A 72,089-nucleotide genomic window follows, 5' to 3' on the forward strand; every position below is an offset into this window, starting at 1 on the left:
ATTAGCGTAAATCATCAATTTCACAAGATCTGGCAACATCTAGGAGAGAAAACTCTAGGCACATCCGTTCTCCTAAGATTATTTAGATTAAGCTAGTCTCTGAGAATAATTTTTAAGGGTTATATTATTAAGTTAAATAAGGTTTATTTAATTATTTAATTAAATTATTTAATTAAAATGAAGATGTAGAGGTTTTAATTTAGGTTATATTATTAGGTTAAATAAAGAAGACCAACCCTAAGGAAGGGTGGCAGCATTTTATGGAATTGGGGCCTGGAAGGCCCAGAAAGGAGAAAAATAACTGACCAGGAGCTTCTGGACTGAAGAAAAGGACTAGTTTTTTTTTTTTTTAAGTCCTGCTTCCATGCCCTTCCTGATGGACTAGATCCCTGGAACTGTAAGCCTAAACCAACCTTTTCTTTCTTAATTTGCTTTGGTCAGAGAATTTTATTACAGCAGCATAAATAACTAAGGCAGCTGAGTTAACTTAGTCAGTTGAGAGCAAGCAAGGCAGACAAACAAAGCTATAGGCTTTGGTATACGATAAAACAGGCAATATTTCTATGTGGTCATGAGCTCAGTGTAAACTAAATTTACTCAACTAGATAGCAGAAGCAATATCTGGCTCATAGATATTTCAAATATAGGTGAGGTGATGGAAGGATATTCATATGGACAACCTTGTGTGTGGTCAACCTTGCTCATTGTCAAATTCACAGAGAATTGGAATGATGAAATAGATTATGATTCAAGAAGAAAATGAAAATGTAGAGGTTTTAATGTTTCATGGAATCTTTTTTTTTTTTTTTTTTTTTTTTTTTTTTTTTTTTTTTTTGGTTTTTTCCAGACAGGGTTTCTCTGTGTAGCTTTGCGACTTTCCTGACACTCACTTGGTAGTCCAGGCTGGCCTCGAACTCACAGAGATCTGCCTACCTCTGCCTCCCAAGTGCTGGGATTAAAGGCGTGCGCCACCACCGCCCGGCTATGTTTCATGGAATCTTCTACATTATCATCCAAGCATTTTTGGAAGCGTTGGTTACATGGTACTATTTCCTCTACCAGTCTGAGAAAACATTCCTCTGAACAATGCTCCTTTTTTTTCTAGAACTTATACAACATCACATAATGAAATAAGTTCCTATATTTAGTGTATGTATAAATGAAGAAGAGAATGCAAATGAAACTGAAGTATTTGCAAGGACATCTCAGTTGTGTCTAAATGAGAACAGACATTCATGAAGGATCATTGCAGCCTAGAAATTAACATTTCAGTAGTTAGGATGGTGAAAAAGAGAAATATAAAAATGTCTATATATTTTTTATCACCCAACATGAGCACACTGTACTCTAATACTTCTTACCAAATGGTATTTAACTTTCAAAATGTAAAAAAAAAAATATGCTCAATTAAGTAGACATCTGAACTAAAGTATTCTCCTTCTACTTAGAACTCAAAACATTAAAGGAACAATTGTGTGTGTCTACTCTGTTCAAGTGGAAATTAAAATGGTGGACCAATGACGATAAATGTAGAAAGACAGAGAAGAATATATATTCAAATAAATAAAAATGCTTGTTATTTTTCTAAATTAATGGTATTTTGCCATTGTAATTCATAGGTACTTCAAAACTGAAATAAGGCTATAATATTAAAATGTTAGAGGGAAAAAACACCTTTCAGTTACATTTCTCAACATTACCACCATACACCACAAATTCTGCATTGGTAGAGTGGCCAAAATTCCTCAGAATTTTCTCTCAATTTGCCTGCCCCAGTTACAGCATATTACTATATCTCAAGCCTCTGCCAATGTCCTGAATATAGTCACTGTGCTTATTTTAATCTTGTTCTGAATCTAGTAAGCTTATGAATTTCAACATATTGAATCAATTAATTCTCAAATTTAAAAACTTATTTTTAAATTTTGCTTGTTTTCATTTTCATAATTTTATGAAAATTATTTCTTCCTCTGCTGCTTCCCTAAGGATACAAGCAATGTTCTCTCATCTGTGTGTGTGTGTGTGTGTGTGTGTGTGTGTGTGTGTGTGTGTGTGTGTGTGTACCTCAGTAGACTTGAAAACTTCGAAGGACAACTTGCTGCACGTGGCTTTCTCACTATCCCCTGTGGGACCAGGGAACTGAACTCAGATCATCAAATTAATGACAAGTGCCCTTAGCCTATAAATGATCTCACTGACCATTGTTTTCCATTTCTTTTTCTCCTCTTTCTCTTCCTTTAACAAACTAAATCCATTATGCTATGTATAGGTGTGGATTTTCTTCTACACATGCTGTGCGCATCTTAAATCTGTGAGTTCATGTCTGTAAATCCTTTGGATGATATTCAGACTTTTAAAATTGTCCCTATTCCAAGTTTTTTACTTCTTCCAAAATTTTTTGCATAGTAATAGTAAAACATGCATACCTTTATTCTTCCACTTTTATTTTTAATGTATTTTAGGCATTCTATTTTTCCTAATTTATAGGATTAAGATTGGTATTTATATAATTTATCAATCAGATGCTTGTGTAATTGTTCTTTGTGGCCATATTTAATGATTACTTGGGATTTCTGTTTGTTGTTATTGTTTGATTTTGTTTTAAATTCAACTTTTCTAATAATATTCTCCATTTTTCTAGTTTTTCAATGTATAAATAATGATGTTACCTCATCAGGATTAGCTTGAAGGTTTTATTGTTGTATTGTCATGTGTTCACCCTTCTATCTCAAAGCAGTGTTTGTCAGCAGTATTTAAATCTTTAAAAACTGAAATATGTATCCAAATATTCTTCAGATGGGATGAAGTTATCTCTTTATGCCAAAGAGGATTAGAATATATAAATAACTCAAAGAATCTCAAAATCAGACAGTTCAAATGATGTGATAAAAATTGTCAATAATATTATGAAATGTTTTCATTTAGCCTTCAGACCAATGAAAACTATTATAGTCCATATTACCTGTGCTAAAACAGATATTATCAAAAAGTGTTAGTATTTGGATAAAAAAGAACTTTTATATAGGATCAACAACGTAAATTAAGATAGTAATTATGGAGAAGAGCATAGGGGTTCTTCCAAACACTGGAGTTATAAATCCCATACCATTTAGTTATCCAACTTATGGGGGTTTAATCAGTAAATGGAGTCAGGCTAAGTAAGAAGTATGTATGAATGTTTGTTGTGACATTTACAATAGCCATGTTGAGGAGATAGGGCAGGTGTTAGTCAATAAATGAATGAAGAATATGGTATGTGAAAAACAGCATGGTTTAGCCATGATGAAGGAGATATTGTTCCATGCAGGGAACTGGACGTATGTTGAAGGCATTCAAACTGAAGCAATTAAAAGTTTTTCTTTTTTGGGGGGAAAAATTCTTATAAAAGTAGTTAAAAGTTTTCTTCATGTGTGGCAAGAAACAGACCTGAAATTAGGAAAGGAGCTAGTAGAGACTGGACAAGAGATGGAAGAGTAACAGGGAGAGAATAGAGGGTACATATACATAATTAATGTCTAAATTATTATTTAAGGGTAGGACACTGTGAACACCATGTGTATAGTCTATATAATAAATCTAAATGTGGCAAATATGTAGAAATATAAGCAAGAATGTTAAAATTGTTCCACAGCAATTGGTTACTCTCTATGTTTATAATCACACTCCCATCAGAGCTCAGGGACCGACCACAAAGGGGAGGCAGGGAAAGGGTAAGAGCCTGAGATGATGGGTGACTCCCAGGGACAAACAGGACTGCTGCACATATGAACTCAGAGACTGTGACAGCATGCACAAGATCTATGCAGGGTCAAACCAGACAATATCTTATCACTGGAAAGGGGAAGTACAGGCAAGTCACAGCCTGAACAAAAGGCTGTTTGCAATAGACACCTAGTAGGAAAGGCAAAATCAGTTTTTTCCAGTGTAGTTAACTGCATATATAAACCAAACTTCAGGACTGGCCCCATGCTCACGAGTGGTTGGTAAACACAAAGCAAACTCCACATTTGGGGGTGGAGTTGGTTTGTGATATGTGCATATGTTTGTGTGTATTTGTGTATGTGTGTGCATGCAAATCTGTGCATGCATATGCTTACATGTGTTCTTCTGTGTAGCATGCATCTTAAAGGGTCTTATTAATAAAATCAAACCTGGAGCCGGGTATTGGGGTGAAGCTGGAAGATCAGAGAAACAGAACAACCCACAGCTACCTCACTTCACCAATTCCTCAGCTGATCCTGTTTCCTCGGACTCGAAGCCTCTGAGTCCTCATCTGAATGGATTTCAACTACTGCTTCTCGAAAGCCTGAAAGTTTAACCAGCCTAGTTCCTGGTTTTCACACCTTATATACCTTTCTGCTTTCTGCCATCACTTCCTGGGATTAAAGGTGTTTGTCACCATGCCTGGCTGTTTCCAGTGTGGCTTTGAACTCACAGAGATCCAGGCAGATATCTCCTCTTGAATGCTAGGATTAAAGGCATGTGCTTCCACTGCCTAACCTCTATGTTTAATATTGTGGCTGTTCTGTTCTCTGACCCCAGATAAGTTTATTATGGTGCACAACATTTTGGGGAATACAATACCAACTTCTGTGCCTGTGTTTCCATGCATGTGTGTATACATATACACATGGGTGTGCATTCATGTGTGCACATGTAGATGTATGTGTGTGCATGTGGGGGTAGTATGAGCATGGGCAATTGGGTGTGTGCACTCATGTGTGTTGTGTTTATGTGTGTATGCCTACATGGGTAAGCTTGTTTTGTTTGTTTTTTTTTTTTTTTTTGGTTTTTCGAGACAGGGTTTCTCTGCGTAGCTTTGCGCCTTTCCTGGAGCTCACTTGGTAGCCCAGGCTCGCCTTGAACTCACAGAGATCTGCCTGGCTCTGACTCGAGTGCTGGGATAAAAGGCGTGCGCCACCACTGCCCGGCGAAGGGTAAGCTTGTTTTTAATGTGCATGTGTTTATTTGTGTCAGAATTTTTCCTAACTGTTGTCCTTGTTTTTCATTTGTTTGCTTGTTTTCATTTTCATTTTTGGTTTTTTATCATTTTTTTTTATTTTATTTTGTCTGTTTTGAGAGAGAAAGAAAATGAAGTTGTCTTGATTGTGGGGGAAGAAAAACGTCTGGGAGTAGTTGCTGGAAGGGGAATAATATGCTTAAACGATATTGCATAAAATTTTAAAATAAAAAGTTAATTTTCTCTTATAATTATTCTGTTATAAAAAGTCAACAAGAAACCATTGGGATTTAAAGACATTGAACTATAAAAAGAAATATCTGTTGTCTGAGCTAAAGAAAATAGCTGTATCTAAACTGGTTTCCAAGATGAGTAGCCTTCTGTAATATTTTTAAAAGTATAGCTAATATCTACCATTTTATGACTTAAATGTATTTGAGAAGATTTGTCTGCAGTTTAAATAAACTGAATTAAAGTATGTTCCTATTTGTGTGATAAGTTAACATAGAAAAATTAAAACAAGTATATGTAATACTAATATTTAGAAGTATATAAAACTTGCTTTTTACTACTATGAATCATTGAATATTATTGCTGAAAGAAAAATGAGAGATTAAATAACCCTCACATATCATTTTACATTAATTATTCTGTGTGAAAGTGCTGAGTTAGTATGAACTATGTGTGGAATTGGTTCCCCTTTGATTTCACAAATTCTGAGACTGTGGGGCTGTAGGTCATAGTTTAGGCTCCATTAATTTAATCACATGATTTCTCATTTAGTCAGAAGAAATTGAAAACATACTTCTCAATAGAATTAATATATAAATTTGCTCTTTACACTGCTCTGGAGATGCATAGCGAATTTAGCAAAGCATTATCTTCACAAGTTAGCCTACCGATGGCAATAACCCTTGATGTTCATTACACAGTCTAAAGCCAAAAAACAAAATGTGTTGTGATGTTTGTAAAAATTATAGATTTTATGTAGCAGTAGGATATTGTCATGCCTTTGGCATGATTAAACTGAGTAACTAATTTGATATTGTCATTAGATTTAACCTTAAAGAACTTTGCTGACAGTCTTTGGACCTCATTCTAAAATCTCAAAAATATCAACACACAAAACATGTCAATTTTCCAAGATAGTTTGAGTATTTGAATGTCAAATGACAGATTCAGCAAGGATATTCTCCTTTCCCAAAACTGAATTTTTTTTCAACACTTTTCCACTTCTTTCATAACAAGTACATAATTCAACAGTGAATATTTGTATCAGAGTTTCGCATTTATTGTTATTTTCTAAAAACAAAAATTCTCACTTTGTCTTGGGAGAACATTTTGTCTACAAGTAAATACCATAGGATTTTTAAATGTTTAAAGTTATTAAAATTGTCTTCATAGCCGGGCAGTGGTGGCGCACGCCTTTAATCCCAGCACTCAGGAGGCAGAGCCAGCAGGACCTCTGTGAGTTCGAGGCCAGCTTGGGCTACAAAGTGAATTCCAGGAAAGGCACAAAATTACACAGAGAAATCCTGTCTTGAAACACCCCCCAAAAAATAAAATAAAATAAAAATAAATAAATAAATAAAATTGTCTTCTTAAATATATGTTAACATAGTTAAAGCTGTTATTGCACATTTAAGTTCAAATTATACAGGATTAATCAGATATTTGTTCCAATGAATTTGAAATATAATGTTTTATAGATGATAAAGATGAACTGGGAGGATGTTGGGAAATATTCCTTTGTTAAAAGCACAAGTGAAGAGTAGTGAACCCTAATTACTGCAGAGATAAAGATACAACGTAGTAAGGCAGTTGTTTGAGAGTTACATGTGTCCGTGGATTGCTTTCATCTCACTAACAGAGAGAGCAAAGTCAAACCAATTATATTTTTTGGAGGAATATTACACAGAAAACAAAAAACACATGCATCAGTAAAATCATGTTTAAGCCATATGGGTAGTGTACAACTTTTGAAGAATCTTTATATTTGCCTGTCAAATTGCATTTTTTTTTCATTAGATTTTTCTTATTATCTTTCATGATTATCATGGTCTTGGTAGAGTGTGCTAGTTATCATCCTGTGTTTATTCCTTAGCTACTCTCTTTAATAATAGATCTTTCAAATTTATTGTGAATAGATAACCTAACTAAGCACAGTTTATTGTCTTTTGTAATCCAGATGCACCGAGTCCTGATTCTGGGGCAGTGGCATTTGCAAGCACTCAAGAGTGAGTGTTGGATTATTTCCCTGGATTTTCTCATTAACTTTCTTCTGGTGGATATGCACAAAAAGCAGCATTGGTCATATCATCTCAGATGAAATAATTAGGCGTGATGAAGCAAATGGAAAGGAACCTGGAAGTCTAAATATTTTGAAGAAATACACAATCTCCAGTACAGCCAAAGAACAAAGGTCTCAGCGCTGCTCACACAATGTACATCACTTGGTTTGGTTCTCATTGTTGCAGAGTTATTACTTGAACACTAAGTAGTATAGAACTTTGTGCCCCTAAGTGGGCTTTGAAATTCATGGCATGAGTAGTAGTAACTGGGAGTCACACCAAACACCTTTGAACATGTAGCTGTAGGGGAAGAGGCTAGAGAAAACAAGGGTAATTCTGTTCCCTGTGACTTCTTTCAATATCCCATAAGAAAAAGATAAGCCCAGTCATGGATTTACCAATGTGCTAGCAGAGGTAAAGGTGAGGTTCTCGCTGCCTGTGGCCTGCAATCTAAACTTCTGAGAGAGTCGGGAGACTCAAAGAGATGGAAAAGTCAGTGTTTTTCTAACCTAAACAGCAGGAAATGTGACGTCATCCAGGACCTTCCTAGTCAGCCTCAGCCAGCCTGTATTCCCAAGTGAGATTTCACATGCTGTCCTCTCACTTGACTCCCTGTTTCCTTTTGTCATCACTGACTCAAGTCAGCCAGATGAGAAAGGCAAAAATCTATTGCTATGGTTGCTCAAATAACATAATTCTATCACTGAACATAAAATAAAACAATATAAAGGGAGTAGAGAAGGAAGTAGGGTAAAACTTATGCTGGTCTACAAGATAAACTAGACAACCCTAGAAGATTTTTTTAAAACTGATTTTGTAGAACATTTTCCTTCACAAAGTAACTGTAAATGTTTATAGGTTACAAAGAGCTCTTTTGAGATATGTGTGCACTGTGTAATAATCATTGCATGTAATTGGCATGATGTAACAGGAATCTTAAAAGGTCTTATTAATAAAAACAAACCTGGAGCCAGGTATTGGGGTGAACGCTGAAAGATCAGAGAAGCAGAACAAGCCACAGCTACCTCACCTTGCCAATTCCTCAGAGATCCTGTTTCCTCAGACTGAATGCCTCTCAGCTAAACTGTGCTGCTCAAAAGCCTAAAAGCTTAACCAGGCCTAGTTCCTGGTTTTCACACCTTATACACCTTTCTGCTTCCTGCCATCATTTCCTGGGATTAAAGGCATGTGTCACCATGACTAGCCGTTTTTAGTGTGACTTGGAACTCACAGAGATCCAGACAGATCTCTGCCTCTGGAATGCTAGGATTAAAAGTGTGTGTGCCACCATTTTCTGGCCTCTGTATCTAGTGGCTGTTCTGTTCTCTGACCCCAGATAAGTTTATTAGGGTGCACAATATTTGGGGGAACACAATATCACCACAGCATATATGTCTTCTAACATATTCATCATTTCTTTGTGATAAGAACATTCAAATCTTCTCTATTTTTTTTTTTTAAATCACACTACAAGTACTGGATGGGTGAATATAATCCTGTCCAGTGTAGCAGAACATCAAGCATAGAAGTGTGTCGACAGAAATCTGTAGCTAGAGAGCTTTGTGAGAAATAATATACATAGGTTCCTGTTTGCTTTTGGTTCTAAAATGTATATCCTGTTACTTGAACCTTATATGGTCAGTGTTGTCAAGAAACCGTCTTTGTCCAAATTGCCCTAAGCAACAATTAACCACAAAGGATGACTCACCACATGGCATCCAGACATTTGATTTCTACTGGTGAGTTATTGGTAAGATATTTATTAATTTGAATTTTAGGAACATTAAATATCCTAAACATTAGGAATTATCTTTGCCTCTAATGACAATATCTAATTTTATATAAAGTAGTCATAGTTGTAATTATGCACACATTAAAAAGTAAAAACGTATTTGTCAGGCTATAATAAAATATTTGTACATATATACATATATATGGATATACATATATGTATATATATGTTCAAAATAAATGAAGCTTTCAATTTGAGAGTGTGGTGGGACATGGAAAAAGTTGGAGGAGAGGAAAAATGATATAAATATATTTTAATTAAAAATGTAGAATTACTAAATAAAAATGTAAAAATATCAATTTTGTAGACTAGAAACATATCTATTTATTTTTTATTTGTATCACAATAAGCCTGGAGACAGTGACAAACACGGAAGATTTGCTGATTAAATAAAAAGAAAAAAGAATAAAAGCCAATTCTGATTGCATAGCCTATAATCCTATTTGGAAAACTGGGGCAGGAGGATCTTGAGTTCAATGCCAACTTGGGGTACATGGTAAATACAAGATGAAAGGTTAGCTACTTAGTGAGAGCCTGTCAAGGTAGATAGATAAGTAGGTTAGTAGGTAGGTAGGTGGGTGGGTGGATTTGGTTAAATGTTGACTTGTCTTTGAAGGCAAATTTTATTAAAAAAGAGTTAAGCTGCAACAGCACATGGATATGAGATGTGTATTTGAAGAATCACTATTTGGCAAAGTAAATGCAAAAATAATATTTTCTGTAAGTAATCTATGTATCTTTCATAATGAATGATGCCTGAGATATTTTAATTGCTTTGGCATATCCCTGGGCAACATGTGTTTTAACTAGCACAGTTCATTCACTTTTTACATCGAATATTACCATGAAATGAAAGTATTATTTTCACAAGTAAGATTATATCACATTATATCACAGTTATATTTTTTAATGTCATCAGATCACTTCCCTGTACAAATGACATATGGAAGTTAAAAGATAAATTTAATGGATCTACCAAGTGAATGACAATACTTCTTAATCAATTCTGCATCCTTGGTTTTGTTAAAATTGTTTTGCTCATCTCACACATAATTTTTTTTAGACATTATGCTTCTGGATATTTCCCATTGTAACCAAACTAAACATGGTAATGCATTTCAGTATTATAAAAATTTAACTGAAATTTATATCCAGATGATCATATAATTTAAATATACTTTCATATTAATCTCAAATGCTATCATTGATACTTAATTTGGTCCTCAAAAATAGAATATTGAACTCTTTGGAACAGATTTTTAAAAATGTGTGTTGCTGCCCATGTATCTGCATTGATGTACATGTGGGTGCAGGTTCCCACAGAGGCCAGAGTTATTAGTCGCAGCAAGAACTGGAGATTCAGGCAATTGCAAGCTGCCTGGTATGGATGCTGGCAACTTGACTCAGGCCTTATGTTAAAGCTGCTTATACCCTTCATTACTTAGCCACCTCTTGTCCCCTTGAAGATATTTTTGAGCTATTCATTTCATTACAAATACCCGAAGAACTCGAAGTGGTCTTTAGCCATACTTAAAACAACAAAGCAAACACTACCTAAGAAGCAAATGAATGGTTAGCTGTCACAAGTGAGTAATCCTTCTTTCTTTAGGAAATAGAACGTGTTAGGAAGGAGAATGGCTCAGTGGGTAGAGTATCTCCACCACAAATGTGAGTTCAAATCCCCGGAACACATGGAAGCCAAGTATGGTAGCAGACATTTATAATCTCGGTGCCCTTGCGATGAGATCAGAGGTAGAAAGAGAGGAATCCTCTGAAGTCATGGGCCAGGTAACTTGGCAAACACAATGATGAACAACAAGTCAACCTTGTCCCAAACAAGGTAGGATAAGAGGATCCAACCTCTGAAGCTATTCTTTAATCTCCACAAGAAACAACCTATACTGTTCTGAATATATAAGCTTCAGCTCGGAAGTGTTATGCATTTTGGAAACTTAAGTAACAGTTCGGTCTGTTGCATCTGTTTATTTGATTGTCATCCCTAAACACAATACCATACAACTTTGTCACATCTGAATACACTCACTTACATTTAAATATAATTTAATTATCAACATAACTGTTACAGAGTCTACATAATAGTGGAATTTGTATTTATTTAAATCCTTCCTGCACAAGTCATTAGATAATGGATTACTGTATAGGTTTGTTTCTGTTGCCATGATAAAATATTCTGATGAAAACAGTTTAGAGGAGAGAGGATTTATAGCATTTATTTCAGATCACAATTCCAGGTTACAGTCCATCACTATGAGGAAAACCCAGTAGTAAGTGCCCCAGCTTCTGATAGCACAGTCACAGCCAGGAGCAGACAAGGGATGTATCAGTCCATCTGTACACTTATGAAGGTCAGGATCCCCAGCCCAGGGAACTGTATGACCTACTTTCAAGCTGGAATCTCCCACATCAGTTAAGGCAGTCCCTCAAGGACATGCCCACAGGACAATCAAATCTAGACCATTCTCATTTGGATTCTCTTCCCAGGTGATTCTAGGCTCTGTAAGATGAGAATGAAAACTGTCACATGCAAGATTAATTACTAAACAGTCTTATTAATAAAAACCTGGAGCCAGACATTGAGGTTAAAACTGCGAGATCAGAGGAACAGTACAAGCCAGAGGCAACCTCACCTCACCAACACCTCAGTCTCCAGAAAACTACTTCCTGTATACCCATGCATATATGCCTTTCTGTCCCATATATATCCTCTCTCTGCCCAGCTACATCACTTAATCTTCCTTCCTAGCTCTGTCACTACCTGTCTGTCTGTACAGACCTCCAGCCCTTTATGGTTAACTAGTGTTGGAATTTAAGGTGTGTGCCACCATGCCTGGCTCTGTTCCCAGTGTGACCTTGAACTTATAGAGATGTGGATGGATCTCTGCCTCCTGAATGCTAAGATTAAAGGTGTGTGCTACCTTTGCCTGACTTCCTTCTCTGAACCTCAGATAAGCTTTATTGGGGTGCACAATACATTGGGGGGGGACACAATATATCACCACAGTCACACTATGTTGTATCGAAGGAAACAGGAATTAAATTACCTGCATAGTTTTGATACAGGAAGGATTTCAGAAAATATTGCACCTCAGTGGCAGGCAGAGAAATGTTTCAAATCACGATGATGAATGTATGTTAGGTGGTATATTTGCTGTTTTACAATTTCAAGGGTACAAATATTTCCAACCTTTCTACTTTACACCAAAACATGTTTCAGACATTTTGTCAATTAAAAAAAAAGAATACAATATTCAGCTCTAGTAGGGTGAAACAGTACTAGTGAAATGGGGATCCACAATTTTCATAACGCAAGTAATTTCATATACCATGCCACTAAAACTTACTTCCTGATCACATAATCTCTCATTGGTAAATCTCTTTGCAATGTATAAGAAAAATACATTGTCACACAAAATTTGCAAATATTAATTGCTTCTTATCTTTATGGATAATTTTGTGAAATAGTTTTGTGGTTGGTTAGTCATATTGTCTTTTGCTGAAAGGCTTTGAAAGCAACACGTGCACTCATATTAACTCAAGCAGAATTTAATACGAAAGCTTAAGGAAAGAAGAAAAATGAAGTAGTCCATAGTAAAGCAATAGTTGTCAATTTTATTAGTGTGTGATAAACATTGTATTACCTCGAAGAAGAGCTATGAAAATGGTTGTTTTTCACAACGAGTAAGCAATTGAAAGTACACTCAAATGCACCACAAGACTTGAAACATCTTGACCACAGATAAATGTATCTTGTGTTTACCTGGACAGAATTCAGACTGGGATCTCCCCTCCCCCCCCCAAAAAAAAATAAAATAAATAAAATAGCTCATCTGATTTTGGATTTTCAGATTGAAAGTGAAAGTGGTTCAGCTCCTGTGTTAGGATTAGCAAATGTGACATTGCTTTCCCATTAGGATTAGCTGTCACCCATCAATTCTAATACTACAGAAATCACAGCTCTACTCTGAGCTGGCCAAAGATGATGCCAAGGGGATACTATCAGGTTCTGTTTTGCTGTGGAGAGGCAGCAAACCTTATAAGAGGGCAAAGCCTGTATTGGGTGATATCAAAAACAGGTCTGCAGAAAGTGAATAGTTATGACCTAACTTCCTTTCTCTTTTTAATTTTTTTCATGTATTTTATATTCTGCCTGCAGTTTCTCCTCCCCCTTCTCCTCCTGTTCCTTCCACCTGCTTTCCCTCTAACCCCTCCTTCCATGCATTCCTCCTATGTCTCTATTCAAAGGGGGCAGGCCTCCCATGGGAGTCAACAAGGCAAGGCATATCAAGTCGAGGCAGGACCAAGCTCCTCCCCCAGCATCATGGATGGGTGAGGCAACCCAGTACAGGAATAGGATCCCAAAACCCAGACAGATCCTAAACTCACTGCCAGGAGCCCTACAAACCAACCAAACCTCACAACTGTCACACACATGTAGAGAGCCTACCTTGGCTAACTTCATTTCTTTAATGATGTACTCTAAGTTTCCTGGTTCCCCTCATCTTCATATAAATAACCTTGAGAAAGACAAAAGTCTGGTGGTATTGCTTGTCTATGCACATTTAGAAAAAAAAAGTGACTCCAAACAAAGGTTTTCATGGCTTAAGCCTCCTAGATTGGAAATTTAGTATGTGAAACTTTAATATTCAGCTGGTACTGAAGAAGTAAATGACATTCGGTTGGATTAAATTACATATGTACATATAAATACATAAAATAATGTTTCAATGTATATGTCTCCATGTATATTAATACATATATCAGTTCATTAGCATACATTTTCCCTGGCTAATTTTTATACAGTAAACATTTGCTGAGTAGTTAGAATTTTTAAAACATTGTAGTAGGAGCTGGAGAAAATAAATGTGTAGGGAACACAAGCACTCTTTTATTCTTTAGTAAGGAAGACTGGTGCATATATAAGGAATGAGGTTTCTGTGTTCAGCAGAGGGATGCAAGGAACAGCAGAATTTGAAATGACAACATAAGGACCCAGGTTACAAGGAATATATTTAAAACTCTTAACTCAGCAAATGAGTTGTGGATAAACATGACCATTAGGTCTAGTGAAAGTGAAACGGAGAGTTTATGCTTATATGCCTTCTAGGGGGATCGTTCACCAGATGTGGGCAGAATGCACTATCATCAGTCAAATGTGTCGAAGAAGGATAAAGGATTTAGAAGGGAATTTTTGTAATACTTATCAATTTAAAAAAGTCCACATCTCCTGACATGACAAATGCACAAATAGGAAATGCCTCCTACATGCCCAACAAGGAAAATGGCATTCTGCCACTGGTGATAATGATTAAAAAAAGACCTTGTTACAATAAGATAAAATTAGTAATCGCCTACCTAACTATGCAGGGAGGAGAACTCTTAAATCGCATAGGTTACAACCATAGAATTGAAAAGAGGGGAAAATAACAATGATTTCCCGTCAGTGTGTGTTTAGTTATAATAAAAGCACTCCCAAGAGATTATCACCTCAGAACATTGCCTAACACAGTCAGTGCTCAATATAAGAACACTTTTGTCTACTAATCCTGATGTAGAAAAAAAAGGTATATTCAATAAATGTTTGTTTAAATTTGAACACAAGTACTACTACAGATATTTTCAGGGTTTATAGGTGGATATTAACTACAATATACATCATCTGTGGTTAAAATTTCACATATAATAATTCATAGTGTGCATCCATTTTATCTTTAGTCAGGCCTGGTAATAAGCTAGGTTTGCATGATTATCATAGAAGCACTCTCAATACCCTGGCACACACTTGTTTACCTTTTCTCTTTAACACTTAACACAGTAGTGTGGAGCAAATTATGAGAATGCACTAAATTCAGGTCAGATTTTGACTAGACTGACTCAATTGTTTAGAGTTAAGCACTAGGAATAAAAGAATACTTAGGTAAGCAGTATGTCACATTTGTGTGTGTGTGTGTGTGTGTGTGTGTGTGTGTGTGTGTGTGTGTGTGTGTTTGTGTGTGTGTGTGTGTGTGTGACTAGATCTTCCAGGTACTAAAGAAACTGCAGTTGAACTAGGGAATAATTTATGCTCTTCCACTAAAACCAATAAGCCAAATTCTCTTCAGAGTTTTCTTTTTAATTTAGGACTCTCAGCTGTTCTCCAAAGTTGTTTTTTTTTCCTTTTAGATTTTTTTTCTCTCTCCTCTCAGCCTGTTCTCCAGTTGCTTCAATGGAAGGAATAATTAAGCAACAACACTTTGGACATGATGGACAACTGTATTGTTATTAATTGCCTCAAATGCGACTTGATATCAAAAAATTATGCAAAGTATTTTCATGTTGATCATATTCTATAGTTACAAAGCCTCCCTTTGGGAAAACTTACTGTGTTACAAACATCACCTTTTTCTTACTACTTAAGACGTGACTTCTCTTGAAGATTGTTAACCCCTTACTATGTGCTGAAAAATCTGTTATGTTGTATAGGTATAAAACAATGCTCCAAAGAAAATATCTAATGGTGTTGCTAATTGGTTAGACTAACAATAAGGTATGCACTTGTAAAACCAGTCTAAACACATCCAACTAGGACACACATGTAACTGGTATGTATCTGTGGCAGAAACACCTCAAATGAAAATCTAGTACTACATTGTGTAGGGAATGGATTTCATTTACAATCTGTTTCCATTATTATGTGTTGCTTTATCTAGACTCTCAATGACATTGATCGGTGAAGTTGAGTCTCTCCAATCTAAGACAAAATGGAGTACTTGCAGTCCCTTTTGAAAGCATCCCTTTGCAGCTTCTAAAATAAGCAAGCAGCTTCACGAGTTCCTGAGCACGTAAGTGGGTGTTCTTGATGCTTACGTTTCTCTCAACCCAAACCCAGATATGAAATATAGAAATATAAGAAAGGATAAGATTCAAGGGTAAGTCATTCTACATGTACTAAAATAGGAACGTGGGGTAGGGCCAAAGTTGGCCAGGACTTACTAGGTTCCTTCGAAATCAAGAGAATCCAGTTATACACATTACATTTAACCCAATTCCTTCGAACCATGTCCTTTTTTTAATGGCATGATGGTTACTTTTAATTGTCAACTTGAGACAATTTAGAGACACATGAGAGAAGGACATTATGAAGGGTTATTTTAGTTATCTTAATTGATGTGAGAGGATCCATCTACCGAGGGCAGCATCAGGCTTTGAGACCCGTTCTGTCTCCAAATGCAGAAAGCAAGATGAACACTCATGCAATCATTGGTCTTATATTCCAGTTGCTGACAGTATAGAACCAGCTGCTTAAGCTCCCAGGTTGACATCCCGCTATGATGGGATAAAACACAAAACTGTCAGAGCTACAATAAACCCTTTCTCCCTCAGTTGCCTCTGAGACAGTATTTTATCATAAAAACAGGAAAAGAATCTAAGAGTTCTAAAATCTAGCAATGAGTTTCAAACAGGACAATTACTTTTCAAAAGTATTGCGGTGGTTTGAATGAGAATGACCCCCATAGGTTAACATGTTTGAGTACTTGGTACCCAGTTAGTGGAACTTTTTGTAAAGAATTAGATGTGACCTCAGAGTAGGTGCGTTATTGAGGGCAGGCTTTGAAGTTTCAAAACCCCATGCCATTCCCAGTTGGCCCATCTAGGATGTTCTCTCTCTCTCTCTCTCTCTCTCTCTCTCTCTCTCTCTCTCTCTCTCTCTCTCTCTCTCTCTCTCTCTCATTTGTAGATGAGATGTGAGCTCTCAGTCTCAACTATTGTTCTATTGTGATGCTTGCCTACCTCTAGTCATACTCCCTGCCATGATGGTCATGGACTCTCCCTCTGAAACTGTAAGCCCCTAATTATTCTGTTTTCTATAAGTTGCCTTGGTCATGGCATCTTATCACAGGAATAGAAAAGATCTTCTAAGACAAGTTTCTAAGCCTTTATGTTAACTATCCTTCCCTATAGTTCCTCTTCTACTATGCCTTTCTGTCATCCATCCAATTTTTATTCTAATTTTAGTTTCTTCTAAACCTACTACTCTTGAAACTTCCTAAAATAAATAAAAGATATTTAAATATAGTTACCATATAATGCGGGAGACAGTGCCCCAATTAATTACTATGTGTTACCAAGTAAAGCTCCCAGTACCAGGAATGGGCTACATCTTGTTGAATTGTTGACTAAAGGGGTCCCATAGATTTCTCCAAATATGACAATCTATTGGCAACGTTATTGCTTACCCTCTGCAACCTGACTGGAAGAGTCTACTGCTGAAAACACCACATACTTATGCCATAGAATATGGAGGAATCCATCTAGTTCTCAACCTAAATACCCTAAATAAAATGCTAATTAGCCAGGCAGGAAGTATAGTGTGATAAGCAGACAAGGAGAATTCTGGTAAGAGGAAGGCTGAGTCAATAGTCACCAGCCAGACACAGAGGAAGCAAGATGACAAGGCAGAACTGAGAAAAGATACCAAGCCACATGGCTAAACGTAAATAAGAATTATGGGCTAATTTAAATGTAAGAGCTAGTCAGTAATAAGCCTGAGCTAGTGGCTGAGCAGATATAATTAATATAAGCTTTGGTGTGCTTACTTGTGGGATGTGAGTGGGAGAGATTTGTCCCAACCACATGCTGGCCAGCTGGTCAGGGCACAGGAAACCTTCCAGCTACACCCGGAGATGATATTTATCCTTGAGGTTAAGGTGTGTTTTTTAGATACAGCAGAAAGATGAATCCTCTTTTTGTTGTTGTTGCTGTTTGAGGGGGTGGGTTTTGACATTTTTAAGAGAGAAATAGAACAGGAGGTTGTGTTTGTAAGGAGGTGGGGGAGCACCTGGAAGGCACTGAAGGAAAGGCAAAATAAGATCAAAATATGTCATAGGAAATTCTCAAAAATAATCAAAGCAGAAAATGATATGAAAATGCATATTATTAAATAATTGATAGTAATTACAAAGTCCTTAATATAAACAAATCTCCAATTCTTCCTCTCAATAATTTTTTCTCTTCTATTTGGTCATTTAGGTGACAACATTGAGCGTCATTGCTAAGAATTCACAGTTAGAAGTCTTGTTCAACCAAATTAATTAAGTACCATTTTCCTTACAGAAAGAAATTAGCTGTTTAGATAAGTATATTAATTGAGTATTTGTTTCTTTTTATTGTAATCTAATTCAGGATACCTTGGCATACAACACCTTATAAGTTTAGAAACTTAAATCATTTTACCTTGGCATACAACACCTTATAAGTTTAGAAACTTAAATCATTTTTTTTTCTGTCCAGTTTTTAAAACTCTTCCAATTTTCTTATATACATAATATCTAATGCTTCTCAAAGCTTACTATAAGTTCATTGGTCATTATCACTTTTGCATTGAAATATTTTCAGAGACTGTTGGAATCAAGGTGATGCTGTAACCACTCATTCATTCAAAGCAGAAGTAAGTTCAGTCTCTTTATTTCTTGATGTATGGTGACTGACATTAACAGAAGGACTCTGTAGCACTGCCCTGTAAGAAGGCTGTGCCTCAGGAACTCTCACTAAAGATGAAGAATAGCTATGTCAAGATTCTTGCCACAAAAGAAATATGCCAAAAATCATAAAGAATTGTGATAGAGGTCCTTTAAGAGGGGAAGAAAATGTTCTGCAGAGATGCTGTAAGCCCTGTAAATCTGGGCAGAAATGTTGGGAAAGTATCGTGAGTATAATCAAACTGCAGTAAATGTAAGATATTCAATGAGATGTTGTCAAAATGTTGAGATTCTGGTTTGACTAAACTACTTCTCCTAGGTAGCTGTCAATAACCACTAGAAAAGAAAGCCATGTTTGAACTAAGACCTTGAAAAATTTTCAATATCTCACTGAGAAGTTTGCATTTTAGCATTTAATGGGCATCATAAGTATCTTAATTCAAATATACAATTTAGGAGACAATATGAACAACATTATGGTTTGTTTATGACATTTCCAAACACAAAGCTTCCTAAAAATGGCTATATTTTTTTTCATTTAAACGCCTTCAGTTTTGTATTGCTCAAATATTTCTTTTAAATATACTCTACCAATATATTGAAAATATGGAATCAGATGTCAATTTGATATGTGTGTTCCTATCTATGCTCTAGAAACATGAGAGAAGAGAGAATAACATAATGTAGAAATAACTACAGAATGAACTAAAGTTAGTTATGTCATTACAAAAATTATTTTGTTGGTCATCATAATGATATATTTAAATTTTGAGAAGTCTTAATCTGCTACTCCCAAGTCTCCTGCTTGTAGTGATATATTGTATATTCCAATATATTGTGTACCCTAACAGTGTGCCCTAATAAACTCATCTGGATATCAGAGGACAGAGCCAGCCACTAGACTAGACATAGAGGCCAGACAGTGGTGGCAGATACTTTTAATCCTATCACTCAGAGGCAGAGATCTGTCTGGATCTCTGTGAGTTCAAGGCCACACTGGGAACAGCGCCAGGCATGATGTCACACACCTTAAATCCCAGTACTTGAGATCTCACATCTTTGCTTAGGAAGGACACACGACTTTAATCCCAGGAAGTGACAGCAGGAAGCAGAAAGGTATATAAGGTGTGAGAACCAGGAACTAGAGCTTTTTAGTAGCAGTTCAGTGGGAACACTCTTGGGTGAGGACTCAGAGGCTTTCAGTCTGAGGAAATAGGATCAGCTGAGGAGTTGGAGAGGTGAGGTTGGCTGTGTTTGTTCTATCCCTCTGATCTTCCAGCTTTCATCCCAATATCTGGCTCCAGGTCTTATTTTTCATTAATAAGACCATTCAGCAATTAGTGTTACACCTACTGAAAGCTTTTAAAGGTCCTTCTTTGTCCTTTACCAGTAACTTCTATGGCCTTATCTTGCTGTGTTTCAATTATGGTTAGATATCGCTTAAGATTGAAAACAAATTACCCATAAACATTGTTTTTCATGTATAATACCTTAACTTCATGGTTTGCCATATTGCAAAATGCAACTAATTTGAAACAAAAAAAAAATCCAAATTTGTTAACACTGAGATATCAAGTTACAATATAGATCAGTAAACTATAAACAGGCAGACAATAGAAACTGAACATGAAAGATGGTGGAACATGGAAGTATAGATCTAGTCAAAAGACTAGACTGTGAAACTTAGAAGAAACTGTGCCAGAAGTAAGAAGAAAACATTAGAGTTTAAACTATGGAACCTCATAATTCTGCTCTCACTGATACTCTTCAGTATAGCAGCCATAGGAGATGTACCAGCCTTGCCATTAAAGACCTGCTCTGACTGGTCATTATCTATGTGGTAGCTGTTGAATATTTCAATTCCCCTTCAAATTCAAATTCCTGTGGTTAATGTGATGCCTCTGGTTAAATATCTTCCTTCTATTCCAAACCCATACCTAAATTAAATTCTCTATACAAAAATAAAATCAATTTAATGTACTACTATTATCTTTCTGCTTGTTATGATTATTTTTTCTCCTTGAAAATTCTATTTGTCTTAAGGAGATTATAGGGTAAAGCTTGATGCAGTAACTGGCATTAGTTTCTTAGTCCATCCAATCTTTCTCTCTAGAGCCTGGTTCATTTCCCTGTTTCACAGTTCACTGGAGCCCTTTGTGGTCACTGAGTCCCATCCATCTGATTTGGGGTTGACTTTGTGAATCTCACACATTTAGAGTACTGAGTAGGGATAAGTGGAAACTCAGAGCAAAGTCCTCACATTGGATAGGCATGCAACACCTAAAAGCAGATTTGACAAAAATGAATGAGACAGCTTCGGGAGTGATGGACACAATGAGTATGACACCTTTTGTGTCCTTGCAAAGAAAATATTCAGTTTCTTTTTAGCACAAACTGAATAAAAATTGATGCATTTATATTTTCAAAGTGGTATAGAATTCCTAAGTTAATCCATATAAGCTATTATTTCAACATATTTAAATTCTTGTGTTTGTTGGAGGATCAGAGTTTGCCCCAGCATGTCACCCATGTTCCTTTCTGTCTGTTTAGACTTTATCGCCTCTATTATATTTTTCTGCTTTCATCTCTCTGGTTTGTGGACTTTCTAATTGCATCTCTTTGGTTTTGTATTTATACTTAGCACTTATTTGAGGCTTTTAATCTTCAAAGCTCATAGAGAATATTACCTAATTAATGCTCCCCACAGACTTGTAAAGAAAGTCATTATTAGAAATTCTACACTTTACATGTGGGAAAAACAAGGCAGAGAGGTCAATGGCTTAACAGAAATCCAAAGGGAGGGAGCTGCAGGCTGTAGTGAGTCTAGGTTCAATTCACTCTCCCACAGTGCTCCTGTCTCTTTTGGTATCTTCCCTCTCATGCTCTACCTGTAATTTACCTGACTTGACGTGGTACATTTGGTTTCTTCATATTTTGATCTCTCCCTGTGAACCATGAATTTTCTCCATTTAAAAATAGTTCTCTTTTTTATAAATTAATTATGTACCTCTAATTTTCTCAATATCAGGCTGAGAATTATTCTGCCTCTGTGTCAATTTTCTAGTTTATATATTTTAATCTACCTTTTTAACATTATACAGTCCTTTTTAAAGCTGTATTTAAAACAACTGTAATTCACATTGAATATTTACTATGAAATTTGTATACATATTGCTCCTATTCATTCCTCTGAACCATTATATCTTTTCATATATTAAGAAAACAGAGCATGTATTTCCTTTGACTATGAGAAAGATGAATGAATATATACATAAAGTGCCTGGCATGGCTTCCATACACATTCTTTCAAATTTTCCTTTTTTCCTAATTGCCACTACTTTTTTAAAGTTAAGACATATTTTGCATTTTAAATATAAGTCATTAAATGTGCATTTTTTGTGATCTTTGACAAATGTAACATTATTATCCAGTATATAGTATTTTTTTTAATCATAAAGGTATCTCAATGACTGTTTTAGATTAATAATATCCTGGGGGAAGTGTTATTTTTATTATCTTGGTTTTTTAATTTTATTATGATTACAAAAGATCTTCATTAATTGATTCTATACAAATAGTAATAATATTCAAGATATTCCTCAAAATTGTGTTAATATGAATCTAATCACATATAATCCATACTCCCATTTTGAGCTTTTTCTTCTGAATTTAGAGTAATTGCTTTGAATGCGTGTCTTTGTGTAGAACAAGGAGAGAAAGATGGGTGGGGGATGAAAGCTCAGGAAATATATATTGGAAAACCAAAAATCATAAAATATGACACATTTTGTTGTAAGGCTAAAATCTTAGTAAGTTTTCAAAAAGATATATTAATTTTTACTAGCTAGAAGCTAGCTGTGAGATAGGGACTAATTTTCAAGAAAATGCTTTCAGAAAATAGTAAGAAAATGGGAGCATAGGTTAGAAGCCAAGGATTAGTGACCCACCAGGGCAGCTTTGAAGCATGAAGTGCATCTCAGGGTCCCAGATATACAGTCAGTAGAGTTGATCATCTGCCCACTCCTGTACAGGCTCGTCATGAGCTGCCTCAGGGACATCAACTCTCAGCCACTTTCCTTCTAGATGCTTTGAGGGTAATTTTCTGACCTATCTGTGTTTCAAATGCAAGAGAAACAAGAAAGGGAAAGCAGCGAGAAAAAGTTTATTACCACAGGGAACTTAGCCTGTGAGATGCTACTCTCCCTGGCTTTTGGATTATCATTTTTTCTTTTTCAGTCTTTGTGTCAATCTCAAGTTAAAGGAAGATAGAAAGAAGTTGTTTGTGGAAAAGGACAAACATTCAGCTATCAAGACTCAAAAATAGATGAGCAAAATAAAGTTGGAAAAGTACCTTCCTTTGGCCTTAGGTTTAAAAACTGAGTGTTTCAACTGGGGGTTTAGAGTTGTTGTTCTTTTTGAAGAAATATCTGTCGATGCTGGGAATGCTGCAGAAAATAAATGAGAACCCCTTTTCAAGGTAAAGCAAAAGAAGACTAGTATACATGCTGAGGACCATAGAAACAATGCAAGTGGACATAGGTAGAGCAGCAACCACTCTCAGCATGACCTCTATCTGGAGAAAAACACCCTGAGCGATTCCACAGGTATCGTGGGCATTGGGGAAGCATGGGGAAATATTTAGGAAAGTAAAGTGAACCTTGTCATTTCCAGTCAGACTTCTCAGAGGAAGGAAGAATAACTTCTAATGTTCATAATTTATTGAGTATATTGGAAGGAAAAAAATTTAAAAGAGAAGTTACAGTCACACTGTTTTAATTACCTCAATAGTAGGGACTTGATAGACCTTAAGACAATATGGATGCAACTGCAAGTTTTCATAGTCAATGAAATATATAAGATGCTGAAATATAGATATGGCACGACTGCATTCATAGAAGAGTCTTAAATACTAGAATTAATAGAAATGGAGAAAAGGAAGTCTTTAGCCAGAGCTTGAGTGGCTTGGGGAAGGGGATGTTGATCAAAGGAAATAGCATTACAGTGACATAGGAGGACAATGTTTATAAATCTATTTGATGATAGAGAGAATAGAGTTAATATCAATGTCTTATCATCTTTAAGATCCAGAGCAGATGCTAACGTGTTCTTACTATAAAAATAATTGTTTAGCATAGACATACGTCTTTGTTAATCATCCAGTGTCAGCACTTCATAATGTATACATTTTCAAAGATAATATTTTGTAAGAATTAATACTTTTTTAAAGATTTATTTATTTATTATGTATACAGTGTTCTGCCTGCATATATGTCTACATGCTAGAAGAGGTCACCAGATCTCATTATAGATGGCTCTGAGCCACCATGTAGTTGCTGGGAATTGAACTCAGGACCTCTGGAAGAGTAACCAGTGTTCTTACCCTCTGAGCCATCTCACCAGTCTAGGAATTAATAAAAATTTTTTAATGCTTTAAAATTTCAGAATTTGAAATTGAAAAAAAAAGAAACTTAAAATATAAAATACTGAAATGCAGGAATATGATTATTCAATGGAATCTGACACTCCTGCCCACTCTGTGAACTGCTAAATACTGTTGACTAGTCCCTGGCAACAATGATGTAGAAATATTCAAACAACAATGAATGAATATATCATCAATGAGAACTATCCAAGGAATGTGACTTTATCATGTCTGTTAACACTACAGACAACAGAAGAATACTATGTTTTCTTACTATGTAGTGAATATATATATATATATATATATCTGAATTAATTACTCTAATAGATGGCAGGTATTAATACATTAGATCAGCCTTCACTATTTAAAAATCTTTCAATGTGGAGAAGAACTGGAAAGATAAATCAAACAAAATAACAGTTCTCAATTAGTCTCAAACAGATTTGAATTCATAATACTGGGGGTGGGGCTTATCTCTATATGAAGATATACTTAATATGTGATAAAGAAAAATGTGCTGACTCCATGAAGAAACTACTAACTTTTATCCTTAACCTTGCTTTATCGTCCATTTAAATATAAGGCACATCCCAGTATTTATTCCTAAAGTTTCACTTCCAGAAAAGAGAAGAGCACTATGCAAACAAATATCTTGTATCCCAATAAGCAGGTGGTAGGCAGCCCTAAGAAGGTGTGGGTGCAAAATGATGATGAGACAAAGGCGCAGAAGGTAGGAAAAACATAATGATGGAGAAAATACTGCTTACGTATCTTAGGGCTAAAGGACTGTGATGAATTGCTGAACAATTTTATTCGAGTAGAGTCTTATCAAAGCATCATTTATCAGTATCTTTTCCTAAACTGGGACATTTTCCCAATCAATTAAACAGCTAAACTTCTATTACTTTAGCTGAAAAAATAGTCCATTATTATTTGTCTTTATTTCATTTTTCCCCATGACAGAGCTTGAAGACCACTCTTCCATTGCCACTAGTGTTGTTAGACTTACAAAAGCAGTGACAGCCATAAAAAACTTAGGCTCCACTGACATTAATATAAAAAAAATACCCTTCTTTGATCCCAACATGATCCCACATAGCCCTTCAATCTTTATGTTGTCATGAGAACTGAGGAGTAAGTAAACCACCCCGATCATCCACCAAGAATTTGTGGGAGGTTGGGGAGTTTTGTTCGTTTACTTGTTTTTCCATTTGCCATTTCATGGGCTGAGCTCTTGGACTGAATGAACAGAAGAAAAACCAGTGGAGCACTATCAGGCAAGCATCTATTCACTGTGCTGTGCTCTTGACGGTGGGTGTAAAGTGAAGAGCTGAATGGCAGCCATGCTGACTGCATGAGGGGATATCTCATAGCAGTTTTCATATGCATTTTTCTGATGTTTGCTGATGTTAAAAGTTTTAAAAATAGTTATTAGCCATCTGTGCTTCCTTTTTTCTCTTTCTTAATTTATTTATTTAAAAAAGTTTTTTTTTTTTAATTTCACATACCAGTCACAGTTCCTCCTCCCTCCCTTTCTCCTGCTCTCCACTTCCCCCACTCCCACCCCTAACCACTCCTCAGAGAAGATAAAGCCTCTCTTGGGGAATCAGCAAGGTCTAGAATACTAAGTTGAGGTAGGATCAAGCCTCCTCTCCTTGTGTCAAGGCTGAGCAAGATATCCCATCCTAGGGAATGTGTTGCAAAACATGTGCTTCTTCCAAACTATCTGTCCCATTACCTACATATTGGCTAGCAGTTTTATTTCTTAGTATTTACTTTTTACACTTCTTTGTAATTTCTCAATATCAGCCCCTTCTCTTAAGGACAGCTCATAAAGAATATCTCCAAGTGAAAGGGTTCTACTAACTGTTTCTTTATCTGTTCAGGAATATTTCGATTTCAAGTAGTCCTATCTGTTGATTCTTGGAGCTGGGTCCTGGGCTACTGGAGTTTGGCTCAAGAAGATCCTGCCTATTTTTTTGGTGTCTTCCAGAGCATTGCCTATGTTTTCCTCTTGTGGTATCAGCATTTCATGTGATAAATTTTTGATCTTCTTCAAATTGATTTTTTGTAGAAGGTGAAAGGAATGGTAGGCTCTAATTTTTTTCCTGTGCATAGATATATATCCAGCTATGTTTGTACCACTTGTAGACTAGGCTATCTTTTTTTCCACTGCCTATTTCTGTCATCTTTGTCAAGAATTAGGTGTACATGGATTTTTCCATTTATTTCCAGGTCCTCCATTAAGATGCACTGAACTGCGTGTGCTTGTGCCATTTAAGGTTGTCATCATTACTATAGCTCTGTAATGTAATGAAGTCAGATATTAGGTCCCTCAGGCTGTGTTCTTTCCTCTCAGGATTGATTTAGCTATTTGTGGTTCTTTATAAATTTTTGGATTTTTTTAGATGTATTAAATTTGACATCAGAATTTTGATGGATATTTCATTAAATCCATAGTGGGCTTAAATAATCTAACTCATTAACTTAAATCACTGTTCATATTTGTACTAAAAAAAAAGTTTTTGTCATGAGTGGCATCCTCTAAGATGTGAAGTTTATATTATTCTGGTTGCTTCATTTAGGTCCCCATTCACCCTTGTGGTGAGCATAGATCGCCATGCATCAATAACCATCCAAAGTGTTGTAAGGATGGTAGATTTCAGAGTTAATAATGCTAAACAGGCAAAAGCATCATGGCTATTTCACTGAGGCTAATATACAGTCAATAAGAAGCACCATTATTTAGGTAGCACTAAGGAAGAAGAGATGATGCCATTGAAAGCAATTTCCACTTCTTGCATATAGTTTCACTTTGGAGAGTATTTACTGTAAGAGAGACCATAGATGGTATACCATTATGATCTTGTTTGCTTAAAAAGCATATGTGAACTGTAGCTGTTAAAATGCCATTAAAACTTTTTCATAGTCTCTAGTCTGAAACTTTTCAACTTAACAGTTTAAGTATATAGGTATGTATGTTTGTGTGTGTGAATGTTTTCCACGCATTATCCTCTAACATAAATATATACCACATTATAATGTATAAATAAATGTATACAGAGTTTATGTAATTTCCTTTTTTGCTCTACTGTATTTATTTTCCCATACGGCTTCTCTAACATCTATTTTCAGAAATCAAATTGTACTAATTTAGGAGAGATTGTTTACATAGCAAGTATTTTATACTGACAACCTTTACTAAAGTAAGAAAATAAAATAGTATTTTGGTGCTTCATTTCAAAAACATTTGGCTACTATAATGAATATGAGTAGGGCAAATTTATGATGGACTCTGGAAATGTACTTTTTATTCTGAGTTTTGTGTTATAATGTTTCCCAGACTTGTCCTCACCCTAATCCTTGGAACCTGTGACTGAGTTGTAGTGTGCAGCTAGAGAGAATTGAGGGTGCAAATAGATGATGCTCACTAATTACCTAAGACTGACTGAGATGAGGGGACTGTCATAAAAATTATAACTGAGCACAAAGCAGTCATAAATATCCTTTCAAGAAAGATTAACTTCATACTTTCATAAAGAATCGTGTTAATAATTAGTAGGCATCTACTATCTTAGTTTCATAAAACCAAGTTTGTTTATTTATTGGTTGATTGGTTAGTTTCACAATTTTTTGGTGAAGAAAGTGGCTTGATATAGTCAAGTCCTAGTGAGTAGAACATTTTACTCCCAGGAGTTTATACTTTTAAAAAAATTCTATCATGTTGGCAGGCTGGAAACCTTTCTTACTACAATTGAAAAGGAGGGATACACACAAATATTTCTGAGAGTACTCTTGATTGGATGAATCACAAATTGGTTAATCTGTCAGGCTACCTTTCAAGAGACTAGAGGATAATATTACCATGAACTTATTCAGCAAGAACTATTGCTAGTAATCAGATACCAAGCCACTTTCTGACAGTGGTAATTAATAATGCAGGTTTGTTTGTTGGCTGGCTAAATTATCAGACTGTGTGCTTTCTATTTCAAAGGCATCTTTTAGACGAATAAACATGAAACAGCCTATCACAGAGTGTGTCATCCAACACCACACAATCTAATGATTTGTGGAAAGAAGATTCTCACTCGTCTTAAAAATTAATTTTGCTTGTAAACTCCGTTAAAAAAGATAGACATGGAATGAGAGGTGAGGAAATACTGCATTAGTTTTGAAAGCTTTCATTTCATGTGTTGTCAAAGGGGCTAGGAACGTACTAAGCAATAGAAATATTTAATTCAACTCAAGAAAGCAATCTCGCTGGAAATTAGCTTCTACCTCTTCTCTCATTAGCAGTCTGTGTCATCACAATGATATGTGCCTTCAGACTCAAAGATGAGGAGAGAGAAAGAGACTAGCCATCCGCTAAAATCCTCACTGACCAAGCACAGCAGTGAATATCCATATAAACCCCCTAAGTGGGGCCAAGGTTGGGGGTTGCAGAAGTGAGTCCCAGAAGTGAATTTCTAGCTGTGTGTATGTGCCTCCTAGCAACTGTTTCCGTAGTTACGCAAAACATTGCACTGTCTCTCCACCTTTGTTTCCCCTCTCATTAAGCATAATTTTACTCAACAGCAAAGACTAATAAAGCAGAACCTTTTCATGAACTCTGGATTTCTGTGAATGCCTTTGGCATTTTCTCAGTATAGCCAGCTTCTATAACAATTGCACATTCATAGTGAGCAATCTGAGTGGCTAAAAAAGGTAATTATTTCTTTTTTTATTATTATTACAGTGGGTCAATTAAGGGAAATGTAGAACTGCAGCTTTTACAGATTTACTATAGAATCCAGTAGAAGGCCACATTGACCTGTCATATCTAAAAATTCATTCGGTACATCATAATATATTATACTAGAAGTAATAAGAGCTGTCTAGAAGGAAATAGTTTCATTTCTGGACTTTTAAAGTGGTAAAGATACGTGGTTCACTGTTATGTGGTAAAATAATCTGTTTAATACATAGTCTGTGTCATATAACTCATAGATTTAACAACAAATATATGTATATTTATACCATATATGTAAAAATAGACACAAATATATATATACATATATACATATACATATACAAATACATACACGCACACACATGCACACACACACACATATGCCCCCTTATTCACAAAGGTGTTTCCCCAAACCCCTAGTGGATGCTTGAAATCATGGACAAATGTAAACCCTATGCATAATAAATATACATACAAATATTAGAATATGTATTCTAATAAATTATATACATATACATTATGCATGATATACATTATGTATAATATATCATTTATTAGACATATATCCTAATGAATTTTGCATAATAAAAGGCTGACACCAATAATTGAAACTGTCTCTGATCCTTTCTGTTCATGCAAGAAATAAGTCAGTGATCAATATTTTCCTATTGCCTAATTTCATGTTTCTTCTCTAAACTCTTCACTCTTTGTTGAACATAATGTGTTCTGACCCTCATACATTTTGTCATTGACAGTCCCAAACAGTTCTGAGTCAGGAAGCACTTGATGTGTAGGACCCACTGCCATGGTAAGAGTTTGTGTACACCATGACAGTTTTTTTTTTTTTTTTTCACTCCTGAACTCTCCTCTTGGCAACTGCGTTTTATCAACACTAACTTGCTCCATGTTGCATAATTTAAAGTCTTCCTACTTGGGAGGTGACTTCTATCTAGTTCAATATCCTATGCTAGATTTGTTTCTGGATTACAATAGTTTAATATTCTGCCTTCTTCAGGGTGATATCTAAGTAAATCCCAACAAGGCTCAGCAGAAAGCATAATGGTAGACCCAAGAGTAACAAAAACAGCAATTAATTGTTTTGTGCCCTCATTGCCAAGCACTGTAATAAGTTCATTCATGTTCTTAGTTTGTTTCTGTCCTCTCCTCAGGAACCACTCACTTTTGTTCGTATCAATAGTCTCAAAGGGAAGACAATGGAGATTTAGTCAGGTAAAATTACCTACTCTGATTGCACAGCATGAAACAACTGACTCAGCATCAAAGTCCAAAACTTAAAATTCCAGATCACTTGTCTTGAACGTCAGTGTTATGCTTCCAGTCTCTTTTAATTCCCAAGCCTAGTTTTAATTAGTCATGTTGGATGCTTTGGCAATCTAATGATGTAGATTCCGAGACAATAAACTCATTGTTAGTTGAATCATGGTGTGGATTCCATCTAGTATATTTCAGCATATCAAATTTGCATATCAAATTTGACTGATACTCAATTTCCAGTCACCTTAGCTTTCAAGAAACCATTGGAGCTGAAGGATATGTTAGTATTATCCAATCTTTATATATAATATGCATATATAACAGGATCATTTTGACTCCATATTCCACAGAGTTAAAATTTGTCAACATTTAACTTTTAAAAGTGGAAGAAAAGTTAGAACCATAACAAATAAGTGATTATTGAGCCATGCTATTTGTTTATGATGAGTTAACATGAAAATAGTTTTTGTTACTGTTAAAATGATTCTGTCCAAACCATATTCCATGGTACAGAACATGTAATAATAATGATCAATGCTCCTACCTGGCTATGGGTAGATTCAGATTTGTGAAAGTTTTATCATTCTTGTAAATTCTTTTTTAAAGAACTGGCCTTTGTATTCAGTGAAGTGATATTTGGGAAACAATTTTGCAGCTCTGTTTCTCAGCTCCTTCCCCCTACTGGAAGTGTAGCTTTTAGGGCACATGTGAAATATTGGACTTGATTCTCATTATCACCTGCTAATTACCTACTGTGAAGAATGTGTTACCTGATAATTGACACATTGTAAAACATTGATCTATAATTTCCCTGAAAAACACAGGGATCAGTTTGAATGTCTTGTTTTAGTGACTAGGTTTTCACAAGACAGGGAAGTGTTTTAGGGCCAGCCAAAGGCCAAGAAAAATTCCTTATGCCAGAAAATAATACTTAGAGTCCTCATCCATTTTTCTTCTATGTATGACCGTGGCAGCTGATAACTTTTACATGGAAACACCAACAATGCAGTTAATTAAATAAATACATTCTAAGAAAATATTATGTCTCTTATGTCCTAATAGTCATAAGACTCTTTGTACTGAAAATATTTATGCCTCAATTAGCATGTAGTACAATTTCACATGCTTATAGTGAAAATTATTTGCTAAAGCCTGCCTATTTTATAAGCACTCAACTCCAAAAAGGCAGTAGCAACTTTAGAAAATCGTATCCTGCTTTTAAAATAAAAAAGGATCAAATCTATTTTAATAAAAATGTAAAGATTTGGAGATTATTAATTATACACTTAAACCATAAAACTTAGATTGCAGCATTTAAAGCAGTAAAAGTGCTATAATAATTATTGGAAAAAACAAAGATAAATTGCATTTAAGTTTGTATGGTTTTACTAATTTTCAGTCATGATTTATCCAGTTACTAAAGGTAGAGCTATAGCAATAAACAAAGGCCTTAGCCAAAATTCCTCATTATTTTTTATCAACTCAATGATTTAAATGTCTGAAATCTTGGAATAAACATCAGTCTTCCAACCAGAATATATGCCAAAGTTATCTGAATGAAAGAACATCCAACCCAGGACAACAGAAAACAAACTTCTTAAGTGCCACACTGAAACTTGGGGCTGTTGTTCCACTCTCGTCATCTGGTGGACGTGTATATTTATTTCAGGGTTAGATTCAGAACCTGCTTACAAAGATGACTGGGACCTTCAATGAATGTAAGAGGAAATTTCTTGCCAATTACAAATATATTCATTTCATAAAAATCTTTAAATGCTTTATGATTTGGTCATCACCCCCTATGTATAGGTGTTTTCAAGTCTACCCAATCTAAAATTATTCAGACAAGTGATCTTTCTGTTGTTACATTTTAATGTGTATTGGCATGGCCGTTTGTTGGAGAGCAACTTGATTGTTCATGCAAAATTTGAGATTTGATTTGTTTGGGTGGCTTGATCTGTTAGTGGGGCCCCTGGTAATGGGATCAGGACTTATCTATCGCAGGTGTATGAAGGCTTTTTGGAGCCCATTCCCTATAGTGGTATATCTTGCTTAGCCTTGATGCAGGGGTAGGGGGCTTGGTTCTGCCTCAACTTGGCATAGCAGACTTTGTTGACTCCACAAGGGAGACCTTACCCCCTCTGAGGAGTGGTTGAAAGTGGAATGGGAAAAGGTGGAGGTGTGGGAGAAGGGGACAGAGGGGGGAGTGAGGTTGGTATGTAAAATGAAAAAAGAGGAAAAATATAAATAAATAGATAAATTTAATAAAAACTGTGGCCCCAAGTTCATAACCAATGTTAATGCTGCAGACTGTATCATGCACAAGTGAGATGATCTGCTTCAGAAGACTAGCTTAAGGCAGGAGCAACAGAGTGTTGAGCATTCTAATTGCTAACTCGGTTTTGAGATCTTGATTACTCAGCTTTGGGATTATTGTCAGACTTGCTTTCAGTTAAACTGGCATGGTGCTTCAAAGTAGAAAACTTAAAAATTCACTACATCAATTCTTGAAATAAATTGAGGTTTGTTTTACAAACAGAATCATGAGCCAAAGAGAAATTTTTATATAGTTAAAGAGTAGAAATAACAGGTTCTGGAGAAGTCTTGTTTGTTTCTGTGTATTTTTTACATATGAAGCAACATCATTAGTGTTGTGTGTTTTATTTTTTTAACAATACTTCTTGAAAAATCTATGAGGTTCCCTAGGGACCAGTAAATACTTTGGCACTACATAGCAAAACAGTGTATGAGCTACTTACTGTTAGTCATACTAACCAACTCACTTAGGTTGCATAAGAAATGTATTTTTAAATAAAGTATGCAGATTACTATGTTAGTTTATTTTTCAGTTGATAAATTGACTTGAAATTATTGGAGTGAAATCACCGTTATACAAATTGGTATAAGAAATATAAATTCAAGATTTTATTTTGAGCTCCAAGTTTGAACCTTGTTGCCCTTGGGATGCTTATCTTTAGGTAATATTTTCCTTTTTTTTTAAACTACATTTTAATTTATGTGTAAGCATAATGTTTTCTGAAATGATATATATTTAGAGGAATATTTCATAGTAGATACTGTATTAACAAAAACGTTAATAAGGATAGGACAGAATGGATTTTAAAAATCAACATTTTCATAAAAGCTACTGGGCTGAAAAAGTAGGGTTAGAATTCTCTAGGTCTTCAGCCACCACCAATCTTCTCTTTGCATATTCCATGAAAGTCAAAATTCTGTAAAATGGACATGTAGGATTCAGAGATGCGCACACACTATTCACTAAGGACTCTGCCTTCAGCTGAAAAGTATTCCCACTTTTGTCTTGACTTCTTTTGCTGGGGAATGCAATCTCCTGAAGGCCTGGAAATGTCAACAACAAGAACAAAACGCTACCTACCTGCAATGCATAGAAACTGAACAGCGGTGAGAGCTTCGGAGGTCCTCATGTGCTCAGCAGAGGCTCCTGGACCACATCTGCACTGCAATGTCTCCTTTTCCCAGCATCATTTCCCTCACTTCCTTTCACAGGCATTGATCTCAAGGGTACTTCCTGTAAATTTTGACCACTAAGCTTTGAAAATGGTAAGTTTTCCAGATAACCCTTCCTCCAACTTGAGAGAGTACAAAAGAGATAACATCAGCAGGGCGGTCAGGAACTTCAGAAATTCTATTTGTTGATGAGCTACACAAACATGCTTACTTATACGATAGCATTTGAATCTTATTTTATCACAAAGATGTATGAAATAAATTAGTATATTAACTATCATGCCAATCAGGGCATTCAGCCCCAATCTCATTATGCCTTACCTTAATGGCTATATCTCATTAGATGAATTTAAATTAAGTCAAGGAATAGAAAGCAGAGTTCACAGAAAGACTAAATCACAACTTCAGTGGAAATGATATATTCCATGAGCCTCTTGGGTGGCTAACAATGTACAGCTGTGCATTTTCTCGAACTCCATCCTTTAAAATTGGCATTGATAGCTGTAGTTATAACAAGGAACGGCTTACATGAAGTTTGTGGTGGAAATACACTCACCTCACACACACACACACACACACACACACACACACACACACATAAGTAAAATGCTTTTGTAGAGGAATTGATAGGTGCCCTAATGAAACTAACAGAGGAACACAACAAGATGTAGGAAGACCATTCTATTCAGTGTCCACTTGAGCATGCACCAGTCACATGGTCTTGCTCCTCTTTCACCCTTCTTCTGTAGTTCAACGTGGCTTCTTTTGGCCACTTGTTCTGAACAGGATATTTGCCACAGAAGGAAGAGAATAAGTTTACCTGGGGTGAAGTGTCTCCACTCACTCTACTTGATGCAGGCCAGGTACTACTGCTTACCATAACAACCAAGTTGATTGCTCCACTAAAGAAAGGAATCACTGGCCATGGTTTACACTGTGTGACCATTTAATGGCCAAATGCTTCTTTGACTGGACTGCAAGCTAATAAAATTCAGCTGATGTAGATATCGTTCTATATAAATAAAACACTGATGGCCAGTGACCAGACAGGAAGTATAGGTGGGACAAGGAGAGAGGAGAATTGGGGAAACAGGAAGAAGCGGGAGAGACACTGCAACCACGACCAGGACAAGCAGCATGTGACGACGCCAGTAAGCCACCAGCCACATGGCAAGGTATAGATTTATAGAAATGGGTTAATTTAAGATATAAGAACAGTTAGCAAGAAGCCTGCCACAGCCATACAGTTTATAAGTAATATAAGCGTCTGAGTGATTATTTTATACTTGGATTGTGGGACTGCAGGGCTTGGTGGAACCTGGAGAGAAGCCCTCCAGCAACATTCAGCTTTGTCATTTTCGGTCAGTTTCTAATCCTAGTACCCAAGAGCAGCATCCGAACCAGAGCACAAACTTAATCAGCTGTGTGCTAGGGAGTAAAGTAAGGAACTAATAAGGAAACTCCAAGTAGTTTATCTGGTACCAGCCTAAAAAGAGGTTTATTTGGGGGTAAATTACAACCAATAAAGGGGTCTGTTAGAGGGTCTGGGAGAGGTGAGGTGCCGTCCAGCATGGTTCTCTGGAGAACTCTGACTCGGTCTGCAATCCAGCATCCTGGATCATGAGGTGCCAAGAGGGCTGGCATGTAAGCATCTTGGGTCTTAAGGGCTCCCATCTGGGCCCTGCTCTAGGGGCAGATAATAAATAGGCTTGCATGGCAGTTACCAGATGCCTTACTAGGGGCCATGCTTCAAGGTCAAAGCTGGATCTACCCACTACAAGGGAGTTTGTTAAATACCTGTAATACAAAACAATAAAGCAATATTAAAAGAGTCAGCCAGACTATGCACTTCTCTGTAGCCACAGTGCTCTTGGTGCAGAGACAGGAGGATCTCTGCAAGTTCATGAGTCAATCTGTCCATATTTCAAGTTTCCAGACCAAAAATCAAAATAAAGGCAGGGGGCTGCACAGTCTCAAAAAGCAAGCAAGCAAACAAACAAACAAACAAAAGCCAACAACTCTAACAACAAACACCCAAGGGTTATACCTCAATGGCCCATGGTATGTATATAGGGTGAATTACTACATCACAACAGACCTAAGGAGAATGATAAGCACTTGGTATTCACTATGAATTATTGTTAGGTTAGATTTTAATACTTCTCTTTAATATTAATTTGTTTGGTTTTCCAAACACTCTTTTCTTTTAAACAGGCTATCAGTCTGTAACTCTTGCTGGTTTGCAGGTGAACTGACGAGGAATCACTTGCTCTGCTCTGCTTCCCCAGGGCTGGCATTTAAAGCATGTGCCACTGTGCCACACCCAAACTACAAACTCTTAATTAAATTATATAACTATAATTGCAATTCAATGTTTCACTAGTGCCATAAAGTCCCTGCTTACCTTCTCTGTAGTTCATTATTTACTTACTCCATTTGGGCAGGTGTCCGAATTAGCAGTGGTTCAGGCAATTAAAGATGTATAAACTTACCCTTCAGATTTTAATTATTGTTTTATTGAGAGAAAATATAAATCAGTCATCTTTTTCTTTTCAATTGGATGTGGAAAAATATGCTGTTTTTAGGCTGCATAAATAAAATGAATTATGAAATTATCAGTTTTATATTTGTGTAGGAAGCATAAAATACAGAAGCTGCCAACCAGAGACATAAGTTATGAACTTTAATTTGTCCTACCTCCTTTCACTTGGTTTTTCTATGGTTTTTCGAGACAAGATTTCTCTGTGTAGCTTTGTGCCTTTCCTGGCACTCACTTTATAGACCAGGCTGGCTTTGAACTCACAGAGATCTTGCTTGCCTCTGCCTCCCGAGTGCTGGGATTGAAAGAGTGCGCCATCACCGCCTGGCTACCTCCTTTCACTTGTACACTGACTATATCTTTCAATGACCATGTCTTAGACATATTAGGTTTGTTATAGAACATACTTGGTTTTTTTTTTCACCTAAGAGCCAAGCACACTTTGTTCTTCACCATGTATACATACCAAGAAACATAGAATTATTATAGTATCATTCCAGATTGTAATATTTTCAATATAGTTCTCAAAGATTTTTTGTTGTTGTTTCCTAAGTCATCTTGGAAGTAAACTGTCTTTTTCTTTTCGTTTCTCTTGTTTTTGTGTGTGGTGTATGAAGAATCGGATGCAGTGCCTCTTTCATGCTACACATAAGGAGTTGGACCCATGCTCTGAATTCTTTCATTAGTGTCCAGCTGCAACCCTGCTCTGAAATTTTCTGTTTTCAAATGCCCAATGTAAACAAGCAAACAAACAAGGAGATTTTAAAGATACATGGTTTCTGTCGTGTGAGCATAGAACCTGTATAGAACATCTGTTTTTTCTTTTGACTGAAACTTAGACAATTGTGACTTCTTACAATGGCGAAACAAGCTTCCTTCAGAGGAAGAAACAGATGAGTGGATTGATTAATTTGATGAATAGGATTAGAAACTGAATGACAAAACATCACATAAAACTCAAGTCTAAATTGCTTACCCAGACCTGTGATGTAACTGAGCATCCAAAAGTGCTTACTGAGCAAGCATGAAGACTTTTGAGTTTGATCTCAGGGGAAAAAATGATTTAAAAAAAAGACAGACTCAGTGGTTCACATCTATAATCCCAGCACCCAGCAGTGAAAACCACAAAATGAGAGGAGGGAATTGGAGAACAACAGAGAAACCCAGGCCAGTAAGTTTAGTGTATTCAGCCTGGCAGAAGCAACAGAAACCTTGACTCTTCCACAACATGCTAATGGTGATTGTTGATGATGGTGGTGGTGGTGGTGATGATGATGATGATGATGATGATGATGATAAGGTTATATTTTTCCAAAGCTTTATTAATATGACAAGTATTCCATTCCATTTTTCCCTGAAAAAAAAAATCTTGAGATATTTGAGGAAAACTTTCTATACTCGATGTAAAACAAAATGAACAATTTGAGATAGGTAACCAGTTCCTTTGAGGAAGTATGATAGATTGTATTGTACTCCTCTTTTTTTGAAGCATTACTTGTATTCCGTGCTCTGTCCTCTAGGTGAGAAACAAGCACACTGGGAATTTATGAAAGCATCACTTCATTCTTTACGACTAACCTAAATTTAAGTGATATTTGGGTCTTTGCAATCATATGAAATTTGTCTGGATCTCAAGATCATTGTATGGAGAAACTCTGAAATGACAAAAAAAAAAGAAACACACACACACACACACACACACACACACACACACACACACACCCCACAATGTGTATACACTTTGCTTTTTACTCACGGTTCAATGTCCCATTAATGCTCTATTGAGGGGCAATATTGGATGCTTTGCATTCTTCTAGATCTTTAAAGTTATTTAGCATATTTGGAACACTTTCAGACTTTTTGGGTAAGTTTCTTGTAACTTGTGAGGATTGATAGCTTCAGAGACACAAGCTATCATGCTGTCTCTATTGCTTATCCATTGAGAAGTGATCATTCAGAAACCAGTTATCCTCGCCACTGACCTGAGAAAACTGTTTACAGAACTGAGTCCAAGAATGAGGGCTTAATAGCAGGTCAGCAACTCTTTTCTTTTGAGAATTCAGCTTAAGCCCTATTTTCTAGACATTGACTCAGTTTGAGAACATTAGTGTCCTGAAAGCTCCACTTAATATTTAAATCATCTGAAAATCCATCTCAATGCACCAAAAATATCTGACTTAAAGGACATTCACTAGGTAATGTGGGGAAAAGTGAATATCTCAATAATTGCATTGAATTATATGTACTGCTACAGAAATTTTGATACAGTTCTAATAGGTTTTTAAAGTCTTTTTTTAAAAAGTATGCTTGTATAATTCATTGTGTCTAAAACTGGCAGTTTTATGCTTTTTTGTTTTTGTTTACTTTTGAGATTGCAAATTAATTAAACCGTTTTCCTTTTCCTTCCTCAAAACTGCCCCTTAAAGTCTCATCCCTGGCATGGCAATAGAATACCAGCTGCACCCTTCTTTCCCCTCTGCCCAAATCTCCTGTGGATTCCATGGTTCATCCCCTTCTAACCTTTGTCCTCTGACAGGGTCCCTTTATCCCAGCCCCCAACTCTAGAAGGCACCCTCTGCCAACCCAGAGGCCACCTCTGTCAGAAAACCAAGTAGACTGTCCTCAGACTTTCTCTTCTCTCCCTGGTCTCCCAGATCCAATCCCACAGTTTCAATCCCAGCACTGCAACAGAAAAGGAGCTATAGTCTCCCTCAGCATGACTCCATGGCCCACTCACATCACAGTCAATCAATACCCTCTAACCTCTCTACCCCACTTGGTCTCCCAATTCCAGGCCCCAACTCCAGCGGGCAACCCCTGCTAACCCACGGTCCACTCCTACCAATGCAACAAGCAGGATGAAGCCAGACCCACACCTCTCCTACTGCTCCTAAGATCCAATCCCTCCGGTCTCAAACTCAGCTCTGTAACTGGAAACCAGCTGCTGCCTCCCATTCTTATCTGACCCCATCCCCAACAGATCATAAAGCTCCTCTTCCCCCAAACTTCCTTTCCCCCAACTCATCCAGTTATTCTGGCCTCCAACACCAGGAGACATTCACTGGGAACACACCAGCCAAGCAGAACAGGGAAATAAGCAAGTGAACTGAAGACCTTCACCTCTCCGCCTTCTCCAAATCCAGTCTTCCACTCTTGTCCCCAGCACTGTAACACAACACCAGCTGCAGCCTTCCACCCTGCTCTGCCCACATCTCCTGTGGAAACCACAGACTATTCCAGCCTTATCTTGCCTTACCCCCTCCCCCATGACTCAATTGCTTTATCACAGCCCCTAAATTCAGGAGACATGCCCTGCTAACCCACAGGTTATGCCTGCCAGAAAACCAGGTAGGCTACCCACAGATCTTCTCTTCTCTCTCTGTTCCCTGAAATTCAATTCCTCAGTCTCATCTCCAGTTTTGTAGCAGAAAATATGTGGTAGACTTCCATACCCCTACCCCTCTGTTCCTATCTCCTATGGACCCCACAGATCTTCTTCCCCTTTTAACCTCCCTCCCCCAATTCATTGTTTTGTCCCAGATCCCAACCCTAGCCAACCCAAGAGCTACTCCTCCCAGGTCAACAAGTAGGCAGAAAGCAGACCCATACCTCTCCTACTGCACCTGAGATCCAATACCTGAATTATCATCCCACTCTGGTCCCTTCTTCCTTTTAACCCCATCCCAATGGATCATAAAGACCTTTGCCCCAAACCTTTCCAACTCATCCCAGTATCCAAGCCTCCACCACCAATAGGCATTCCCTGTGAACACTCAAACCGAGCAAGCCAGTAAAACAGGGAACTCAGAGCCATTACACTCTAGAAACCAAGGAATAGAATTCTCATGGAACAATGACAAACCCACCAATCAGCACCTAGATTTATAATCACTATAACCCAGATGTTTAGATACCAGCCTATGAACAAAATTAATTACAGCCAGGGCAATATATCTCTGCTAGAGCCCAGCTAGCCTACTGTAGCAGGCCCTGAATATTCCAACATAGATTAAGCACAAGAAAAAGACCTTAAAACTAACTATACAAAGATGATATAGGTCCTTATAGAAGAAATGAATAAATTACTTACAGAAGTTCAGAAAAATGAAAAACATTTGTAGGAAATGAATAAATCCCTTAAGAAAAGCCAAGAAAAAATTAGTTAAAAAAACAAATGAAACTGTTCAAGACCTGAAAAGGAAATAGAACCAATAAAGAAAACATAAACTGAGGAAATTCTGAAAATTAAAAATTTAGGAATTCCAAGAAGAACTAGAGAGGCAAGCTTTACCAACAGAATGCAAAAGATGGAAGAAAGAATCTCAAGCACTGAAGATATGATAGAAGAAATGAATACATCTGTCAAAGAAAATATTATATCAAAATTAAAAAAAGAAAAACTTCCTGACACAAAATATCCAGGGATTCTGGGATACTGTGAAAAGACCAAACCTAAGAGCAGATGCAGAGTCTGACAGCTAGACATTAAGCAGAAAGAGAATCTAAATGGGAAGTCTCCATCATAGCCTCAGATATCAGGGAATCCTGCAGAAGAAGAGACAGAACGATTGTAGGAGCCAGAGGGGATTGAGGACACCAGGAGAACAAGGTTCACTGTGTCAACTAAATAAGTCACATATGAGCTTGCAGAGATGGAAGCAGCAAGTCCAGGGCCTCCATGGATCTACATCCTGTCCCCTGCATATATAGTATAGCTATTAGCTACAGGCAGAGTTTTCCTGTCCCAACCACCAGCTTCCAAATAACCAAACAAAGACTTATATTTTATTATAAATGCTCAGCTAATAGCTCAGGCTTATTACTAACTAGTTCTAACCACTTCAATTAACCCATTTCTATCAATCTATGTACTGCCACATGGATTGTGGCTTTACCTGTCTTCCAGCCTGTCTTGCTCCCTCTTCCTCTCTTGGTGACTCTTCCAACTCCACCCTCTTTCTTCCCAGAATTCTCCTAGTCTAACTCTTCTGCCTAATGTCTCCTGCTCAGCTATAGGGCAGTCAGCTCTTTGTGAATCAATGAAAGAAAGACATATTTACACTGTACAAAGTTTGTTCCACAGCAATTATTACTTTTATGAGACATAGTATTTTTATGAGACTCTGACTGTGACCGTGAGTGGGTAGGGCTCTGACTCTTTTTGTCTACTATTGGGATTCTCCTCTTCCTCTTGAATTGATGTGTCCAACTTCAATATGATAGTATTTGCTTCATCTTCTTATATTTTATTTTGTCATATTTGGTTTTTATGTCTTAGAAGTGTGTTACTATCTAGTGAGAGACAGAAAGGGAGCAGATGAGGAGAAGGGGAAGTGGACAGGAACTAGGAGTAGATGGGGAATAGTCAAGATGTACTGTATTAGAAAATAATCTATTTTCAGTAAAAGAATAATAAAAAACCTTATTGCATTATTGTATATATATATTATATATATATATATATATATATATATATATATAATATATATATACAATATAACTTGCTGAGCCAATGTAATGTTACTTGTATGCATGTTTTCAGGGCTGACCATTTGGCACTGAACAACCAATTGGCATGCTCTTCCCTGAAGAGGGCCACCTCTCCCTTTCCCAGGTTTATTTGTCTGCCCATAGTTCTTTGTGTAGGGTGGAGACTGTGTGGAATATTCCATATTTAACATGTTCATTTCTGTCATCCTCTTTGAGTTCACATTTGTGTGTCATGCTGGTGAAGCTTGACAAGTATAACTTCTGATGTTACTAGGAGACATATTTTCCCAGCAAAACCCCTGATGCTCTAACCCTTACAAACTTGGCAGGCCTTAATGTTTTAAGACATTCCAAATGACTATTTTAATGTGATTCATTCATCCAAATAATAATTAATTGGTGAATTTTCCTTAAATTATTTTATTTCATAGTGATAGTTTCTTTCAAGTCTATCATGTTTTTGTTTTTGTCTTGGTTATTTATCATATTCAACCCCTGATATCCTTCTATCCTCATCCCTCCTCTATTCTCCCCACACTCTGCTTTTTTATTCTTCCTCAGGCATAAGGAGGTAAGAGTTTTAGGGTTTAAACTCTATACATTAATCTGAAAGAAGACTACTGTGAAAATACGTGTGTGTGTGTGTTTCAAGACAGGGTTTTTCTGTGTACCCCTGCTGTCCTGGCACTCACTCTGTAGACCAATTATTCACTCTTTAGGATAACTTGAAAAGTTCTGAGAAGACATGAATAAAGGATTTACACTTATAATAGCATATTGACAAGTACTAAATGTAACCTTTATTGGACCAGTAAAGTATAAAAACAAAACAAGGTATCTATTATTTGTCACTGACTTCTCAGTTTGTCTCAGATTTATATATTTAATATCCATACTTTATAGAAAGGAATTTGAAATTTTCTCTAGTGCTTACAATATACAAATTACTCCTTCAAAGGGCTGGTTTAAAAGTACTTACATTTTCTACGCTGTTCTAAACCATGTCCATTTGAAATAATCTTTAAATTTCCAAAGCATGAATGATATACAGAATACCCAAAAGTAATTTTTTGACACAGTTAGGATTATTTACTTACAATTATAAAAGGATTCTCTCCAACATTTAGATATCAAAAGAAAATATCCAATACACAAAAATATGTATAGAGTCAAATCATCACTTCAATTTTCAAATAGTCACCATGAATGCCCATCACGTATACCATTTTAAAATCAAATTTTTAAAATCATTTTAAATTCCTAGTTTATTTTACTGTGAAATTGTTCACCTTTATTAGCTAACAGAAAATATAACTAAATAGGCAGGGGATAAAAATTTTCATGCAAGAGACAGAAAAAGAAGCCAATATTTTAGAAATGTAGGAAATGGATAGTTCATAGATAATTGATGTAAATTGACACTGTTTTCTCAAAGGACAACTTAGTACAGCACTCATCAAAATTTTAAACTGGCATTTGCACTCAGTATTTTCACTTCTAGAATTATCCTACAGAAAACCACATATTCAAAGGAAAGTACAATGTTATACCCAATAAAAAATGAGAAATAAATAAATGTAGTAAAATAATAAGTGAATTAGGATATGTCAAAATAAACCTTTGCTGAAAGCAAAGTAAATCTTTATTAATGACTTTGCAGCAATTCTCAGTACATGTTACAGTAGCAAAACTCACAGAATGACACATTTAATGTATTATTTATCATCAAATGAGTCTATAAAAGGACATAAATGTACAAATATCAAAGAAATTATACACATATATAAAAGGCATCAAGGTTTAGCTACAATAAAGTTAAAGGTACTATGAAGGATCTAGAAAATATATGACTGGGTTGGAACTCTTAATACTCTTGCATCAGTACCAGAGATTCCAGGCATGGACCACTAGGCCCAGCAATGTCTATTTTCTATATTTCTTCTTTCAAATTAAAACAAAATGAAAAGAAAAAAATTCTTCTGTTTTGGATTACTCTTCAATTATATAGTGTTCAAACACTTGAGTAAAAGACTAGCTTTTCTATCTTTACAAACTCCATGCATATATTCAAATCATTTTAAAATAACTTTTTTAATAACTTATAAAGAAAATAGTTGCATAACTTCCTCCCTTCTTCTTTCCTCTGATCATTCCTGTTTGTTCCCACCTCTTTGGTCTTGCCTGAATATATGATCCATTTTTGTTTCTACATTTATGTAACCACATGACTGCCTGTGAGAAGAACAGCAAAATTATCACACATACGATGGCCCCAAACACAAAATGAGCTGACACAATTCTAGATGCCAGAATTATGAAATCAATTTAGTATTTACATTTTATAATTGACAAAATGTGTGTTTATGAGGTAGATGAGACAGATAAATTTTTAGCAAACAAGAATTTCTAGCTATTCTGTTTTCATCAGCAAGACATAAGTTAACTAAAGAGTTATCAATGTTGCTATCAAAATCGCCTTAACTTCTTGACATAAATGTTAATACTTAAAAATATATTTAAGAATCTACCTAAATCAGTCAATGTTTGTAGAGTGTCACTACTCTGGAAACAGCCTTTCAATTGCAAGATCTTTTGACAGCTTTCACTACAGTTTATGACTGACTGACTGTACAGTTCATCAGTAATTTTGATGGAATGAGGATCAGTTAAGGAAATAATTTGATAATTGCTCACTGTGCAATTCTTGCCACTAGATATACTAAGTTATATTTTGATTGGCATACACTTCATTTGGATTACATGTGTCTATGTGTCCTATTGGTCTTCAAAAATAAGTTCACTGTCAAACTTGTTTTGTTATTTGAAATGGAGCTAAATTATATCAGAACTCTTTAGTATAGCACAGAATATTAGGGGAAAGAATTCAAACCCATACTTACACCAACACTCCTAATCTGTATGACTATAATAACTAAGGACATTAATAATTTTTAGATGATTTGATTGCTCTTAAAACATAAATAAATGCCATCTTAAAACCTAACATATATAAACAAATATAATCTTATACAAATAACATTACACTTTAAAATATAGGAAATAAGATCAATGCTGATTTTCATTTTGCATTAAATGAACAAGAGCAAAGGATTCAAGTGGAAAAGTTTTGTGCACACTTAACATAATGCTTTCATAGTTCAAGATGTCTTTCCCTCCACAGGCTAAATGGGGTCCTTAGAGCATTTATTATGAGAATAAAGTGTCAATCAAACATTTAATAATGAACCTCAGAAGGAACTAATGAGAACGAAATTTCAAGGTGAGATTTTATCTTTGCTTTTATATAATTCTTAAAATTTCATTTTTGATAGTTTAAATCAGTATAATATATACATATAATATATATATATATAATTATATTTTGATATTTCCAAGTATTTCTAGGATAGTACTTCCTAGGTTAGCACATCATTCATACAAAATCTATGAGAAGATGGAGTAAAATCATTTAATACTAAATAAGGACATAATCTGTCCAAGTCCTCGGCATAAATCTTTAACCAAAAAGAATACAGCATCCATGGATAAGCCCCTCCCCAGTGATCTTTAATATATGTTAGGTCAACAGAAGAAAACAGAATAGAGAAGAACAGAAGTTGGGAGGTTCTAGTATAGTTGTGCACTCTTCAATATCTTGCTAGCAAAACTGAACAATTCAGCTTCCTTAGGTTTTCATGTGCTGACATTTATAAAGTTCTGCTATTGTCACGGAGATCCACTCCATCTAAAATGCCCACAGCAACAATGAGGACTCCATGCTACCACAGCAGGTGTTCCAGGAAGAATATGGACCCTGATCAGAGTATCCCATAGTTGTAAATGCCTATCACTGATCTCTACTTCTTCCATATCACCTCCTACTCAGAGGACACATGTACATTTTTATTTATGGAAAAATCAGTGTAATCTGGCGGCTTTCACTCCATCATTCAGCCTAATAATTGTAATTGTTATTAGCTGCTACACTACCTATGACAGTCTGGGGTCTTCTTGCAGTTCCTCTCTGGCGGCTGTCATGGCAAAGGCTCAAGGGTCTCAACAGAGTAAGACATTTAGAATTTTACAGAATAAGCACTGAGTTAACAGATGCTGTGAATCTTCAACCAGAAAAATGTAGAATACCGTAGGAATGGAAAAAGAATTTTACTAACACAAGTCTAAGGGTGAGAAACAAAGCAATAATGTAAATGAACTACAATTTATTACTAAGACATATCTATCAAAGAACATGAAAAACAGTCTCACTCTGTGTGTGTTTGTGTGTGTATGTGTGCTGTATTCTAATGAATGATGAGCAAATTTGTACACATGTGTGTAAGGTTATACGTGGAGGCCAGTTGTCACATTCCGTATCTTACTTGAATGTTTTCCATTTTACTTTTTTTTTTTTTGAGACAAGCTCTCTTAACCTGGAGTCATCAAATTGCCTAAACTGTCTGTCTTGCCAGTAAGGTCCAGGAATCCCATCCCCCTGTCTTTGCCTCCCTCTGCCCCAAAGGCTGGGGACACAGGTGCATGACATACTTTTGAAGCTTTGAAGTGGGTGCTGGTGAGCTGAAGAATCAGGTCCTCATGCTTGCACCAAGGGTGCTTTACCAGATGACCCATCTTCTCAACCCTTATCATCTGTTATTTGTAACATACAATAATAACATTGGAAAACTGAAGTGAATTGTTGCAAAATTATGCACCATTCAACTATAAACAGAAAGTCAGACACAATAGCATAAAAATAATGGACCACGTGTTCAGATGTCCCTAAAAATGGATTGACATGGTGTTTCCATTCACCTCATTGAAGAAAAAAATGGCATTTTGTAGAAAATTCCACTTTGGATATTGAATTGTGCAGTTTTCTCAAGCACATGATTTGTGGCTAAAAATGTTCTCTCATGATGCTGGGTGACGACAGCAAGCTGTAGCTCCCAGGTACCCAAAAGATACCAAGATGAACAAACCATGCTCCAAGGCCTTCTGTGTTGCTAAGACAGACTGCTTTGTAGGCAAGACTTTATAGCCATCTTATGAGGGTATATAGTTCTCGTGTAAGTCAGAGTACATCTGTATTTGAAAAGCTCATAAATATTGACAAATGGTTAGGTCACCTAGAAAACTTGACTATTCTGATCTTTTGTATACTGGAAAAATGCAGCGCTAATGAAAGTAAAGGAATAATATTAGAGTTGCAAGCAAAATGAGAAATTCACTCAGGGTCACAACATGCCCATGAAGTTTTTAACTGTATTGTTTCATATATTTATCAATGAATTCTATTCACGTTTCCTTCCACAAGCCCGTCTCTCATCTTCCTCTGAAAGTTTTCTTCTCCACAAACCCCCACCTATGACCATGTCTTTGTTTTGCTTGAAAGGCACTGGATTTAGTTGGAGGATCTGAGTTAGACTATTAAGTTAAGAGTATTAACCCCAGCATTTGTGGATGGTTGTTTACTGGAACAAAGGTGACTTGATAGAAGCTACTTCATACCAGCAATTGTTAATTGTCAACAGTGTGTCAAAGAAGATGGTTTCTCTTGATGTCCTTCTCTATCAATGGTGAAATACAGAGGGACCCAGTCTTGTGCAGGACATGTGAAGATAAGAACAGGTTTAGTGAGTTCATATGTCCAATGGCTATGTCATACACAAAAGACATCATTTTTCTGAACATCTCCCATCCTCTGGCTCTTACATTTTCTCTGCTTCCTTGTAAATGATCCTTCAAATGTGACTAAATCAATGAAGATATAAAAGACATGAAGAAGATAATTGCCAAACCTTATTTAATTGACATAAATAAAATGCTTCACCTAAGAATGGGAAATTATATTTTCTTTCAATTATGCATGTAATCTTATTAAAGAAAATATCACAGTATATTAAATACAGTTATTATATTAAAGATTTTTCCCTTATTATAAAATACTTTAAAAATTAATAGTAACAAAAATGTTATATCTTATAACATTCAGATCTTTTAAAACTACCTCTAAATAACTAGTTGTGATGATAGTTATAAAACATAAATTTAATGCAGATCACAATTAGATAATAATATATAATTGTATATTTAAAATCCATTAAAATGGATGAAGTTTACTATATGTAAATTGTACTTCAATAAAACAGTTAAGACTATAAGTAATGCTTCCTATCAAACTATGAGAAAAAGATAATTGAAGTACAAAAATTGCCCAGAGGAATAATCATTTTACAGCATAGAAATAACCAATAAATATGTAAAACATGGCTCACTCTCAGTACAAACAAGAAAAAAAAGCATAGTATAAGCAAAACAGGATTCATTTTGTTCTGGAAACATAGTACTTTATGCATGTGAGGGTATTCTCAAAAGAACATAGCAAGATAGATCAAATAGTACTTTTAAGGATAAAAATAGATAAAACTTTCTTGGGGGGAAATGGCATTATGTTAGAATATTTATGATGTGCCAGCAAGGAAGTTTCAGTGGCTAAGAACTCTTCCCACCAACTTTGATGTCCTGAGTTTAATCACAAAAATCCACATGCCTGAAGGAGGCAACTGACTTGTGCAAGATGTTCCTTGACCACACATGCCACATGTTACATGCCCCATCCCCAGATGTACAAAATAAAAAAAAAAAGAATACATTTTGTTCTGATGTTTGTTTCCATTTTCTTCAAGGCAGTATGCTGATAGCCTAGCTCCAAATTCTGTGAGAGATCCTTCCTCAAAAGCAAAAAGTGAAGGATGAAAGAAAAATAAATCTGTGGCTGATGAGATAGCCCAGGTTTCAAGAGCACTTGCCTAGGACTTGGGTTTGTTTCCCAAAACCTGTAGGATGGCACATTACTGTCCAGCCCTCTTCTGACCATTTTTGATCACTAGACACTTGTGGAGTATGTACACATACATGCAAGCAAAAATTCAAATGTATACAATGAATACATCTAAAAGTAAACTAAAAAAGAACAAGAACCCCAATGTCCTCTACATGAAATTACCTTTGACTCACCATCTGTTACTAGGCACTTAATCTTATTCTTTGCTTATAATGACATTTTTGTGTGAAGGCTTAACTCTTTTGCTTTTGTTTCTTGTTCCAAATACTTGCTTCTGATAATTTTGCTGGTTAGTTTTTCCCAACTGGACACAGACTAGAGTTACCTGGGAAGAGGGAACATCAATTGAGGAACTGCCTTCACTGGCTTGTGGGCATTCTGTGGGACATTTTAGTGATGTCAAGATACCAGCCCACTGTGTTCAGTAATCTCCTAGGTCAGGTGATCTCTGGTAGTATAAGAAACCAAATTGAGCAAGTGATGAAGGTGCAAACCAGTGTGTAGCTCACATCCATTGTCTGTAGTCAAAAGTTTCTCCAGTCCTGCCCAGTTCCATGGTCCTGCAGCTGCTTATAAAATAATCACTCAGAGGCTTATATTAAATACCAAACTGTGTGGCCTATAGCTCAAACTTCTTGTTAGTTATGCTCATATGTTTTTTTTTTTTTTTTTAGTTTTTTGAGACAGGGTTCCTCTGTGTAGCTTTGTGCCTTTCCTGAATCTTGCTCTGTAGACCAGGCTGGCTTTGAACTCACAAAGATCCACCTGGCTCTGCCTCCCAAGTGCTGGGATCAAAGGCATGTACCACCACATGTACCACCACTGCCCAACCTTATATCTTATGTTAGCCCAGTTCTATTAATTTATGTTTTCAACACGTTCCATGGCTTTACTGGTCTTCTCCTGGTATGTTGCTCCTTAGGCAGCAAGCTAGCCTCTCTCCCAACCCCTCCTTTCTCTTTCCTGTCTTCTCTCCTTGGATTTCCTGCCTGCCTGTAAGTTGCCTTGCCACAGGCCAAAGCAACTTATTTATTAACCAGTGGGAACAACACATATTCACAGTGTACAGAAAGACATGCCCCAGAAATTGTCTCTGCTTCATTTTCTTCTTCATTTTCTTGCCTGGCTCTGCTTCATGAGAGACTGTAACTCATAGCTGGAAAAGAAACTTCCTCCTTGCTGGTTGTCCTCAGCATTTTATCAGAGTTACAAAAATAAATGAGAGCAAGAATGAAGTTATTTTTCTATGCACATTTTTAGTGATTTGCTATTAAACGTTGATGGTGGATTTTGGATTAGCATAGTCAATTTTATGAACTTCAGTACTTGATATTATTTTTATAACAGCTAGCAGTTGTTGAAAAAACCAAACTATGTGTCATTAATCAACTGAACTATTTTACATGGGTTATTTTTTTCATTATTTTAGCACTGAGTGAAATAATGCAAAATTAAGAGTTTTCAGTATTCCCTGAGATCAGTTAGTGAGCAGGTTGAAATAGAATTTTTGATCTACCTGACACAAATAGCTCATGATCTTGTTTATCATTTATCTAATAATAAATATCTTAAAAGTACCAATATATTGGAAAAGCAAATCTGAGACAGGAAATTTACTTATACTCAAGTGTTGTTTAAAATATCATGTAAAAATTTAGCATGGAATGAAAAGCCATTTTTTTCACAAAAGGAAGTAAAAAAACAGTCAAGAAAATAAGCAACCCAATTAAAATATATAGATCAGAGCAGAGAGTCCTCAAAAGAAGAAATAAAAGTGGCTAAAAAAATCTCAAAAAGTATTCAACATTCTTAGCAATTAGATAAATGCAAATTAAAACTGCTTTGAGATTTCATCTTACTCCAGTCAGAATGGCTAAGACCAAGAAAAGAATTGATAATCAAAGCTCACATGGATGTGGACGAAAGGGGAATCTCCTAATTCACTGTTGGTGGGTTTGCAAAATGATGCAGCCACTATGAAAATGAATGTGGAAAGTCTTTACAAAGCAAAAATTAAATCTACCATATGACTGAACTATAGCACTTCTCAGCATATGCTGAAAAGATTCAACATTCATTCTGCTCCACAGATACCTACTCAGCCATGTTCATTACTGCTCTAGTCACAAGAGAAAGGAAATGGAAACCAAGTAGATGTCTTTCTCCTGTGGATGGATAATGAAAATGAGAACCATATAGAGTATGAAATACTATTAAGCTCTAAAGAAAAATAAAATCATTCAATTTGCAAGTAAACTGATCGATTTATAAAATATACTGAGCAAGTTAACTCAGACCCAGAAAGACAAATGCCTCAATTTTGTTATTAGTAGATATCAGCCTCTGGTCTTTAGATGGGAATATATAAGCTGGAGTCACAACAGATACCAGGAAAGTAGAAATGGAGTACTTTGTGTGAGAGTGAACAAGAGTAGTGGAGAGGAGAATATTAGAGCAGTTCCTACTGAAAGGGGAAATGGGAAAAACAAGTGGGGACATTTAGTTGGGGAAAGGAGACTGAGGAAAACCAAGGAAAAAGGAAGAAGAAGGAATGAACAACACAATGGAAGTTTTAAAAGGCCAAAATGAATCACATCTTTTTAAGTTGAATCACAGTTTTCTAATTACAATAATATCTATCTATCTATCTATCTATCTATCTATCTATCTATCTATCTATCTATCATCTATATATCTGTCATCTATCATCTATCTATCTATATCTTTATACACACATGAGCACTTTAACATAAGACATACACACACACACACACACACACACACACACACACACACACACAAAAAAAAAAAAAAAAAAAATTGGACCAAACCAGAACTGATCCAAAGCCAAAATGCCAAAATGCTCACAATCATTTCTCTGGGGCTATAGCATGGTAAGGTTAGAAAAATCTGCTTACTTCCAAAACAAAATATAACAAATAAGGACTACATATGTTGAAGTTATACAATTTAGAAGGATGGTGCTTTTCCCCAAAACAGGACTATGTCACAAAATTGCCAGAGGCATGCATAGGAAAATTTCTTTAATGGTGTTGATCAGGAATGTTCAAAAGACTCCCCAAATAATATAGGCTATTGCCATACCTTACAGAAAATGAAGGTAAGACCTTATTGCTTAAAGAACTCATACACTTATTATTACACAGGCCTTGGAGGAACGATCTGGAAGTATCCTCCCTGAGGACTATCTCTCCTAGCATGATTATGTGCTATGCAAGCTGCCAAAGAAGGGAAGAAATCATTAGTCCTATCCTGAGCATTCCCTGTGAGCCACATCAGTGACCAGCATTGCAAGATGTCCCTACAGGTGCAATTGTGGTTAGAAAGTAGAATCAAACTTACCACTTTCCCCAGCACCCTGGAGGACAGTTAAAATGAAGGGGGAAAAAATGTGGCATCATTTGCTCGATCCATCCTCCTATTTATGCTTGATGCTTTGTTTTTCACACTAGCATCTCCCATTTCCCTGGACTGTGGGAGACAACACTGTATCATCCATAATACATATGCAGGTAGAACAAACCAGGCCTGATGATATACAATTAGAACAAACCAGGGCTGAGCAAAAGCCAAAATGCTCACAGCCATTCCTCTGGGTTACAGTGCTGTAAAAGTTAGGAAAACCTGCTTATTTCCAAGACAAAATATAACACACCAGGACACAGCAAAGGGGGAGATGAATAATCTAGCAGCTCATGATTGTCTGACCATACTCGCTTACATGCACAACTACACCAAGGTCATTTATACAGCCCTTTTGAATATTAATAATTCTGAGTCAAGCCTCTTTATGTTCAACAAGAGGATGAGGATGTCAGCTATTGCTGAAATTAGATACTAAGGCCCAAAGACACCAGGACTTCACTGTGAAGTCCACAGATAGTCAAGATGAAGTGTTTCTTAAGTAACTCAAATTTGCAAGTTATATAGTGTAAAAGTGATGAGATGACCAGCAGAGTGACCTGTAAGGAAGCATGATGGTGCAGTGTGGTGCCACCAGTGGAAAAGGCCAAAGAACAAGGGATAAATGGAACCGTGAGTACTCTCTGCCCCTTTTGGGGCTGTGTTTGCTGTGCTTTGCCTACTGAGGTTATTTCCATGCTTGATTTCCAACTTTTCTATACATCCTGTCTCTGATTCAACAGGAATCCTTCAACAAAATCAAACTGGTCTCTAAGAGCAGACCCCCAGGGCCTTAAGGAAACTGGAGATTCCTTTCAGTGTACTTAGGCCTGGTGATAATGAATATCCAATTGTCCTTGAGTGACAGATACTGTCTATTGTGCACCACACTAAAAGTCTGAGATCTGAGAGGCAACTTCCGTCAGCCAATGGGAACAGCTTATGAAAATGTCTGTTTCTCTCACACTGAAGTAGTAAGAGAGTGAATAACATTTAAGGCTATAAGAACCTCATCCAATTCAAGACAATGACTGAGATCTGAGCCCTTCATGAGTACCTTTTAAATAGACCCAACGAATATCATCTAAATTTCACGTCAGGTTGTAAAACAAAGAAGAAATTTTATTTCTTGCTTTTATATTGCATACGTACTTATAGCAAACATGAGATACTTTTACTGTGTTCCGTATGATAAAAGTAAGTGATTTCACTTCTTTGTTTACAGTCCTGTGTGTAGATGGAATTGGAGCCTGATGATTATCAAAGGATGTGCAGGAGAATAGAAAGTCTCTAGGTGTCTGTATACTTCACCTCCTCTGTCTGCTGACTGCAATTCACTGTAGCCACTTTGGCCGATGGATTTATCTCCTAAAATGAAGCCAAACCTCCTGCTGCCTCTCACTCTCTCATTCTGTTTGTCACAAGATGGTTACTTTAAGCTTCCAGGACTCAGAAAAAAAAGGCAAAAACAACCAAACAACAACAAAGTTCCATACAACTAGCAGGGGACACATTATCATTCTTTAATAATTTTCATATTTCAGTAACTTGGAAAAATTACCATAAGATGTATTTAAGATGGATTCTCATAGTGGTGATACAGTAAAACCTTTCTTTTCTTTTTCTTTCTTTAATGTAAATAGTCAAATCGATCCAGTGGCTTTTATAACTTGAATAGAACAAATACCCCAATGGAACAGACATAAAAGGTCAGCATTAGCAAGGCTTGTATCAACACCAGCACCAACAATAGGAGTCTGGCTGTTCTGAAAGTGGTGTTGCTCAGGGAATCCTTTGGCTCTGCTTCTCTGAGCCTAACTGTCCAGACTTCCAAGACTGCACGTGAAGTTCATATCCTCCCTCACAAATTCCTGGTATTCCTTCGGGATATTGTTTATTGTTCATTTTGTTTTGTGTGTCTTTGTATGTGTGAGTATATTCTACCTCTGTGTGCATGCCCTCAGAGATCCTTGAGTGGAAGCTGCAGGCAGTTGTGAGCCACCTGACTGGGGTTCTGGGAACCAAATTCAGATCCTCTGGAGGAGCAGAAAGGACTCTTAACTGCTCAGCCATTTTTCCACTCCCTTGTATATGGTGTCATCCTTTGTACTAAGGTAATGGGTACTTATTTATGACTAGTACAGTAGGTTTATGGGAAGATAAAAGTGTTAGACTCATTATCAATTAATAAAATGTTATATAACATGCATATTATTATAATAATGGAATTTCTAATAGAAAAATAAACAGTCATTTAAAATTGATTATGTGCATTTGAAATGTAATGAATACACACTATAGACTACATTTTATAGTAAAGGAGAAATTGCACTTGGATGTTTGAGTTGTTCTTGCTGTTTTGTTATGTTTTGCCACGATATAAGTATGCAATGTGATACTATCATGAAGCTAGGTAGCAGCAATGAACTGCCTCCAAAATCAATACAATCAGAAGGATTAATAAATAGTGTTCCGCAGCGCACTGTTCCAAGCTAAACTTTTAAGTAGATGCCAAGGTTAAGGTTCATTGTCAGCTCGGCTAAGTTTAAAATCACTATGAAATACCTCTCAGTGTAAACTAAGAAGGAAAGACCCATCCTGAACATGGGTGTCACCATATCATGGAGTAATGGGTCCTGAAGTGGATAAAAATGGGGGAAGAAAAACTCAACTTTGTAAAAGTTGAAGGTAGAATGGTGGTTGTCAAGGGCTAGGAGGATTGGGAAACTGGTGGACGTTGGTCAAGTGTACAGAATTCCAGTGCTTCCGGGTGAATAATTTTTTGCTAATTTTCAGCAATGCGGTTTAACCATGGTTTGTTATATGATTCTAATTTTCTAGGGGAAATTGATCTTAATTATCTAAGTGTTTTCATTTTTTTAAAAACTTACTTATATAGTACGTGAAATATGTGAATTAGCCTGACTGCGGTGACTATTTCACAGCATCCATACACAAACACATTATTTGGACAGCCTGAATGTTGTAATGTTGACCTCCATAAAGCTAAACAAAAGAACTTGTGAAGTTGACTAGTAGTCACTGTCCCATGGCCGTACGTTATCACCTGATTTACGTCCTATGAAAGGTAATGTGTGTTTAATTAGGTATAAGTTCTAGTTTTCTCTACTCTCATCTTCTTAAGAAATATACAACACTTTAGTTTTTCTTTATAATATAAAGTATAAATTTAAATCAAGGTTAAAGTAGTGTATGCCAAGATAGTTTGTTTTCCTACCTTCTGTTTTAGGAACTATATACAATTACATATGCAATTACATATGTTCTATTAAATGCCAAGTGACTGTACTGCATAGTTGTTTATAGAGAATATGTGTACGCATCTATTTAAAATATCACTGTAAAAAGACCTAATACATAGTGCTAAAATATTTTGAAGTGCAATAAAAATCTCCATCCATTTTCTTTATGGTATCTTGACAGTTTGTCATCTGTACTTCCAGCAAGCCTTTTCTATTTCTTGCCAGGATTGAGGTTTTGTGTTAACAGAACTGCAGGTGGGAGAATCTGAGGAATTTTTTTTTTCTTTCCATTTCATTGGTAATTACAAGCAGGAGGTAGTCACAGCTCAGCTACTCATTGTGGGTGTGTGCTTGGTTTAGGGAGGAGGTGTCCTATTATCTGTAGAGTAAGAAAATGACACCTAGTACAAATCTAAAAGTTTTTCAATTAAGCCAAGTAATTAGATTTTGGAATGTATCCAGTGAACTTCCACTAAGCACTCTAAATGAGGATGCTCAATGGCATTTCTTTAAAGGTTGTGTATTAATTATAAGTAAAAATAAAATGATGCTGCTGATGTCCAGTGTATGCAATTGCTACAGATGTGTTCCAGATCCCATGAAAGAATATTATGGTTTGTAAATCCCTCTGATAATACCTTCTACTGAACTGTATAATAGAATGGTACTTTTAAAAACAACAAGATTGGATAGCTATATATTTTATAATATAATTGTGTTTCTTAAAATGACATAGTCTTTACACCCAACAGTAGTGAGTCTCAATGCATAGCAGAAAGTACGTCCTTACTAAATTATGGCATTGTCTTTTTGGAAAGCCTGTTTGTGGCTACAAAAATAAAATCATTCATTTTTTCTTGGCATTAAATTTGATGACAATAAAATATTTACAATATAAATATTGTATGCAATATTTATGTATATGAGAAATAAAATTTTATATAGGAGTTAAAATCAAAGATTAATAAAGTATAGAGGGTCTAATGTAATTTCCTTTGTGGTTCTAAGATGTAATGAACTGTAGATGTAGACTACATTTGTCATGAATTAGAATAAGAGCTACCCTTTAAAAAACTCCACTTTTGAATTTAATTCAACATTAGGAACATCTCACATTTGCTTTGTCCTTGTATTTCTCATCCATTTCTGTATCTTCTTATATTTAATTTTTATTTTCTTTAGAAGGGAGTAAAAGAAGGCCAAAGTATATTCTACCTTCCAATCACAAATATCTAATACTGTGCAATTCTATGTTATCAAGGAGAATCAATGTTGTCAGTGATGAAAATTATATGTCCAATAAAAATTATATTTATTATTACAACTGAGAGTGCCTGTCATGATGAAATGTAAGTGCTACCTGTGAATGCAGGAGAAGATATGAAGCTCTCAAACCAAGAGCACCTTCTAATCCAGAAAGATAGATTTCTATTGTCCTCTGCTTTGGACAATGCACTAATATGGGTCACAGTCTCAGGATATTCTCTCACTCTCCCACAAATACATAATTGTCCCCAGGATACCCTGTTATTTTCCTGTGTCTATTAAAAATAAAAATACGTATCAGAGCCAGCAATAGATGGAGTGCCAGTATTAAATGGCACTTATACTTTTGGAGAGTTTTAGCAGCATGGTGGAAAGTGAGAAGACAAGGAATGCAACGTGTCATTTGTACATTGCTGTACACTTCAAAGTGACAAAATGAAAAAAAGTCAAAAGAATGGAAAAAGAAACACAAATACAAAATCCTCAAAATGGCCACTGTAAATGTTACTTAGCAAAATGTTTTCACTTCCTAAAGAAAAGACAGTCAAGACTGTCAGATCTCTCAAATACAAAATGAGTGTCACCATGTCAACATGAGAAGAAGTATCTGAGCTGAAGAAGTGGAAGAAAATGGCCATGGATTCCAGGTCACTCTGTCTACCCATTCAATATGGCCTCCAATTTATTCCAAAGAAATCTCTCAGTTGGACTTACATAGCTCTCAAAGGTGGCCAAGTGTCTCAAAATCTTTGCCCTGAACCTGGGCACTCCGGTCACCAAAGTCCCTTAAGTTGTCATGCTAGGAGTTAATGGTATTGCCATTGTTCTCAGTGGATGTCCCTTCCCACAAAATTACTACAGCTCTCTGACTTTTGCCAAAAAGATAAATGGCACATGATTTTGCCCACCAGTTAAACCAGTCTCCTGTGGTACTACAATTTATTACAGCAACAAGGAGCTGGCAAAGCAAAAAAATTAATATTCAGCAGCTCAATTTGTTCTGATACCTAGCATCTGTTTTTATATAAAGAACAAATCATTTACAGTTAAGATATGTGAGTTTTCTTATTAGAGATAGGACCCACTACTTAGGTAATTCTTGGAATCAAATGTAGGGTAATGGTTCTAAAATGATTGTGGTTTAATAATATTTAATTTGTAACTGGATGTGAGCTTACAGTGATCACTGAAAGGCTGAATAATGTAAAAAACTACTCTGTCCATAATCTTATTTTTTCTCAAAGCTATTTTTTGAACCTCAAATACTAAAGCTTGTAGAGGAGAGGTACCTACTAGTTTTATTGCTAGGGATGAAAGCCATGTGCTATTTTGCATTTTCCTTAAAAAGATTTTGTATTAGGAAAATAAATCTATGTTAGAGGGAATTTTAGATATCTGGGAAAGATAAGTTGCATGCTGGCAAGAACTAAGCCCAAATGGGTGGGGCATGGCTATATCCTTTTCTCCTATAACTTTCATTAATTTTAGATTCCCCTCTGTATATCCTTCAACTAAAACTGATGGTTGCAAAGAGGAGAAAACACTAGAAACTTTGGACTGGGATGGATTTCTGTGTAAAACTTCAGGGTCATGTCCCACCTTACAGGATGAAAAGTAATAAGAGAGAAGCTGTGCATGTGAGAACATTTCAGGAGAACGCTGTTGGTAACTAAGGACTTTCTACTTGAAGTCATTTATTTTTTTTATTTTAAATTTTCATTTTTGAATTTTCCATATCTATGCCATGCATACTGACCACTCTCACCCATCCTCCCTACAATCTATATACATCTTTCTTTCTCCCCACAAATCTCTCACACTCCTTGATTTAACACACATCTCTTGATATGCTACCCATTGAACTAGCCAAGACCATCTTTATGACTGTGAATTTGACTGAATGCTGGAGCCTAATGGGTTCAGCAGTAGGTACACATTTAAACAAATGATTTTCCACCTCTAAAAAAAATCAATTACTAGCCAATAATTCAGAGGTAAAAGGCAGGCCTCTGTGACCCCCAAGCCTCTTCTTTTTACTGATTATTGATAAAGCTGGCTTTGTGTGAGCCCAGTACATGTAACTGCAATTGTTGATTAAACATTGTACAGAATCCAGAGAATGGTGTTTTACTGCCCTTCATTCTTTCTTCCTGCTCTTACACACACATTGCTTCTCTCCTACCGTGTTCCCTGTTCCTTAGGAATGGATTTGCAAGTGATTTGATTAGGACTGAGTGCATAACTGTCTCACATTCTCTCCATCTTGGGAGTCCATGAATCTCTTCATTTGCCACTGCACACAGTAGGGAGTCTTCTCTGATAAAGACATCGTTGCTCTGTCTGTTGCTATTTAACACAGCTATTGCTATGCCCATTTAGTTATCAGAAACATTTCTCTCAAATGGAATACCTGCTCCAGACTTGGGTTGTTAGCCAGGCTGTGAAGTGGATCTTGAATCCAATCAAATATCTCTGGAGGGAAAACTATTATCTGTGCAAGATATGCTGTTGATCCATTATGCTCCTCTAATGAGGAGCAAGTTATATTATACTAAGAAATGTGAACATCTATTTAATAAATTAGAAACTAGACCAAACAAGCTGTGAAGAATCTGTCAAATAAAAGACTTAAGAGGAGCCTAGCTGTTATGCTGGAAGTGGGATATGTCGGGGAAGACACTTGTCAAGGGATATTTTTATTGTTGTCTTCTCTGAAGATGATCTTATGCTTCTATAAACTCCCAATGAGTTACTTAAAGAAGCTCTTCTGCATTTTCTTTTTGTGTTTCAATTTATTCCTTGTTGTTCATACATGATGTTTTTTTTTTCTCTCCTGATGAGTCAATTGATCTATGGACATGTATTAAACTTTATTCTGTTGAAAAGTCCTATCCTATACAGAGAACAAAGAGCCACAAAATCATCAGGACCAGGAGATCTGTATTGAAGCACAGTCTTACTTTCCTTTCTTCCTAACAAAGAGCAGTGTTCATTAGAGTGGGAATAAATCTGCTGCTATTTTAGTATTTTCTAGTTCTCCCTAGAAAATAAAAAAGATGACAAAATAGAAGATAAAAATAGAATGTATTTTTATATACATATGTAAATACACACACACACACACACACACATATATATATATATATATATATATATATATATATACATATATATATTATAATTCTGAACAGCCATTTGTTTCTTGAAGACAAATATTGAAAATAGAACCAACTCTTGTAGCATGTACCCTTCTACACACTGCTTGTCTGGTTCTTCTTGCCAGCATGCTGCCAAGATGTGGAAGAGTGGTGGCTATTTTTAGCAATCTCTGTGTGTTCTGTGGGAGTTATCAAAAGCTAACTAAAAATGAAAGAATAAAGATTTCTAGTGACATTGTCATTACCTTGCTCATCTCATTATGTGAGACAAGACTCCATCACAGGAAGCAATTAATAATTGATACTTGGAAATGCATGTCAATGTCTAGGTAAAAGATGAAAAGTAGACATTTTAAAGTTATAGACAGACACTATGTGCCAGCAAAAAAATATATGTCATTAAGGTTGTCAAAGATAAATAAATAATTACATTTCTTGCATGGAATTATGTGATTATTATGCAATCACGGTATAGAGGTCCCTGACTTGACTTCAAGGAAAACTTTTCAAAGAAAGTCACACTTATACAATGACTTTAAAATGAGACATTTCCCAGTTAGTGAAGAGAGATATGAAAGTAATAACTCAGAAAAAAATACAAACCAAGATTTCTATGTGAAAAAGTATCAGTTCTTAGAGACATAATGGAGAGTGGTCAGAACGAGTGTCTCATGTCAACTGGAGTCTTGCACATGAGAAACAGACTGAATAGAGGGCAGAGCAGGCTGATGAAGCACAGGGCAGAGCATGCAGATGAGCTAAACTTGACCGCATGGGCTAGTCTTAAAGCCTGTAGTGCCAGTACAAAGTTGTGTGAGTTTAATATTTACATTTCCAGCTAAATATATTCTGCATCTTTCAAGCCCCACCACTCCATTTCAATGATTCCTACCACCTCAGATATTGAGAGGTGATAACCAGCTCCAAAAATACTTATGCTTATAATACCTTAGAGAAAAATAAGTATGTTAGTAAAGTTCCCAATGAAGACAGAAAGACTTATAGATGCTTAGTGGATAATAGTAGTGAGCACATGTGTGCAGGAATAAGTGCAAGGCAGAAATTTCAAATGAGCAAAAGATTTATTTCTTATAAATACAGGAAAAACAACACAGGAACTAAAGGAAAATCAAACCAGAATTTAAATGCCTTGAAATCTCTATCAATGATGAGTATGTTAAATAGTCAAGTACAAAAAAAGAAAGAGGAACTAGGAGGGGTATTTGTCTTAAATTACTTCAATGTATTGTTATTTACACACAATCGTTTCAAAAATAAAATACCGCTCTTCAGTTTCTTAAAATGGTTATTATATTGGTATAATAGTTAAAGTACCAAATGCTTTATCAGTAAACCCATCACTAATAGACATTTAGTAATCATCTGTCAGGTGTATAACATACTAAATGTTGGATAAACCCTGTAGCATATTGTTGCCTAAGAGATAATATAACATCTGGAAACCAAGGTAGGGAAATGCTGTAACTATTCATTATTATCGAATGAAATAAAGTGGGTAGTAAAAAAGGAAATCGAAGTATAACAGAATAACAGAGCTTAAAATGGTCTATTTGGAAGGTAATATTAATAAGTTATCAAGTTATGCCAAAACATTTTATTTAAGCCAGTAGTTTTAACATCTTTAGTAAGAGATATAATGTATAAAGTGCACAAATAGAAAGCCATAATACATCCTATGAGCATTTTTACTGGGGTGTTAATGACCTGCCTGAGTTAACACCTTGGGCTTTGCCTCCAGACTTAAAAATACAGTCAATTATTACTTGTTCAAATCTTCACCAGCATGCTCTAAGTAGACTAAATATACTCTGAGGAGAGGTAAATATTATACTATTTGGTTTTCATTCTCGGATTCTAAAATCATAGCTATTATTCATAATTCAATTGTAGTTTTGGGTCTGCTGTAATGCATCTGTAAGTGAAAAATCATGTACTTGTGACAGAATTTAAGTTTCTTGACTCATAAAACTTGAGATATCAGGGCACAAAGTATACTTAAAACACTTTATTGTATATACTTAAACAGTACATTATCATTAATTTTCCTTTTGGTCCAAGTGTATTTATGCCTTAGATCATAACTTTTGAGATGATATTAAAATACTTGTTTCACAATAAAACAAGGATAACAAGTATTTTAAAGCTATTTGCAAAGCACAATGGAAATATGTAGCATTCAGAGCAAATTTCTTGCACATAAGAAAAGACTGTTCATTTGTTCACTATTTGGACTAACTACTCCTTCTCCTTATTAGCAATTAAAGCAATGTATATATTTTAATTATTCACAGGAATACTTTTAAGAATAGGGAACACTATGTAATGTGCAAATAGCCAAGCTATTACTGTAATCTTAGTTAAAACAAAACATATAACATTTCTGTAAGAAGCAGCCTATTGGCTGCACAGCAAAAGGATTACTATGATTTTAATATTAGTATTGCTTGAAGTTGTAAGACAGAGTTAATATCTTACAAAACTTGTCAAATATATATACAACATGATTTATATTAATGAAAATGTTAATGAGGTTATAATAACAATAACAATATCATCTACACAGACCAATTTCAGTTAAGCACATACAATTTATAAAAACTATAGTAAATATGCTAAAATTATCTTATTTAATATTCAAATAACTATGTTATATAGCAAGACAATGAGAGAAAGAGACAGAGACTAAGACAGAATGCTATTGCCTATTTTGTAGCCAACTAATGATAGTGTTTATTATGTCCCAATTATATGTTTAATTCTTAACATTTCAATAAGACAGTTATAACTTTGTAGAGAAAAAATCAGTGTGCAAAGCATGTGTCTTTGCTAGTGTTGTATGTAGTAATATTGGCATCATGACTCATTTATAAATATTTGAGTTTGTAACTGTAATATTGTAGTTGCATATATTGTATCATTACTCCAAGTAAATCCAGAACACCTTACCCAGAAACCGATCACATTTTCCAAGGGAAGGTTGTACTGTTGACTTCTGTTTAAGAGACAATGCTGTTGAAATACCATCTATTAGTGGTGGAATCAACGATAGAAATGATGGGCGTGGCCAAGAGAAAGACAACATAGATTTGGCCCAAACACAGATAGTTCTCTGGCATAGTGTTTACTAAATTGTAACTCTTCTAGGTAAATTGGGTGACTATTGAATGGCTTTCAATCATAGAAGAGTATCAGTAAATTTCAATTGCAGATTAATTACAAAAGTGACATTTCAGACATTAGATTGCTGAGGGTAGGTGAGATGTGAACAGGAGAAGGTATTCATGGAATACAATGTGTAGAAAATTGAGGAGAGCAAGAGTGACTGAGCAACTGTAGGTCTCAAGAGTAGAAAGACATAAAGTCCCAACAGGTGTTGGGAGTAACTTTCCAAAAGACTTGAATGTTGAAAATGAAGAAGTATGTAGAGAGCAATGATGCTTGTAAAAGTCTGGGAGGTCAGTAAGTCTAAAAAAGACTTGTATACAAGCAAGGAGTCCTAAGCTTGATCTGCAACACTCATGTAAAGGATAGGCTAAGTGCTACCCTTGTTTATAAACTGATCAGGGGAGAGGCAGAGATGAGAGGAACCTTTGGGCATCATCGGCCAGCCAGCCTAGCCTAATTAGTGAAGTTCAGGACCATGAAGACCCCTTTGTCAAAAGACACAGGACAACATTTAAAATTAATCTCTGGGCACTACACTGAGATACACAAATATAACTATGTAGACCCACAAACACATGAATACACACAGATGCCCCCCCACACCCAGCAATATATTCATAGGAGCACACATAACCATAAACACAGGAACACTGGGTAACATACAAGAACAAACACTATCCAACACACATACACCTACAAGAATACAAATGCACACATATACACACACACACAGGGATACTACTAAGCTTTTAAGTTTGATCCACAGGGATAATGGTAAGGAGTGTGTAGGAGAAGTGATTTCCTTATAAATAAAGCACTATGTAAAAATTGTTTTTGTTAAGCCCGAATATGTGTAGCACATGGGTTGATTCACATTGTAAATACTTCCTAACAATAAAATCCAGAAAAATTCAAAAAGTTCAAAGTTAAGTTGATCTGTTTGAATCTTTTCACTTATTCATACAGGTACTAAAAATTTTTGTACACTATATGAGAGACACTGCGCAAGACAGTGGAAGAAACAAATAAGAAATATGGGCTTTAAGAACAAAATGCTACACCCACTGGGAAACAAGTGAGGTTCAACATAAATTCTGGGTCAAAGAAACCTGTGACTATGTGGCAGCTCATAGAAGGTGCACGGAATCCAGAGACATAATAAGGGTGTGAATAAAAAGATGATGAGCGTTAGCTAAGAAGACAGAAGTGACAAAATGTGTTAGGCTTGACCTGGAAGGAAAACAGAAATGCTATAATAAAAATAGCAATAAGTGCAGGTATGCTCCATGGCGATCAGTGACAGTAGATTAAGCTGTTGTAATAAACATCGAAGGAGTCATTTCTTAAAGTACTCATGGCCCTTTGAAAGCCTCAACTTGAAAGTGAAAGAAATCAGTGGATTCTCAGCAGAGAAATACCATAGCCATGTTTGTACTTTTGTGAAGGTGATTGTGACAAGCGTGCATGGGATGGATTGGACTGTCATGATATCCTGTCAATGGGCATTTTTGGAAATCTAGCAGAGAGTAAGAATGACTGTGAAAGAATTTGTTTCAGTGAGGAAGGAAGGGAAGGAATTTAATAAGTGTTTGAAGATATGATGGATACTGTTTAGTCCCTATACTTATAGTGGTTAAATGAGAAAGAGACAGGAAGGTTGATAACCAGTTTTGTGATTAAGTAATAGGATGATACTAGATGGTATTATTTACCCACAAAGGGAAAAATAAAAAGATCAACAGGTCTGAAAATGAAGAGAAGACATTCTTATATGTTGTGAGTATTATTTTCAGTTCATTTTTGTTACTATAACAAAATACCTGAGACTGTGAAATGTATATAGCTTTACTTGGCTCGTGGACCTAAGGTCTGGTGCATTTGGGTCATCTGTTAGGAGGGTATTCTTGAGGCATCATAATATGTTAGAAAGTTTCACAAGGCAGAACAATGCAGGCAAATTAGCTTCCATTATATTTTATTCCTCTAATAAAGCCACTAACACCAAGGTGGGGACCCCACTTCAGGATCTCATTGAATCCTAATTACCTCCCAAGGGTCATTATCATTATCATGTGTTGGGTTTTAAGTCCCAACACATGAATTTTCGAGGACCTGTCCATGCCAGTTTCACAGAAGCTTTCAGATATATCTGTCCAGTCAGGAGTTGGAAATAATTTCTAATTATAAAATAATATGACTAATCTTCATATATTGTCTATGCCTGTCCTACTTAGCTCAGGATTTTAATGATCTCCTTAAGGGTTTCAGTGCTTCTCTCAGTATTAGGACCACTTTATGACTTATTGGGTGGACTCGTATCAATGAAAGATAGTAAGATGAAAGAGAAATATATAAAATGTATATTATGACAACATAACTGTTTGTTGCTCATAAGTATCATCTTTTTGATAAATAAGTATAATTTGGAAAAAAAGACAAAGAAATTATATAAACTTTGATGTTTATTTTTGCTCTGAATGAGAAGTAACTTGAAAAGACTTTTAAATTGCAAGTAAGAAAGCACTTAAAAGATTCCAGAACTTGCTCATCAGCAGCTCATGCTGGACATTAAGTCTGTTTCTAGTTGTGTATGGTGGGTCACATCTGGGATCCTAGCACCTTGGGAGAGTGCCTGGAAGATTGTAGTGAGTTTGAAGCCAGTTAAAGGTACTCAGTGCAATCCAAGTCAGACTGGGCTATAGAGTGAAATATTAAGAAAAAGATAAAAGAAGGCAAAGGAAAGAGGAGGAGAAAAATGATAACAATGATGAAGAAGGAGAAGGAGAAGGAGAAGGAGAAGGAGGAGGAGGAGAACGAGAACGAGAACGAGAACAAGAACAGAACAAGAAGAACAGGAACAAGAAGAAAGAGGAAGAGGAGGAGGCAAAAGAGGAAGGAGAAGAAACAACTCATACTCCTGTAAGGTAACCATAATTAATCTCAAGTTCAAAATGTCCTAAAACATAAAACAACAGTCATAAAATAAGGATGTGAGCTTGATGAAAAGAAGCAGTATTTGGATTTGGGAGGAAGGTGAAGAAAGAGAGGAATGGCAGTGAATATAACCAAAATTCAAAATCCATTATCTACATGTATGACAATTTCACAGAATCCAAAAAAAAAAAAGAAAGAAAAAAGAAAGAAAAGAAAAGAAAAGAAAAAAAGAAAAGAAAAGAAATACTGTCCATAGTGGTGCATACAAGTAACACCAGCAGTTGGGAATTGAAAAGTAGATGAGTCTAAAATTAAAGGACACCCTTAGTAGTAGTAGATCCAAGGATAGTTTGGACTATGTAAGATGATATCTCAAAATAAGAAAGAATGAGAGAAAGAGAGAGATGCAATGGTTAATAGTTGTTGAAGTACAGGGAATGTATCAAAATATAAATTACAAAACCATATTGTAGTTGAACAAACTGTTATCTTCATGAGTTGAGTAAATATTCAACCAAAGTAACTGCATAATTACTGAACAGAGTCTGAAGTAGCTGGATTACATAATGTGAACTTTAAAAAGTAAATTCTATTTAGGAAAAACCTTTCTATACTTTTGAACAAGAGTTTAATATGATGACAGAATTTTTCGCAACTTAAATTTCTTGGTTAAGAATTGTAACTGAAGCCGGGCGGTGGTGGCGCACGCCTTTAATCCCAGCACTCGGGAGGCAGAGCCAGGCGGATCTCTGTGAGTTCGAGGCCAGCCTGGGCTACCAAGTGAGCTCCAGGAAAGGCGCAAAGCTACGCAGAGAAACCCTGTCTCGAAAAACCAAAAAAAAAAAAAAAAAAAAAAAAAAAAAAAAGAATTGTAACTGAAGGTGCTCAGAAGGGTCCTTCTAATATAGAATCAAAGCTAGACTCAGTTAGGAAGCCTTCAGGACACATGGGGTGGCATCAGTACCTACCTGCTTTGCATAATTAATACAAATCTTCATAATAACCCTCAGTCACAGGAGGAATGTGCTCTAGGGTTCTCAAGTTTTATGCCAACCTCTTGGTGCAAAGTTCTCTGTCTTTTAAAGAATGCTGGATAACTTCTGGCAGCACAAAGCTCTATGTTGTGTTAGGAAATAAATTTATTCAACATAATCAGAAATGTTTGATATCAGTTGTCAGAGAACTCCTTTCTTTGTTCCTTATGTCGTGTAGACACGATATCAGTTATTTCAATCTGTTCCTGTGCTACTTTTTAAATTTTATTTATTTTATGTGTATGAGCATTTTGCTTGCATGTATGTATATCATATGCATGTCTAGCGCTTGTAGAGGTCAGAAGCAGGCAGAAGATCCCTTGAAGATATGGATGGTTATGAGCCATTGTGTGGGTGCTAGAAACAAACACATGACCTCCAAAGAGCAGGCCATGCTCTTTACAGCTGAGTTGTCTCTCCGTTTCCCATTCTTTTCTCTTTTAGGAAAACAGTTTGTCTGAGACTTTTCCCTTAGAAATTAAGATAATTAAGTTCACAATTTCAGATCATATCAGCTCTAAGCTAGTTCTCATGTTAGTGCTTTAATCAGAGTATATCTCCACTGAAGAAAGTTTTGCTATTAATATGCAAATGAATGCTGTAAGACAGATGACACTTTTTCCCAAACCATGTTCAATTAACATACCAATAAATCTGGATGCTCTTCCATAATCAGAATCAGTGTTTCATGTGATAGATTTTTTTTGACACTTCTTACATACCAAAGGGAAGAACCCAATGATGGTGTGATTTATTACTATGACACACATGTGGAACATAGAGTGAAAAATATCCTAGAAAAGGACAAACATGCCACATATACGAGAGATCTACACATGCACATCTTTAGTCTTCTGGGTTGAGTATTAAACCCAGAAGATTAATAATTACCTTAAATAAGACACTCAGCATTAATATTGATAACATTCTCCATCATTGATATTAGAACAGTAAATCAAGTTCTCTTTTATCTTCTAGATAGAGATAAACAATAACAACAGTCATTAAAAATGAAGATGACAGAGCAAAGGCTAAGAAACTCTCAAGTGTCACACACCACAAGTACAGAGTTGAAGCAGCATGAAGAACCAAAAAATTCAAAATTAACCCAAGACATTGCCCATAGTCTCTGTGATAAATGACAAACAATCCTGCCCTTCAGCAGATTACATTTCCCCTGTCTAAAGTATTATCTACTTGGATCAACATGGAATGAAAATCCGATGAGTTGAGGAATGATTTAATGAAATTTGTTTATTCATTTATGAACCACTTATCAACCATTATTATTGAAGAAAATATTAAAGATTTGGGGCCTTTAAGTATGGAAGAAAAACATTGTTTTCGTAATCAATAGGGCTATTTGACATATTGAATGTCACTATAAGAAATGTGTTTATAATTCACAATCAGTACATGCTGCAAGTACATGGCTATACAAATGAAATTTTAAAGTTAACATCTCTGAATTGTTATCCATTCTATATGAATTTTCAATCAGTCAAACATATCAGATTCTAATATAATGATGAATGTAGCAGTGCATGTGTTAGCCGTTTATCAATGACTTTACAATTTACTGAGGAGTTTTAACTCATCACAGTTTCTCCTCTGCAAAAGGCTGGCTGGCATTCCACCCCCATGTCTCACACTCAGAGAATACAAACCTAACAATGGCTCTTCCTGACATTTCCAAAACACGCAGTACCCTGGGTGTCATTGCTATTAAATGAATCAGGATAGATTCTCCACAAGCAACATGAGATTTTCCATTTGGTGTTTTAAACATGTGGTCTTCCCCAAACATTAGTTTGGAAAAGCCTGTTCCTGCGGAATACAACATAGAGATGTTTGAAATCAGAAAGTGGAATGCTTAATTACATCACACTTCCCGTCCTCAACAAAAAAGCCACTATTTAATATTTTAAGCATATTACACTTCAGTTCAATAATTCACGTATAGCACGCAATTTTTGTCACTGGTGTGATTGAGAACCAATAAAAGATTTTATGTAACAACAAATCAGAAGTTCGACTTCAAAATTTCCTGTTTGCATGCTGCTGTTTGCTCTAACTACCCTTCAAAGAGCACTGCATTCCCTTAAGTAATCATTCTGTGCTTTTTATATGCATTTATTATATTTAGCACTAGCAGGAGTTTGAAGACTATTTACTTTTACATAGGATGGAATAAAATAATAATAAGACAAAATCCCAGAGATCATGAACCCAGTCTTTTTTTTTTTTTTTGAGACAGGGTTTCTCTGTGTAGCTTTGGAGACTTTATTGGAAGTCATTCAGCCCAGGCTGGCCTCGAACTCACAGAGATCTGCTTGCCTTGGCCTCCCGAGTGCTGGGATTAAAGGAGTGCACCACCATGCCCAGTAGAAACCCACAGCCTAATAGACACATGTTATCTCCCCTCTAGTTTTCTTTTTCTTCTAAGAAGGAAGGAACATTAGGATTTTCTCAATAAAACCAATGACATATGAAAAAAACAAATGTGCCTTTAGTAAGATACTTCCAACTTGTCAGCCATCACCCTTAGTATCAATCTTAAACCAAATCACAGTTGTGATACTCAATATTTTAACAACATAGTACGTTTAATTCAAATCTTGGATTCCATATTTTGGCTTAAAGTTGGCTTCATTGTAGTATTTAATTAACAAGTTCCATTGCTTTGTTTTACAGTGTACAACATGCTTTGAAGTATATATGCACTGTGAAAAGTTAAATTTAGCTAAATAATAAATGGCTTCTTCCACTTTCTGAGCATTTGCTAAGTGAAAACACTTATCCACTCTATTTTTGAGAAGGCAATACATTGCCATTAACTGTCGTCCCTTGCTATATTATATATCTCTTGGGAAAAAAAAAAAAACACTCTACCTAAGTTTAACTATTTATCCTCTGAGCAATATCTTCCAGTCTGCTCCTTTTAGTTTCCCTCCTTGGTGGTATTCAGCACACTATTCCCAAACTCAATGAAATATAGAGTTTTAGATTTGAAATTATGCAGTATCTTTCTGATCCTGGTGTGTTTCATTCGTTATAATGAAGAAAACTATTCCCTAGACTTCAGGATAAATCTCTCCCCATTACCTTTCTTCATGCTCCAAGCTTGCTTGCAGATATCATCTGCCATGATGAACTGGCTCATAAGCTTGTATTAATATCACTCTTGGGAAATTTAATGGACTTTAAATTTTTAGTCTCAACAGAAATTATCCTATGTGATTCAAAACTTAAAATCCAGTTATTTTGCCGGGCGGTGGTGGCGCACGCCTTTAATCCCAGCACTCGGGAGGCAGAGGCAGGCGGATCTCTGCGAGTTCGAGGCCAGCCTGGGCTACCAAGTGAGTTCCAGGAAAGGCGCAAAGCTACGCAGAGAAACCCTGTCTCGAAAAAACCAAAAAAAAAAAAAAAAAAAAAAAAAAAAAAAAAAAAAAAAAAAAACTAAAAAAAAAAAATCCAGTTATTTGATAAATATTTGAGATGTATCAATTAATTCAATTAGTTTCCAAACATAACTTTTCCTCACAATCTACTTCTCTAATTATTATTATTATTATTATTATTATTATTATTATTATATTATGTGTTGACTCACCTCAACAAATAGAACGATCTTTTAGTTAATTAGTCAAAGCAAAACATGTACATTCTTATTCAATCACATCATAGGTCTTTAAAATAAGTCCAAATTCATCTACTTTTCTTTTATTATTTATTTCATAAAAGGCCAAAGAGTTGTTGATTTTAAAAAGGACTGAAATGGATGCCTCAATGGATATACAACACAGAGGGATAATGAACAGATCAGAGGTATACCCAGTCGGTTTTAGATATTGAAACAAAAAAATAAAGTTCTATAATCTATCTGTCTCTCTGTCTCTATCACACACACACACACACACACACACACACACACACACACACACACAGACTACACAAACATACTTTTTTTCACATGGTAAATTCTAGCAATAACCCCAAAGCCTTCGCTGTCTCATCTTTCACAGTAGAAAGTAAAGGGTATTTCCCCAATCCTTGAGCTTACATACATCCATGTGACTTGCACCATTAGCTGAAACTAGGAAGGACAATGATTCATTTCATATTCCTGACATGCCTTTTGATTTTGTACCTGCCGTCTAGTGCCCCTGAAGTAATGGAATGAGCTTAGTCAAGCTGAACAATGACCAGGGATGAATAGGAATCATGAATGGCTAAGAAAAACTTTCAGTCCAAGCTCAATCACAAGGTATCCAAATAACTCTATAGTTATGAGGGCTAAATAACTGAAGCTTTATGGACTACTAAGAATTTTTTATTGGATCAATTAAAAGAATGATCGAAGCTGATGGTTACGTGATTTGTGTGTGTCTGTTTGTTTTCATAGAAAATAAAATATGTTGATCATAGCAATCCCAGTGTTATTTCGTTACATTCCCTACTTATGTCTGTTATGGGAGTTTGTTCTGTTTAGCCAAAAGCATTTGGGATGACTAGCCCTATTGGCGTGGTTTCCTCTGGATATGTGACTGGATAAAACTGAGGAGGGGGTTGCATGCTCTTTCTCTTGGGTGTTCTTAGCAGGAGCAAGCTACAGAGAGTGTGGCTTGTGGTTGGTCCTCATTGCCGTTGGGCAGAATGGGATAATGGCAGCTGAATCAGCAGTGCTGTTTACTTTGTTCTGTATTCATGAGTCTGTTTTTCCATTGCACCCCTTAATAAATTATTGACCAGACCTTTGTGGGTTCTCATTTCATGTGTTCAACATTATTTCACAAACCCCTCTTTCTTCACGCACCAAGTCATAGTGTCCTCTTTCAAGATGTGAGAACTCACTAGTAACTAATTCTGAACAAACAGTACAACAGTTCATCTTCTATTTTTTTTTAAAATATGTGTATCACATTTTCATCGTTCAGAAACTTTACATAGTCTGCTTAGTCTACAATCAAGACTAGATTGATATAAATCTCATGCTTCATTTGTTGCTGTGAATTTACAATTAATTTCAACCATTAATTAAGTCCCACACTGGCAGGAATACATAATTACTGAGTTAAATCAGCACTAAATAAAGTGGTGCAAACAAGATGTGCAACTCTTCTCAAAGTTCCCATCAGTTTCTCATGTTTTGATACTTACTGGCTTGCCTTGTAATGTCTATGTGATGGGATTGTTGTTTTGCGTGCTGTGAATGTATGTTGCTCTGATTTGGTTGATAAATAAAGTGCTGATTGGCCAGTAGCCAGGCAGGAAGTATCATAGAGGCGGGGTAAACAGAGAGGAGAATTCTGGGAAGAGAAAGGCTGAGTCAGGAGATGCCAGCCCGCTGTCCAGGCAGCAGCATGTAAAGACACACAGATAAAGCCACAGAACATGTGGCAGCATATAGAATAACAGAAATGGGCTGTTTAAATGTAAGAGCTAGTCAGTGGTAGGGCTAAGCTAATGGCCAAGCAGTTTTAATTAATGTAAACTTCTGAGTGATTATTTTATAAGC

At 35.9% G+C, this 72,089-nt stretch overlaps 1 long non-coding RNA gene across 2 annotated transcripts; it reads left to right on the forward strand.

The window, feature by feature from the left end:
* Positions 1-28,476: 28,476 nt before the first annotated feature.
* Positions 28,477-44,738, forward strand: LOC121823655 (uncharacterized). Of its 2 annotated transcripts, none has more exons than XR_013045729.1 (3): positions 28,477-28,645; positions 29,840-29,900; positions 44,645-44,738. It is a non-coding gene; the product is annotated as an uncharacterized LOC121823655 (long non-coding RNA). The 2 variants fall into 2 exon arrangements; XR_006065151.2 differs by lacking the exon at positions 44,645-44,738 and adding an exon at positions 33,304-33,517.
* Positions 44,739-72,089: the final 27,351 nt, after the last annotated feature.

This window comes from Peromyscus maniculatus, chromosome 18, assembly GCF_049852395.1.
Source record: "Peromyscus maniculatus bairdii isolate BWxNUB_F1_BW_parent chromosome 18, HU_Pman_BW_mat_3.1, whole genome shotgun sequence".
In the NCBI taxonomy this organism is placed as follows: domain Eukaryota; kingdom Metazoa; phylum Chordata; class Mammalia; order Rodentia; family Cricetidae; genus Peromyscus; species Peromyscus maniculatus.